Raw genomic sequence first — 72089 nt, 5'->3', positions numbered from 1 at the left:
TAAATCGTTGACGTCTTTACAATTGTTATATTTGGCGGGATAAGACGGTTTGATTGTTGACATCATGGCAGACATGTCTTGTCCTAAAGCTAGAAAAAATAACAACTTAGAAATACATGTTCAAATCTATTTTAAGGAAAGAAAAGTTTTGTCAAGCAGATGACTATTTGCCCAGTAGGTCTGGAAATAACTTGCACAATATGGATGTCTGTTTAACATCAAGTTATTGCATATTCAGGACAAAAACATGCTAATGTAATTTAAATATTTACCCCTATTTGTATTAGATAGACAAGATAAGCAGTATTTTTAATATGCTAGTTCAAAAGGTAACAAAAAGAATGAGGATGAGTCATTTTACCCAGACACATTATTCTTAATCTAAGCAGACTCATGCCTAGTGTTTAGCACACAAGTAGCAAATATCCATTTTGAAGTCCTTTGGTTGACCCATCAGGGCTTCAAACCCATGACCTTTTGCATTTAAAGTGAACATGAGGCTATGAGCCAGTAAAAAGATATAAGTAAATACAGCAGTTATCCTTTATATTTTTTTAATTCTCGTTTTAATGAGAATGAAGATACATAGAATTTGCCCATGATTCAAACAACCATCATTTATAGTTTTTATAAATGACATATAGAAAGATTACATGTATATTATGAAGATTCAATTTAATAATTACAAAACTGGCTAGAAGTAATCAGAAGTGGAGGCAGACAACATTTATAACATAAAAAGTTTCATACGTTATGGGTTTTTCTCATTGTTGAAGTCTGTACGGTTGCCTATACATTGTAATTTCTAACATCCACTTCATTAGAACTTTGGTGGATAGTTGTCACATTGACATCCCTTATTCTTATATAAATTATCTGAAACAGATGAGCAGCTTGCTCATTTATAAAATTTAACTTCTTCACAAATTGTTCGTCTTACATTAATTCATAAAATAGATATACAAAGAGATTTTGAACACAATTGCTGTTCACATACTTACATTTTGACCATATTTTAATATCTATTTCTTTGGTAAATACTGTGTCTCTTGCATCGCGACAGAAGTTGAATATCTTTGGTGATATAATGTTGGCTTTTTCAAGTATTAAATTAGCATCCATCAAATGGCTCTCTGGAGTTTTCTCTTCCTCAGGGGTTCTGATAGCTGATGGATTTTTCTAGAGAAATTAAAAGTTGCAAAATATTACTTTGTCCGAAGACCTTATTGTTTATTGATTCCTTTAAAGTAAAATAATAAATGATTTAAAGGTGCATATTCTTAGCCTTATTCTAACTCTGAACACCTAATATTAGATGTTAAGTGTTGACATATTGTGTTCTAAACCATCACAAAATGTCCAGATTTGACAAGTGCAAATACATATTATACATGGGAAAATGTTCACAAATATTCATGCAATAATGTTAAAGGTTTTATTTTACTATTTGGAATTCGGTGTTGATAATATGGCTATATATTTCATTAAATATATTTACACCTTTTTCACACTCAGGGTAACTTAGTATAATGGGTTGACCTCCATGACTTTTTGTGTCATACTATTGCTATAATATCATGTTGAGGTACAAATATACTCCAAATCTATTTATCTATACATCTCATTGAAATAATATGAAGTAAATACCTGTCTTAATTTAGACATAGCATCAGATGAAATAAACTCATTTTTTGTAAACCTGGAAACAAAACACAGAGCTTGTGGTTTACTCTGACCAAATCCCTGTTCTTCTTCCCATGGGATATAGGTTTTAAAAATCTGTGTTTCCTATTAACAGAAAAATAATTAACCCATTATAGAATGTTATGTAGTTGGATTGCACACTTATACATTCATTGATTACATTGCTTACAACATTTAGTATTTATGGGTTGCCACAAAAAAAGACATTTATAAAATACAATTTACATGGTTAAATCTTTGAGAGTTCTTACAGGTGAAAATCCATAAAAATTTTACTGATAATTTCCAAAGTCTCGAAGTGGTCTGTTGTTATTTTATTAATCTTAATGTTTTTGCAATTTGTCAAAGAGTCTGTAGATAATTCACAACTTTTTTTTAGAATAAGGCCTATTAATTGATCGACTTGATGTAAATAGAAAACAACATCTGTCTTTTCTTGATGACCCAATGTTGACCTCTATTTGTCGTGTATTGTGTATATAACACTTAGAGCTCTATAAATGTAAGAAGAAATATTACAACCTTATTTCATATATGTGATGGACTGTGAATTGCAGATCATGAGTTTGGAAATTTATATATCAGAGTTCAGATCTCAGATCATCAATGATCATATTTATTTTGTTGTAAATGTAAAAGTCTGTCTATTTTATATACTTTTTCTGCAATCTTCCATCCGATTCATCTATCAATGTGTTTTCAGTACTAATGTAGCCCGTCTATTCTGTTTTTTGTTTTGTATTTATTGAAAGAAATATTGCTATATATACATTAATAATACGATTAATCATGTTGTTTTAATAGATGAAAAAACAAACAATAACAATAGTTACATGTAGGCACAGATTTTAAGCTATAATAAAGTCATTTTTTGTTGCTCTTTATTATTCACTGAAGTTCCCATACTTTGGAACAACTGCAGTACTTGGAAATTACATTCTGTACAATGTATATCTTGACACATAGATTATGATGTTCCTGTAACATACATTGTACATGTACAACATTTTGTACTGGTTGTACTGCAAATGTTAGATATATAACCTGGGTACCGTTTCACAAAGCCTTCATAAGTCTACGTGTCATTGTAAGTCCATCGTAAATAAATCATAGGTTTAACAGCCGTTTCACAAAGACGTCGTAAGTTAAGTTGGTCATAAATAATGCGTATACCTGGCATAACTTACTACAGCTATACCCAGTCGTATCTCCATCGTACCTATTCTGTGAAAATAAATTAATCCATCTAACATGGCTGCAGCGTTCTTTATTCTTGATCAAGATTCCGCAAATGTTAGAATACGAAGAAGAATCTATAGAAATAAACTTACAATCTTTCTTCGTTTGTTTATTTGAATAAAGCAAGCAACTTACATAATGCAAATCTAAGGTTTCAATCACTTTTTACTCATCTTATTTCCTACCGGCGTTCGTCTTAACAATTTAATAAATAGGCTTTCTATCACGTCCACGTTCTGATATCTATTAATAATTATATCACTGCAGGCACAGTGGTAATCGATACAACGTTTAAAGAATGATATTTTATTCCCATTTAAAGAGAACACAATAAACATATTAATACAATATACATGTATATCATTATTTTATAAAAATTATACACCAACACAATATACACAGTTATAATAGTTTAACACATGACATGGGTAAAATGTCTTTGTTTTTACTCAAAATCAAAAGATGGGACATAAAACTTTATAATGTTTTGTGTAAAATGTTAATCTAAAATCAGTGTTAATCAGTTCACAGTCAAACAAGGTAATAATTATTTTTTGGTAATTTCTGCCAAAAAAGAAATGTATTTTAATTAGAATATCGAAAGAAATCAAATTTAATGTGGATCATTTATACCAAAACTGCTGGGGGAGGGGCAAGGACGTATATGTTAGTTATACATCCTTGGGGAGGGGGTAGACTGCAGATTAATTTGACTTAGTATAATACATTAGAACAAAATTTGGAAGAAAATTGAAACGGAAGCATTGTTTTTTTCTGATTACTTAAAAAAAATTTATTTAGGGACATCGCCATAGGCCCACAGGCACCTGTTTATATTCATGGGAAGGTCGATTTTCCATTGATATAAACAAGTGCCTGTGTACATCTCTCCTCGGTCCATCTTTCTTTAAGTATGTTATATACATTTGTATTTAGGGGAAGAAAGACAATTATTTCATACAAAATAACTGTTGGAGATGTTGGTTATATGTTAATAAGACAGCAATCAAATGACAAAGACAAACTAAGGACATCTAGTATAGTTTTCAACAATATAGATAGGTGTCTATGGTTATGAGTATTTGGAACGTACGTGTACGGTTTGGACCATATGTGTACGGTTCGGACCATATGCGTACTCTTTCAAAATTTGCATACGGTCGGACTGTATTTATTTTTATAGCTGACTATGCTTTATGGACTTTGCTCATTGTTGAAGGCCGTATGATGACCTATAGTTGTTAATTTCTGAGTCATTTTGGTCTCTTGTGGAGAGTAGTCTCATTGGCAATCATACCACATCTTCTTTTTTGATAGAAACAATTGAAGAGCTATCTGAGCAAAAAGGACATTAATAAATAGCCATTACAGTCGAAAGTTAACTTTACCTGATGGAGTTAAAACTTTAGTTTCTTTATCATAATGATTCCTAAGTCTTCAGTTTGATATTTGTAAGATCCATAATTCATTTCAATCTAAAACAACAATTTATTGCTGAGGTCTGGAAGACGAATTCTCGAGGAGGGATGACATTGTTGACGTTTGGTTTTTTTTAGGGGGGGGGGGTGAACAAGTTATTGTTTTACTACGTATAAATGTTAAATGTACACTTAATGTCAGATAACTAATGCTGCTGTATATGTTATAAAATGAATGTTCAGCTTTGAATTTTCAGTACTATTACTCCCCATCGCAAACTACCGGTTCGCAAACTACATAAAATTTTATATAACAAATTTCATCTTATCTACTGCTTGTTATTCCATGTATCTAAATTATGACAAATACAATTTTATATTTATATTTTTCCTTTTTTGGTTTCAATCAGATATTAATAAAAACTTAAGTTATAGTAGTGGAATCTGCAAAACCTGGACTGACCCTAAATGAAGCTTTATTATTATAAAATTATCAACGTACGATTTATGGTTACATCACTGATTGCAGCTGGAAACAACAAATAAGAAAGATGAGTATGTATGTCAGCTTCTTATAGTTCTTGTAACATGCTCAAATACATTGTAAGCTTCTGTGTGAAATCTGCCCCATAAAGTTAATGGGACGTGTTTGTCAAGAAAAGGACATTTGTTTAATAACAAAGAAAATTCGAGTGTCTGCATCTTTGGTTGATATACAAAAACAAAACATTTAGCACGCCTATGACAAATGTATGAGTTTTAATTTTAAGATGTCCCCTTTCTTGAAAGAATTGACGTGGGAGTGAATTGGAAACTCCTAATTCCTGTATCCGTATTGTTTAATAAATTCACGATATTGAAAGCCGTTTCGTCAGCAGCGAACCATCAACGATAACATTTCCTGGAGTAACACCAGCATATATATACATGATATATAGATAGCTATTACAATGTGTAGGAAACAACAAATGAATAAAGCTATTCTTGATGTTTATATCAAATAATGGTATATATATTTTTTCAAACTCCCAAAAGGCATATATAATCTGATTCTTAATTTAGAGGTATTAATATTAAAGAAACATATTATAAACAGTTCCCATGGCCAGAGACATGTGTGTATATATGTCTCTGCCATATGGCCACCTGTTTCTTATGTCATATATAGCTTCAAATTGTCATAATTTAAAAAAAAACAAATCATCAAAGATTTGCAATCCAGATTTAATAAATATACAAATTATTGAACCAAGGACACAATATATATGTATATAAGCCCTGGTGGTCGTGTGGTCTAGCGGGACGGCTATGTACAGTGCAGGCGATTAGGGGTCGCAATATCTCATGGGTTCGAATTCCAGCGAGTGAAGAACAAAAAAATTGCGAAAGCAAATTTACAGATCTAACATTGTTGGGTTGATGTTTTTTCCTAAGGAGGGCCCGCTGACTGACCTAAAAGGGGGGGCGGGCTCCAGTCATGCTTCAATGATTCCCTATTATCAACCAAATTTTTCCAACGAAAGGGGGGCCTGGATCCGCCTATATGCTGATTCAGTGAAAAATGCTGAAGATAAAGTAGCCAACTTGCATGAAAACTATATATATATGAGAGGTTCTTCCCTAAATTAATATTGGACTGGTTTTCAGTGCAGGATAATAATACACAATTTCTATTATGTCCAACCTCTGTATACTCGCATTATTCATATACATTCTGGAATCTTCTAGTTTTGATTTCGTCAATACTGTGATTTAAAAAGAACAGAAATACGGAAAGATCATCATGTGAATAATGTAAGAATAAAATAGAAGTTTTGATTTAATAATATTGCAGATAGAGCTAGCTATTATCTGAGGCTATAATTTGGTGACACTCTCAGAGCCTTTATATATAATTATATTATAATACCACTTCACGCGGAGTCCCTTTTTATTAATATCCAACACATTTTGACAATGTTTGATGACTTACACTCGTGGGATTTTGTCTATGTGTGTTACATTTTAGTGTTATGTCGTTGTTCTCCTCTTATATTTAATGCGTTTCCCTCAGTTTTAGTTTGTTACCCGGCCCCGATTTTGTTTTTTGTCCATGGATTTATGAGTTTTGAACAGCGGTACACTACTGTTGCCTTTATTTATACCAAATCACATTATTTGGTCATTGTTTTTTGTGGACTGGCGGGGGATCATTTTCAAGTTTCAAAGGCTTTCCAATGCAGTATTATTGATATCTATAAGACTGATATTTTTACAATCATTTACAAAAAGGCTTAAAAAATTGTAACAGTTTCAGCAAATCAATGCTTACACGAGGATTTCGCAAGTGTTACACATGATACATGATATCCTAAATCAATATCATGCATGTGACAGCCCTGACAGTTTATTTCTCCGGTGAAAAAAGGCGTATTTGTTACAGAAAAACTGGTTTAAATAAAAAAAAAAATAAAAAAACATTTTATGTAAATTTCTTCCTGAATATAAATTCATTTTCAATTAATTTAACTCGATTAATGAAATATGTATATCGGTATACTACTGTATTCTGAATTTAACGAATCAAACCAATTTAATTCATTTTCAATTAATTTAACTCAATCCCCTCTTCCCCCCCTTTTTTTAGTTTTTATATTACACGTAGAAAACACTCTAAAGGAGTGCATTCGTGTGCTAGCACGTGTTTGTTATCCTATTTTGGGAGTGTAGAAGAAGACCCCAAATAACAGTCAAGGGTTCATACACTTATCAAAATAAAAACACAAAAAAACTTTAAGCCAATCGAACTAGCAGGATAATTTATTGGTATGTTCGGACTGTATGTTTATTCGTTATGTAAAATCTAGATATTTCCGAAATAAAGCCGCCATTGTCTGAATATCATCTGAAGCGAGTTAGGCTCCCCTCTCTATGATTTCCCCTGATCAGAGACAGTATTAAATGTCTTTGGTTCAATCAATGAATATATATTTCATTTTGTATGATCAATAAAACAATCATTCATATGTTTGGGAATGTATACATGTAAGTCTTGAATTTGATCTATTTTACATCTGACCTCAATTGTAGTACATTTGTATGTTAAATCTACTTGCCCGACGCCTATGTCCACTTGTCCCAGACAATCGGACAAACGGTAATGTCGAGCCCTGAGGAGTATTGTTCAGGGCGGTATTTCCTGCTCAACCTTGATTTTTCCCTATGAGGCTATGCAGGGTTTAAGCTAGGATTTTGAAGGCTTTAGTCACTTTTGTGCACTATGAAAATCAACCTTTTTTTTGTGTTACAGCAAGGGACCAAGGATTTATATTACTAGCTTGCCTTCATCTTTGACTATGTCAGATTTTAAAGGACTTAGGCATGACTGACAGTCAGTACTGTATGATTTGACTTATTGGCCCTTATTATGAAAGATTCTGACATGGAATGTGGAAACTTTGTTCACAATTTCTCTTCAATTTGTTTCAGAGGACATTCCAGATCAACAAAAGTTGGATTATTTTTTTTTACAAGGTCAAACAAGGAATCACAGCAGAAATTAACTTGCAATGATTATAGCACTGTATTATCATTATCTTTATAAAACGTCTAAATCGATATTTGGAAATCATTTCTATTAAGTTGGAACTGTATAAAATCATTTTTGGAACGACTGAAAGGAGGTTGTAAACAAATCAAGAATAGATCACGTTTTCTACTTTCGGTTTTAAAATGAAACGAAAACGGGAAGTGACACGTGGATGATTAATTCAAAACGAGTCTGGATTCATCTGGAAACTATCATTTTTCGGTTTTCTTTTTCTTTTAGTAAGAGATATATATTTGGCTCTCTCATTTAATTGATTCTAAAAGATTTCGTATTTTACGTTTTTAATCAGGGTCTATAAATAGTCAAAGGAATGCTTTCACGCATGCATAGCACGCAGTACAGGACGCAACTGTTTACTCATGAAGACTTTATTGAACGTTTTGAATAAAGTTCTATATTTTAAATGGAAATTGTCGAGAGTTTTTGATGGCAATATATATTAATTATGACGAAAATGCGTTCGAATGACGAATCTACGACAAAAGAACTTAAAATTGTGATCGTTTGAGAAATATTGAAATTCAAATGCAAAGTGTCCAGGGGTAACAATTTCGATCAAATGACGAAACTATACTCCTGGTTGTTTTAAAATTCCAACCGACTGATTTTCCTTGGGAAATAATTATGATGGTCAATTATGAGGTTTATTAATAATTAACGGATTTAGTGACCCATCTGATGGTGATAAGCGGATTAGTTGTAATCACAACTTGTAACACCTGTTAAAAATGTTAATTACCTGGGGGGTCATAAACTTGTCACAAACATAAAGACAGGTAGATTTATAATATTTTTACTTTTTCAAATTTAAGTGATGAAATTGATTTGAAATACTTTTGTTAATGCGAAAACCCTTTCGTAGACGAGCGCTAGCAAAATCACTGGGCTATGTTTATTTCAATATTTGTTTAATAAATTGATTGATGTCAACGAACTTTAGACGTGTCGTTTATGATGCAAACGGACCCTGAGCAAGAACTTGTGGGGTAGATACGTGAAAGGGGACACTAGAGAATGGAGAACAGGATTTTGGACTAACAGACTGGGACAATCCAATAACTTAATAAATCAGAAAGATCTGTTTCCAAAAATAAACTAACTGTTTTAAAGTCTATAAATTGTGTAACATGTGTCCCATCTTTGTTCAGAAACTGCAGCTGAACTATATCTGAAGTGGTATTGCCAAGGAAACTTTCGACTGTGACATCGCCTCCTCCATCTTTTACATTAACCACAAGTTGACAAGAGCACAGTGATAACAAGAACAGTGTAAGTATATATGTCTGCTTCAATTCACTTAAACTTTTTGCCATTTTCCATGTACATGTACATTTCTCTTCATCAATGTCAAATAGAGACTTGAAGTCTGAACTAAAATATATGGAATACAAACATAAATATGATCTAGATCGAATAATTTATTTATTAGGAACGACCTTGACAGTGTACAAAATTGTAAAATTATATAAATCGGAAGAATGCGTCGCAATAACGCATTTTGCATAAGAACTTCGTTGTTCGATTATTATCATATGATGGGGATTTTAAACGACCTTCACCGGACTGTAAAAATATATAAATCGAAAGAACGCGTCGAAATTACGCATTTTGCATACTATTGCCGTATTGGTATTGTTTAGTACTTCGTTTTCATTCTATAGGGTAAGTTGGCATCTGTATAATATTTTAGAAGGCATTGGTTATTTTGCCAGAATCAGCTAATAGCGAATTTGCTATTTTGCCTGCACTAATATTAATATATTTATTTAAGCCGGCAAAATAGCCTATTGTATTTTAATAAGAATTTTATTATATAGTTTAACAGTCAGGGGACTTACTTAAATAAGTGATTTTCTAAATCACTGATTCAAGTAACATTATTTCAATAAAGGTTCGAAATTAGAGTTGTCTTTCTTTAATAATCACCTATTTAAGTAGTAAAAATTAATCACTAGAAGAAGTGCTATAATTTTATTGTAGCTTTAAATATAGAATACTAATGATCCAGGGACTAATTATGTTTCTAAACTTATCAGAACCAATATCTGTGTTGTCTAGGATGACTAGGTCATTTCAGGTGATGGCCTTGTACTGAATCTAGGATAATGACATAAAAATCACTTGTTTAAGTATCAGACCTCAATTTCCTTCCCAAAAATCACTTCTTTAAGTATCATTCTTTTAATAACCCCCACTAATTTCAACACCCCCGAACAGTGAAATTTTTATCGCGAGCAGTAGAATTTTATTACATAATCTGAAAGATGAAACCTTGAACTTCACAGGAAAAATACTCCCACTGCTGGGAAAAATCTTTTAAGAAAGTATCAGTTCATTATGTAAAGCCATTATTATAGCATTTTTTCAACTAAAATAGAATTTTCAGCTAAATTTTAACATCAAAGGCATAAACCTTGCTACTTAAAAGAAGCAAAAAGTTCATTTTTTTTTAAATTTTACTAATTAAAAGATATTATTTAAACCTATGTGTTTAAAATTTTGAAAAAACTACAAAATTCCAATTTGTGACAAAACCTCGAATTTGCTACTCAAATAAGTGATTTAAAAATCACTTATTTCAGTAAGTCCCCTGACTGTTTAAAATCCTAACAATAGGACAAAACTGGTCATTTGATCATTGCATTTTAGTAAGTAGTCCGAGGTTATTGTCTGGCAAAACAGCCGTTGGACGTCAGAGTAATCTCTGACTATTTAGTATTAGGCAGCAACCATTTGATTTTCTGGGCACAGGCACTTGTTTCTATCCATTGGAAGACCCACTATCAACGTATATTGACTCGTAAATATACGTTGATAGTGGGTCTTCCAATGGATAGAAACAAGTGCCTGTGTTTTGGGGGGGGGGGGGCCGGGGGCTATGGTTTTTTTTCTGGACTATTTTTTTTTTTTCGCCTGCGGCAAAAAACAATATTTTTTTCGCGACAAGTCGGAAACGATTTTTTTCTTTCAATTTTAGCATTACATATAGTGGCAGCTGAGGGTGAAACAAACAATTGTTTTTCTCAGAATCAAAAACAAATTATTTTTTTCTCCAAAAACTGAAAACAAACTTTTTTTTCCAAAAAAAAAATACCCCCCCCCCCCCCCCCCCCCGAAAATCAAATGGTTGCTGCCTAAGGTAACATGGGTCTGCTTTCAATGCATTTCAGAATTTAAGTGCCTGGAAGTTTTTTAAATTTTATTTTCATTTTTCATCACTAATATTCAAGCAACTATGCATGTGTTACTGTAGAAAAGTTGGAGGGGGGATTTTAGGGGGTAAGAAATTGTGGGGGGGGGGTATTTTTTTAAATTATATTTTTTTCCAAAAAAGGCGGGGCTGGGGGTAAAAAATAAATGCAACAACATAGTGTATTGCTCAAAAGCAAAAAATAAGGGGGAGCATTTTTTATACGAAAATTTTTTGGTCTTATATTGGTATCAAGTTGTCGTCGTTGTCGTCGTCCGAAGACATTTGGTTTTCGCACTTTAACTTTAGTAAAAGTAAATAGAAATCTATGAAATTTAAACACAAGGTTTATGACCACAAAAGGAAGGTTGAGATTGATTTTGGGTGTTTTGGTCCCAACAGTTTAGGAATAAGGGACCAAAACGGGCCCAAATAAGCATTTTTCTTGGTTTTCACACAATTACTTTAGAATAAGTAAACAGAAATCCATGAAATATAAACATAAGGTCTATGATCACAAAAGGAAGGTTGGGATTGATTTTGGGAGTTTAAGTCCCAACAGTTAAGGAATTAGGGGCCAAAAACAGGTCCCAAAATAAGCATTTTTCTTGGTTTTTGCACAATGACTTAAGTATAAGTTAATAGAAATCTTTGAAATTTTAACACAAGGTTTATGACCACAAAAAGAAGGTTTGAATTGATTTTGGGAGATTTTGTCCTAACGAATTAGGGGCCAAAAGGGTTCAAAATTAAACTTTGTTTGATTTCATAAAAAATTGAACTATTGGGATTCTTTAATATACCGAATCTAACCGCGGCGTGTATTAAGATTCTTAATTTTGGTCCCGTTTTCAAATTGGTCTACATTAAGGGCCAAAGGGTCCAAAATTAAACGTTGTTTTATTTTAACAAAAATTGAATTCTAGGAGTTGTTTGATATGATGAATTTTAACAAATGTATTTTGATTATTAAAATTACATGTATGGGCCAAGCTTTCAAGTTTATCAAAATTGGGGTCCAAAACTATACTTTGTTTGATTTGAACAAAAATTGAATTTATAGGGTTCTGTGATACATGTATGCGATTCATATGCTGAATCTAACCATGTATTTAGATTTTTGATTTTTGGGCATCGTTATCATATTGGTCCACATTGAGCTTAAGAGGGTCCAAAAATATTGTGGTTCTTTGATATGGTGAGTCTTGCCATGTATTTAGATTTTGAATGACCATAATAGGTAAATGTCTTAGGCAGCAACCATTTGATTTTCTGGGGGGGGGGGGGGGGGGGGGGGGCTATTGGTTTTTTTTGGAAAAAAAAGTTTGTTTCCAGTTTTTGGAGAAAAATATAATTTGTTTTTGATTCTGAGAAAAAAAAATTGTTTGTTTGACCCTCAGCTGCCACTATATGTATTGCTAAAATTGAAAGAAAACAATTGTTTTCGACTTGTCGCGAAAAAAAAAGTTTGTACAGAAAAAAAAAACCATCATCATAGCCCCCCCAGAAAATCAAATGGTTGCTGCCTTATTTTAAAATTTTATGTTCTTAAACCATATTCATTCTGTGTCAGAAACCTATGCTGTCTAAAATAATTAATCACAATCCAAATTGAGAGCTGTATCAAGCTTGAATGTTGTGTCTATACTTAACCCCACTGCTCAGGGTTTGACCTCTGTGGTCCCTTCAAGCTGCACCCTGGGGAGCATTTTATTGTATGAATATTTCCTGAATTTTTGTCCATTTGTCAAAAATCCCCACAATGATATGTGAATTCATATTATGTGTATTGTCAGATAAAGAATAAAGGCATTTCAGCTATTCTTTAACTTTATTTGTAGGTAAGCTGAAACATTTACAATTTTAATTTATTTCATTACTTGCAGTATATGTGTTTAATTTGGTTTTTTTAATTCTTTATAGACAATGTCACAGAAAGACCAAGGAACACCATCTACAGGTGAATCATCTAAAGTAGGTATAGTTGTAAGGTTATGAACAAAGTATTTATAAAATCATTTATATATTATTTCTAGATCTGTTTGGGGGATAATTACATACAGTACATGTAAAATATGATATCTATATATGACTCATAAAATGGATATTAGGAACAAAGAAAAATATTGTCCATCTGACCAGGCTGAATTCAAAGATAAACTACAATTAATCCTAATTGAATCCCCCTTTGGAAACCTCAGTGTTAGCACAAAAATTCATGACATCACTGGTTGTTAATTTTGATGCCAATTTTCCCTGAAAGATTATCACTGACATTTTTACGTATAAAAAACGTGTATATATTTCTCTTATTTTAAAGCTACATGTACCATATAATAACAATAATATTGGTATCAAAGATAAAAACATGTGTATCATACATTTGTACATACACAGGGTTCTCGCTAAGATTTTTGAAGGCGAGTCCAGGGACTCGTCATTTTTTGCCATGGTGAGTCCAATAGCAAGTAGAAGATATTTTATTACAATATGATGTAATATTTTAGTCTCCAGGGCCTAACAGATCAATGAAATGACATTAAATTAAGATTGCTTTTAAACTTTTGCTATAAAATGATGATATTTATGTTTATTTGTGTTCAGTTTATACAAAATATTTCAATCTTAATGCATCTGTGGACTCATCAGTTTTGAAAATGGTGAGTCCAGACAGATTTTGATGAGTCCAGGACTCATGGACTCGCCTTAGCGAGAACCCTGCATACATAGCTCACTCATTCTCGGATTTCTTTATCTTTTAGCCAGGAATTTTGGGATCAATCATGAAAGAAGTGAAGCATGCAGGCAGAGAGGTAGAAAAAGGTCTGAATTGGACTGGTAACCAGATTGATCATACTGTCAAAATGTGTGAGACTGGAAACATACTGGTAATTATAAGTAGTCTGGTAACCAGATTTGACCAATACAATTCGAAGAAATAAGCTGAACAAAATACATTGAAAGAAAAATAACAAGATGAAAAAGAAACAAAAAATAACAATATGTCACCACCAACTCTGTTTAGGGTGCAGTATAAAGAAACAAAGGAAAAGCAATATGTCTCCCGACATTGTCGATCCATAATTAATAATAATATACTTTTCAACAGACCACATCAACACCAAACTCCTCTGAGAAAATTGATGCACACTTAAAAAAAAAAACAATATTGCGTTTGATCATGTTGATATTATATAAATTAACATACAAACATTGTATATTTATATGGTATATATTTTTTCAGGAAACATTCCAGACTAACAATGTTGTACAGCTAGTATCACGTGCAAGCGGACACTCACTACAGATTGTGGAGTCGTCAGAAACTAAACAACCAGTCCTTGATGGATGTGGTAAAGAGGGACCCCAGGCTTCTAACAGTAGGTATTATGAGCCAGTGGACCCTCACTATAAACTGCAATGGCAGATCCAGGGGGTTGTTCTGGGTTTGAACCCCCTATTTTTTGACAATCATTGCATTTAAATGGGGACATATGGAAAATGCCGGGATTTACCCCTGAACCGGGATGCCACTAATTAATACAAGTCAGTGAGTTCATGCTTGTGAATATTGCAGACTTAGTCAACAGATTTTCTATCAAAACTGGTTGCTAAATGAGTACAAAGATTTACAATTGATAAAAATTTCAAATTTGTTCATTGTAGTTATTCCAATACAAGATTTGAAAGCCTTGAATATTACTCTTGTTTCAAGTGTTTGATCATATAAAAAAGATGTTTTATGATTGCCAATCAGACAACTAAAGGTCACAGTAGGGCCTTTAACATTGAGTCAAAACCCATACCGCATAGTCATGTTGATTTTAATGTATATGCATGTAAAAGTTTTTATCTTTTTTTAGCTTTATGGACTGTTGTAAATGAGGGCAAGAACCAAGTTCGTCTCCATAACAACAATAACTACATTGCTATTGTCAATGGTATAACACAGCTAGTAAACATGGTGAGTTTAGTTTTTACATAGTCAAAATAGTTGTTCCCTTTTAATTTCAATGAAGTATATTAACGATATGAAACTAGTCACTATCTCTAAAATAACTATTGGTTCATATCATAATTCAAACTTTTTGTGCAAAAATCAGGAAAGTCTGGTCCTGTGATCAATTAAAGGACACTTTAAGCTTGTGGTTAATCAGATGGACTGTAAATACTATGGTTTCATTGTAACTTATGATGTGCCAGTTATTGTTCATAGGTGAACCACAGTTTTCAGTATACAACAAAATGAAAAATGTTTTACTGTCTTGTTTTCTAAAGTTGCCTAGAAGACAAAATCAAGCATACTGTGGATTCATTATTATTTGTTGGATACCAATTTTGGTGGGTTTTGTGGTTTCAAATGTTTAACAAATAACACATTTTCTTTAGGCTTTGTATACTGAGATTGGCAAAACCAAAATCAAATATCCACCAAAAATGCAAGTTTTCATTTTCCATGAAAATTGATACCTACACACAAACTAAATGAATCCACAGTCCATGAAAATTAGTATGAAAATAAAAGAATCTGCTACATGTATATGAAAATAATTTTCTTTTAACAGCCACCAGGTACAATGCATGGAGAGGAAACAAAAATCCAGTTACATCAGACGGATCAGTTTGTTACTATGGAATCATGTAAAACTGTGGCACAATATGTTGGTGTGTTAGATGATGGGCAACTCAAATCTGCATTGGCCACACACAGAAATGACACTCATGCTATGTTTGGTGTCAGACTGATAGTAAGTACTGTAGAAACTAACTTTTGTGGGGTTAAAATTTTGTGGTTTTATCTGTATATATTATAAGATATTCTTTTCACGAAATAAACCAAATTATATCTTAAAACAAATATACTTGACAAATAAATAAATAAATAGCTACAAAAGTGTGGGATTTTATTTGAAATATTTACATTTACTGTAAAAATAAACATATGGAGGGGGGGGAAATGCATTGATTTTACAAAATTCTACGCTTAAATTTATTTTGTGCATCCATACCATGTTTTAGAATTGCATTCATCAGGAGCATTATGTCCAAATTTGACCGAAAAAATATTTTTTTCCATACATGGTCTAGTCAACTTTGAGGGAGTTGGAACCTGAGTTTCTAAACAAAAATCTTAATAAGTCAATTGAATTAAGAATTTTAATTAAAAAAAATATGTTTACAAATCATGTTAGTATTTATAAACATAAAATCATACAGATTACCTTATTTAAATGGCACATTAAGTTTTTCAATATACAAGAGAGATCTTACATTGATATTTGGGCACAAGACCCTTGGGCTATTTTACATTCTGAATTGGCTACATTGCCATCTACATGATCTTTACTTTTATTCCCTTTTCTGATTCTGAGTCCCAGAGCCATTTTTTGATTTGGTCACTCACAGACTCAGAATCCTGAAAGGGACTGACTACCTTCTTTTGACCAGAAAAAACAATTTTTCACCTTAATATAAAAAACGATGTGGTATGATTGCCAATGAGACCAAATGACAAAAAATTTTTAACGGTTAGTATAGGTCACTATATGGCCTTCAACAATGAGCAAAGCCCATACAGAATAGTCAGCTATTACAGACCCAAAATCTCAAATGTAAAACAATTCAAACGAATAAAGATTGTTAAATAGCTCAGAACTTGTTTAAATAGAAAAGTTGCCTCTTGTTTTATGCCCTTTGGCAAATAACAACATCTCTTGTTATCAATAATTCAACTTTCTTCTATTTAATCAATTTAATATTTTCTAATTGTAGTCTACACCCTATGACGGAGCACCTGGTAAACAGTAGAGATCCAGTAATGTCATCTGATATATACAAATCACATGTTCTTGTTTTTAAGCACATAAACTTTGAGGTCAGATGTCCATCTTGTTATATTTATTGATATTGGTTAATATTCAGGGCATTTAACCAGTAATACCTCAGTATTTGCCCAGTTAGTGCCATAGTTTATATGAGACTTTTCTTGTATAGCCTGATATTTACAAGACTTTTTTAGTTATTTATGTACACATACAAATTATTATATTATGTTTCCTTTTCCTGGAAATACTACCTCATTAGCATTTTGGAGTAGGTTTTAGGAAACTTATTAATGTTTATGTATTGCAGATTAGTTGACCTGTAATATTTAGTACTTTTTTTTTTTTAAATGATGTCTTTATTGCACTTTTCTTTGCTGTGTGACAAATTACTCAACCTACAGCAGTACTTAAATTTTTAATATACATTATAGACTATCATTATATGAAAACTGAAGTGTGAGATTAAATAATATGTCTTCATTAAGGGGTACATAATGTACAAAATATAAAGCAAATGTAAAATATTTTCTCTAATTCTTTTGCAATTTGACCCTTTCCAGAAACAATGGAGAAAAAATCAACATTTAGTAGACCATTATCTATTAGAAGATGATTGGATGAGTTTAAGGTACATCCTAACCTTTAAAAAAAGTCCCATTAAATTAATTATTTTGATCAGTTTTTTGTTTCACACATGTGTAATTATACAGTATAGCACAATAGTGCAATATTTTCCAGTTTTTTATTGATGAATATATATTTTGATATACACGTTTGATAAGACAAACTTATTTGTCTCCTGAGATAAAAGTTTGTGAAAGCGGGACATGTGATCCTATAGTCTCTTGTTTTGTTCAGATTTCTGTAGTTTGCTGATAAAAGGACTTAATTTTCACAGTTTACTTTTAAAAGCAGTGTTTAATAAACATTTTTTAGAGTTTTTACACTTTTACAATAGAAATCTTGAAAAAGTCTTTCTCATTTGTAACTTGAAACAGTGTATATCTTAACATTTTTTTTCAAACAATATATGCATTTTAATAGTTGACATGTTTTTATATTATTTTATTACTTCAGTATAATTTATGTATTGTTTATTTGTTATGAGGGTGTTATTTTGTTACATTCAGGTATAGTCTGTGTACTCATTGCATCTAATAAAAAGCTTTTATTATTGTGAGTCAACAGTTGTTTGTACTTCTTCACTCCCCCTTTCAAAGCAAGGAATAAGGCTCATAAATTAAGCAATCAAAACGCAGGACTGTGGGAAAATAAGGCAAGCTGACAACTTAGCTTCATCCTATGAACATTAACCAGTATTATTAAATCATTTATGGTATTTTGGTTTATTTAAATTCAGAAATTTCTGTGCATTTATTATTGTGATTGTTGACCAATGAATAAAAAGGGGAGTTAATTTAGTTATTTGAGGAAACAATGAATACAAAAAAGCTAACTAGTTTTTAAATGTGAGTTTTTATCTTTGCAAAATCAATTGGTTTTTCTTCATGATGGACACTGAAAAAGCTCAAACATATCAAACCAATGGATAGCACTTGTAATATTCCTGACTTGGTAAAGATATTTTCTTAAAAATGGTGGATAAACCTGATTTTATAGCTAGCTACACCTCTCACTTGTATGACATGTGACATTAAAATTCCATTATATTGACAATATAAGGATGGGTGAACAAAACAAGCAGACATAATAAGTAAACATGTCAAAAATAGGGTTTCAGCAGTAACATTGTGTTATAATCTTAATCGATATAAAAAACAAACAAATGTCAACAATGAAAAACAAAAATGCATTAAGATATAGCACGTTAGCAAAAACATAAGACAAGAACACAAAATTTACACAGCACAACAACACAATGATGGGATCATTTGGGATGTACAAGGACTGAGCCACACAAATTGACATCACCAAAAATAGACTAAACAATAATTTACAGAGAAAAAAAATGAATACTATAATATAAAAAAGAAGATGTGGCATGATTGCCAATGAGACAACTATCCACAAAAGACCAAAATGACACAGACATTAACAACTATAGGTCACTGTACGGCCTTCAACAATGAGCAAAGCCCATACCGCATAGTCAGCTATAAAAGGCCCTGATAAGAAAATGTAAAACAATTCAAACGAGAAAACTAACGGCCTTATTTATGTAAAAAAATGAAACTCTTTTATATTGAAAAATGGTAAACAATGTCATGCAGTTCCTAGAACCTTATTTCAAGACCATTAATGTGTATTATTTATGAAATTGATGCAGAATACTTATAAACATGGTCTTAATAATAGTATCTGCCAATGAAATATTTAGAAAAAGGACAAGATGTTCTTTGACATACATCTGGTTCATCAACTTTCTGCTCAGACACAGGTTACATTTATATACAAAGTGTGAGGAGCAGCTGTAAGCTCTTGAAAACCGAATGAGTTTGGAAATGTATATCCCATATGCAGGGGAAGATGGTAGTTTGCTACTAAGGTGTCGAAAATTGATAATTTCAAAATGAAAATTGTCTCGTTTGTCATAGATTCAGGTACTGAGATGACCATTCATGTCAAATTTTAGTATAAGTCTAAAATAAGTCAGAGGAAGCCATGTCTGTTGTTATGTCATGTGATAGATAACCTATCATGAACCCATTTTACAAGTACCAAAAAAACAAGTCATGTAATAGATAACCTATCATGAACCCATTATATGAGTACCTAATAAATAAATTATGTTATAGAAAACCTATCATGAACCCATTATACGAGTACCAATTGAGTAAGTCATGTTATAGATAACCTATCATGAACCCAGTATACGAGTACCAAATGAGTAAATTATGTGATAGATAACCTATCATGAACCCATTATATGAGTACCTAATAAATAAGTTATGTAATAGATAAAAGATAACCTATCATGAAACGATTATATGAGTACCCAATTGAGTAAGTCATGTGATAGATAACCTATCATGAACCCATTATATGTGTACTCAATGAGTATGTCATGTAATAGATAATTTATCATGAACCCATTATATAAGTACCAAGTTGAGGAAGTCATGTAATAGATAACCTGTCATGAACCCATTATATGAGTACCCAATTGAGTAAGTCATGTGATAGATAACCTATCATGAACCCATTATATGAGTACCCAATTGAGTAAGTCATGTGATAGATAACCTATCATGAACCCATTATATGAGTACTCAATTGAGTAAGTCATTGAACAGATAACTTATCATGAACCCATTTTAAAAGTACCAAATGAATTAGTCATGGAATAGATTACTATTATCTAACTCATCATGAACCCATTTTACAAGTACCAAATGAATAAGTCATGTAGTAGATAACTTATCATGAACCCATCTTATGAGAACCCAATTGAGTTTGTCATGTGCTAGATAACCTGTCATGAACCCATTATACGAGTACCAAATAAATAAGTCATGTAATAGATAACTTATCATGAACCCATTTTATGATAACCCAATTGAATTAGTCATGTGATAGATAACTTATCATGAACCCATTATATAAGTACCCAGTTGAGTAAGTCATGTAATAGATAACCTATCATGAACCCATTATATGAGTACCAAATTGAGTAAGTCATGTGATAGATAACCTATCATGAACCCATTATATGAGAACCCAATTGAGTTAGTCATGTGATAGATAACCTATGATGAACCCATTGTACGAGTATACCAAATGAGTTAGTCATGTTATAGATAACCTATCATGAACACTAGTGGATTTAGGGGGGTTCGCACCCCCCTTCAAAATCTTAAAATAATTTTTATATTAACCATTTCTTGTTTTAATTTTATCCTTACTATAAATTGAATATCCAGTACTGAATGGGAGAGATCCGTTTGCGCCAAAAAATGCGTCCTTTTGCGCCACAACTTTTTCTCTTCACTGCTACGTTTGCGCCACCTGTTTCAAAATTACATGGGATCAATTGCGACAAAAACAAAATATACGATTGCGCCGATTAGAAGAAATATGACTTCCCTCCTCCTTTATTCGGACTTGGAACCGGCAGTTTACAGAAAATGTTGATGCCTGGGTACTTCCTAGTTTAAATCTCTTCTGGCATACTTTGTATTAAATATTCAACAAAGCAATAAGTGGTGAAATATCTACGAACGTATGATACTTCTTAAGCCAAAAATAAGAATAAATATTAATCATTAATATTTATGATAAATACGTGTACAGGGGAATTGGCGCAAATGAGTTCCGAATATTGGCGCAATTGATACATTTGGAAAACAAAAGTTGGCGCAAATGATACCCACGAAAAACAGTAATTGGCGCAAAAGGACTGCTGCCTACTGAATAGGGTGACACGTTGTCGCTACACTCACATGTCATAATTACATTGGCCTGAGGGTAACTTGATAATTAGAGGATCAAAGGATTTAACGCAGCTATCCCTATATTTTATTACTTTGTTGGTTTTATGATTAAAACTACGTTTTTTGTTACCTTGATTCGAAGAAAAATACTTTTTAACATGCCCTATCATATACATAAGATTTGTTTTTTAGAAAATGACACCTGCATCTAAGGATAGCGCAAACTTTGTTTCCACATCTGTACTTAGTGCTCAAATGTATAACATTCTAAATGAAAACTGAAATGTACGGGTTAAAAAGATGCTTCTAATATGCGCGGCTGCACTATTTCCCATGCATTGTCTATTCAACTTCACAGGACGAAATTTATTGTAAATTTTGCGTTTTGTTCGCTACTGACGACAACCCCGGACAGTTTGTTAAAACACACGTTCATGACGTTCAGAATTGGTCAAATGGTAAAAGGTAATCTCACAAACAAACAAAAACATACCACCAAACAGCCAATTATTAAGATCACAAAACTTTACCACAACACACGATTATACGACGCGGCTAGTAGAATAGATGCAAGGAGTGATACAGCAATTGCAAAACGGGTAGATACGATCTTCTGTATTTAAATAATTAAACTAATCTAAAAGTTTAATTAGAGTAACCATATGCTGGATGAACAAAACGTGTGCCAATTATTACTGAGATCACCCCTAGTTTTTGGAGGGGTTCGTGTTGTTTATTCTTTAGTTTTCTATGTTGTGTCATGTGTACTATTGTTTTTCTGTTTGTCTTTTTCATTTTTAGCCATGACGTTGTCAGTTTGTTTTAGATTTATGAGTTTGACTATCCCTTTGGTATCTTCCGTCCCTCTTTTATTGAAAAACATACGGTTTGGTATACCAAGAAAGCTTCTCTAGTGTTCAAAACAGTTTCTCTCAAACCACGCCCCCCTCGCTTCAAGCCTGATGAACCCATTATATGAGTACCCGATGGAGTAAGTCATCTAATAGACTATCTGCCATGAACCCATGATATGAGTTCCCAATCATGAACTCATTGTACATGTTATATAATACGAGTAGGAAAAGAACATTGGTTCTCATATATACATTTTGGAATTACCATACACAATTGCGATACAATTACAATGTATAAAAATTGGTTTATAGTTTATAATATAATTATATAAAAAGTTTATACATCTAACTCATATTGACTTGACAAAATTTTTTCAACAGTTTTAAGAACCTGATTGTCTTCTTACTTACTTACTTACTGCCTTTGTATGTCATTGGCGTGTAGGGCAGTAACGAAGATTTTCCACTTTTGTCTGTCGTTGGCAGTTTTCTGTAGTGTGCCCCATGTCTGTTGGTATTTACTAGCCTCTGCCTCTACAGTTCTTCTCCATGTCATTTTGGGTCTTCCTCTCTTTCTTTTACCTTCTGGAGTCCAATGGAGTGCTGTCTTTGTGATATCCTCCTGGTCATTCCACAGGACATGCCCAATCCATCTCAAGCGTCTTCTCATTATTGTTGTGGCTATATCTTGTTGTTGGCATCTGATGAAGAGGTCCTCGTTTGAATTTTTATGTGGCCAAAAGATTCGCAGAATCCTTCTTAGATTTTTAGTATGGAATACGGACAGCTTGTTTTGATCTTGTTCTGTCATCCTCCAACATTCTGAACCATACAAAAGTACAAGCAAGACACAGCTGCTGTAAAGTTTGAGTTTGGTCCGGATGGTATATTGGCCAGATCTCCATACAGCCTGCAGGTGTAAAGAGTTGACCTTGCCTTTGATAGTCTTCTTTTGATGTCACATTTTGCGCCATCATTGGCAGTAACAGTGCTGCCAAGGTATGTGAAGGTATCAACATGTGGTAATGTTTTTCCATCCAGCAATACTGATCTTGGGTTGTTTACATTAGGCAGCAACCATTTGATTTTCTATGGGGGGGGGGGGGGGGGGGGCTACGGTTTTTTTTGGAAAAAAAAGTTTGTTTCCAGTTTTTGGAGAAAAAAATAATTTGTTTTTGATTCTGAGAAAAAAAAATTGTTTGTTTCACCCTCAGATGCCAGTATATTTAATGCTAAAATTGAAAGAAAAAAATTGTTTTCGACTTGTCGTGAAAAAAATAGATTGTTTTTCGCCGCAGGCGAAAAAAAAAGTTTGTACAGAAAAAAAACCATAGCCCCCCCCCCCCCCCCAGAAAATCAAATGTTTGCTGCCTTAAGGTTTATGTACCCTTCTGTAGCCATTTTTGTACGAATTTTTAAACATCAATTGTATCAAAACTACAGATATAATGAATAATAGAGACAGGCCTTTTAGAACATATACTAGGGGGAAACTTGATGCAAAGCATTATTATTTACTGTTGCATTGCATTTAATAGAAAAAGAGTACTTTGTGGCAAATAAACCAAGATTATTATAGAAAAACCACAGCCTTTAATAAAGAGATTTTTGTTATAAAAATTGAAACATAGATTACTCACTTGCTTTTCTATGATGTGCAGTGTTTATTTTTTACAAAAAGTTCTAACCAACCTGTAAATTCCAAAATACCTCGTGCAGAGTAACTAAAGTCGAGCGCACCCTAAAAGGTGTACTTGATTTGGTCCATATTTTTATTTGTTCTAACCAATAACTACATTTATAAACTTGTTTTAAGGAAATCAATGCTAGCACTGCATGCATTAATCCTATATCTATCAGTCGTCAAATTGCCAAATATGATAGGACAAGGATGAAGACTGTGGATTTTCTATACAATTTCCATATGTTTAGCATTGAAGCAACACAAGGGTACATAATCCTTAAGTGTCAGTTTTCTTTACATTGATTTTCAGCCCCATCTGTCCTGAATATTTTTCTAACTCTGAGGTCTTATCTTGAATATGTTGGTGTGTGTGAGACATTAGATAAATGCTAAGTCATCAGCAAAATCTAGGTTTTCCAAAGTGGTGAAAGTGCCCCATCTTATGTCTCTTGGTGTATTAGCTGTTGTTTGTCTCATTATCCAGTCAATGACTGTATAATGAAGAGTGTCGATGACATGATACACTCTTGTCTTACTCCTGATTTTACTTGAAAGTATATATCACTTTATCCAACTCTGCACTGAAATCTCTTGTAGAATGCTTTTATGAGGTTAATAAGATGTTGTGGAATGCCATATGATCGCAATATTTTCCAAAGACTTTCCCTGTGGATACTGTCAAATGCTTTCTCGAAGTCAACAAAGTGTATTTATAGTTGCCGCTGCCATTCTGTGCATTGTTCTATAATATTTCTTAATGTAAATATTTGGTCGATGCAACCTCTCCCCGGACGAAAACCTGCTTGTTCTTTTCGCAGTAGATCATCAATGGAGTTTGCAATTCGTTTGATTATGATCTTTGCCATGATCTTACTTGGAATGGAAAGTAGTGTAATGCCACGCCAGTTGTTACAATCATTAAGTGCTCCCTTTTTTTTTGGTATTTTGATTATAGTGCCATTATTCCAGATGTATGGTATCTGTGCTTTATTCCAGATGTCTTTAAAGATGTTATAAAGCAGGATGGCAGATAAACCTGGTTCTAATTTAAACAGTTCAGCATTCAGATTATCGTTTCCAGGTGATTTTCCATTTCTTATACTTTTAATTGCAGGTATTATCTCATTCATTTCAGGTGGTTCTATGCTGATTTCTAGTTCGTTGTTATTTTCTGCAATAATAGGGAGTTCTGTTGGAGTTGGTCTATTTAGTAGCTCACTGAAATGTTCTGTCCATCTTTGTTCTTGTTCATTTTCGGATGTTAATAAATTCCCTAGCTTGTCTTTAACATGAATATTAGACGATGCTGTGTTTTTGCCACAAATAATTTTGGTTATTTTATATAAGTTGCCTTTCTCGCCTTTGTTAGCTGCTTCTTCTGCCTTTTCAGCTAGACTATCCATGTTGGCTCTCTTGTCGTTACGCACCATTCTATTCACATTTCTGTGTATTTGGCTATGTTCAAGTTGGTATCTTTCTTTAAGACGTTGTGATTTTGCCTCGTTCAACTTTTTCTTTGTTTCTCTTCTAATAATAATATTGTCCCATGTTCTAGGTGTAATCCAATCTTTATGTTTCTGTTTTTGTTTAAATCCAATAGACTCTTCTGCACATTTAGTAAATATCTCAGAAATTTCCCCCCATTTATCATCAGTTGTTTCTGTGTCATCTTCATCATTTAAGTTTTCTAAAATTCTGAATCTATTTCTTATCAAGGTTGTATATTCTTTTCTTACGTTGCTTTCTTTCAACTTTTCAATGTCAAACTGCTTCCAAGATCTTGTGTTCTTTCCATTAGCCCTGAGTTTGAGTTTAATGTCAGCTGTTGTCGAATGGTGATCACTTCCAACATCAGCTCCTCTCTTGACTTTAACATCCAACAGGGATCGTTTCCACATTCCATTTATCATGATTTGATCTATTTGGTTCTTGTCTCGTTGGTTTGGAGAGCACCATGTCAATTTATGAATGTTTCGATGGGGAAAAATTGTCCCTCCTATTACATAGTTGTTTGTAGTTCATAGTTCTTCTAGTCTTTCACCATTCTCATTCATATTACCGCATCCATGATTTCCCATAGCTCTCTCATAGTGGGTGTTACTAGATCCAACTTTGGCATTCATATCCCCCATAATGATTTTGATGTCGTGTATTGGGGTCTATTTCTTGTTGGAGTTGTTCATAAAAAGCATTTTTTTTCTCCTCACTGGAATCATTTGTTGGAGCATAACATTGCAGTATAGTCATGTTGACTTGTTTCCCTTTTAACCTTGCCATAATCAGCCTACTACTTATTGGTTTCCATTTCATCAGATATTTCGCCATTCCTTTCTTCAGAATAATTGTTACCCCTTCATGATGTTCCCAACCAACTCTTCCAGAGTAGAGTGTAGTTTCTCCAGTTCTTGTTGTTATTCTTCCAGAGTCTGTCCATCTGCTTTCACTTATGCCTAAAATATGTAGTTTGTAACGTCGCATTTCAGCTGTAATTTCTTCAAGTTTCCCAGCAGAGTACATTTTACGGACATTCCAGAACCCAGTTCTAGTTTTAGTTTTGGCTGTGTTAAGGGCCTCCAGATTCTTGTTGGTAGTTTCCTCTCGGCTTTCACTGCCAACAGTCATACTTGCTCCACTGTTGCTTTGGAGGCTCTTCTCCACAATTGTAGATAAATTCTTCGTTACTGTTTCTGTAACATAACTTTTTTTACAAGTTAGGGTTGTTAACCCTAAGCTAAACCTCTTACGTAAAGGGTCGGGTTTTTCTGTCAGGATGTTCCTTCCCTTAGACGATTGCTGTTGCTGAGCTTACGAGCTCCATCTACCCGGATATTCTATCTGGATTTACTTCCATAGCCTTTGACTTTTACTAGGTCATCCACAAGGCAGTGAAGCTATTCACCCATAGCTGGGGCTAGGTTTGCAGGCATCATGGCGTGTCCACACACCGGTGGGCCTGCATGCCGTGCATCTAGGGGTCTAGTCTCCTCCGAGACCCCGTGGTTCTGCCTGGGATCGTGTGATACCCAGTTTACGTCTGCTACCTCGAGAAGGATCCCATATCTGGGCCACATTGGTCTTACTGCATGAGAGGCTATAACTGGCAGGGAAGACTTACGCACTCGGCTTCCTTTTCACAGCAAGCTGTTATCCAGTGGTGATGTTGAAAGCGAAAGTGACAAGCACAAACACAACAACAACACACTGTACGCATCATACAATCATTCCAGCAGACCTGATTGTCTTCACAGCTTTATAAATATATGAACTTTTGCTTAGTTTTTAGTAAAGTAAAGTTGGGTATTTTATGGCAAACAAAGTCAAAGAGAGCATCTGATATATACACAGTGTGGCAATGGAACTGTACGGTTTTCTAATAATTTGGTCATTCGGGAGACTGTCAAGCGGGGTTCCGACATTTGCAAACTATAGCAAGTTGCTTGATCAGATGGAAACTTTGATGAACTCTTATGTTACTATATAACGTTTCTGATTCAAGTTTTGGTAACTAAAACATTCTTTATGTAAATATGAACCAATAAAATAATATGCATTCAAACGTTTTCCTTAAAATGGTGGAGCTCCGTATAAAACGACAGCGATCAAAAATGTCAAATAAACATCGAAAAATCAATGTTTGCTACCTCAATTTTCACATGTACCTTTTCTGATATATAGTTATACCTGTCTGAAAGTTTCAAAGCCATTGTCCCAGTAGAAATTCAAATATTCATTTTCTCCATGTCGGATATTTTTATTGACTGTACAATCGCTTGCAAGTTTACTGTACAATCACTCGGAGCTTTCCTGTACAATCGCTTGGAGCTTTCCTGTAGAATTGCTTGACAAAATGTATTAAATACATTGCATATGCATTGCATTTGTTGTTCCTTGTCTGTCCTATTATATTCCTCTGTGTTATTTGAAATGAAAATAAGCACAAAACCAGTCATTTGGACAATCAGTAAGATTCATTTTTTATCGCTGTTGTGTGACTGACAATTTTGATCGTTTTACACGGAGCTCCACCATTCTAAGGAAAACGTTTGGATGCATATTATTTTATTGGTTCATATTTACATAAAGAATGTTTTAGTTACCAAAATTGAATACATTGACTTTTATATTTAATTTCTTGTCTGGCCTATTATATTCATCTTCATGACCTAATAAATATTAAAACTCAACGTTACAATTTTAGATCTAAGGAAACATGTGACATACCGAAAGTTAAAACTACAAGATACGGGTTAAAATCATTTCGTTTCAGTGCTGCTTAATTATGGAATGAGCTGCCAAAAAAATTCTTTAACTCAATTTTCCCATCTAAGACCCCGTTCACACTAGGACATTTTTATCGATTTAAACTAGACCGGTTCACATTAGATCGATTTAAGGGCTAATGTGAACGCATTGGATCGATCTTCAATCGGTCTAAACTAAAGCACCAACAGAGGTAGTTTAGTTTGAATCGATCTAAAGTAAACCGATCTTACTTTAGATGTGAACGCAGAGATCGGTTTAAACTAGTACGATTGAATCGAAAATAACGTATGCGCATGTATAGCGGCAAAACTATCTCAGAAGTTCGTTGTTTAATCAATATTTCTCTGTTAAAAGACCTTTAAAACAAACTGTCAACATATTGTCTTCACCATTGCATAGATTTGCGAAATCTGTGTCTTCTTTTCGTATGTTGATTTTTTTCTTCTTTGCAGGAACCGCAGTATTTCCGGCGTCGTGTTGGAACTTCGTTGCTACAGTTATTTTTTTCAAAATTAAAGAAAACTGCAATAACACCAGTATCAAAATTTTAAATTGTGATTCAAGAGAAACAATAACTTTATCCAATTTTTTCCCCAAGTGTGTGTATCAGTGTATCAGCACATGCATTTGATAAATCAGTTCTATTTATGCACAGTGTTTACAGTTTTACGGGCAAAAAGGTAGATCGATTGCGTTTTTAATTGTAGTGTGAACGCGGTGGTTCATATTAGACCGATACAGATCGTTATGATTAAAGATAATGTGAACGCTAACTGGTTTTATTTAGATCGATTCAAATTAGATCGATAAAAAAAATGCTAGTGTGAACAGGGTCTAACATGTCTAATACAGAACTGGAATGGTAGATCATGCCAATGTAATGCATGCCATTAGTGATTTGAGCATAGCTTTGCTTCCCCTTTTTTAAATACTAAAATTAGCTATCTATGATTTTATATTTTTATCTACATGAACAGTATTATTTTATTTGCTTATGTCATGCTGAGACTACTATAACACATATAGTTATAACACTGTTATAGTAGTCTCAGTGTCATCAGAGACATATATACATAATATGTGTATATATGTCTCTGGTGTCATGTATGTGCTTTTAATATCCTGCTGTAATGTATGTATGTTTGTCTTAAGGATGTACTTAGGTGAGGTTTTGGAATTTGTGTTAAATGTTCGGACTCCTTGGTGTTTTTCCATACAATACAATGTAAAATATTTTGCCCCATAACACCCATTTATTTTTTCATACAAGACTTAATAGCTCATGAAAGGTACCAACATTTTAGAAGATTCTTAATTTTCTTTCTTTTGTTTTGAGAACTAATAATACCAATGCAAATATAGGGTAAAAGTCCGAGTCAGCCTTTTCCCGCCATATTTTTAATCTCAAATATCTTGAAAAGGAGGTCCATGACCTGTCAATATTTTTAGCTTATTTTTATCCTTAATTGATTCTCTACCAGTTTATAGTGTTAATTTTAACTTCTTAATTTATTAATTTTCACCTAACCTCGCCTAAGTACATCCTTAATATGTGTGCTTTGTTATATGCTTGTGTGTAATTTAATAGTATGTCGATTTTAAAAGCTCACTAGAGCTTGTGTTACTTTTTTTACTATTTATCGACAATAAATAAAACTTTGATTTGATTTGATTTGATTTGACATTGTGTAGGAAAACTCATACGAGGTGCTCCTATTATGGAGGAAGATTCCATTTACAGATACAGTTTGCAAAACAAACACACAAGTGATCTAGAACAAATTTTTATAAGGAAATGAGGTATATAATATACAAGGTTATAGATATTGTAACCCGGACTGTAACCTCGTATTTGTGCGCATGCGCGACCGGAACTGGGCGGATCCGTTAATTTCTACTTTCACTTTTTGAAAAAAAATCTTCTATGTGGAGATAGATTTGTGTTAATAGGACATGAAACTTGAAACTGGTGAAAATGTAACAAATCTTGTAAAACGAGAGTGGTTTGATGTTGATGGTGATTTTTCATACACCTTATCAGGGGCGAATCCAGCCATTTGAAAAAGGGGGGGTCCAACTATAAGTCACCATTCCAATGCATTGATCGTTAAAAAAAAGGGGGGGGGTCCAACCCCCCTGAACTCTCCCCTGGATCCGCCACTGCACCTTATCACTATTTGTCCACCATTACTGGATATCACACAAATTGTAGTAAAATTTTGAAGTAAAAAAAATATCTGAAGCCACAAAGGAAAAATGATTGTTGTATTCGTCAAAAGTTCTATGCAGTCAGGTCAACCGGGGTTACCAATAATTAAGGTGTATTCAATATGATAGATAATTGCTATATATCTAGGACCTTGATTTATCTCTTCTGTCACTTTATGATATTGGTCGATGGTGATGCGGCATGTGATACGGATTTTGCCATGTTATATACGCTTTATCATATATTTCACCAGACTTTATATATATGTCACCATACTTTATATATCTGTCCCCACACTTTATATATATATGTCACCAGACTTTATATATCTGTCACCACACTTTATATATCTGTCACCACACCTTTTATATCTGTCACCACATGCACATTTTATATATCCGTCACCACACTTTATATACCTGTCACCAGACTTTATATATCTGTCACCACACTTTATATATATATGTCACCAGACTCCGTCACAACACTTTATATATCTGTCACCACACTTAATATATATCTGTCACCACACTTTATATTCTGTCACCACACTTTATATATCTGCCACCACACTTTCTATATCTGTCACTAAACTTTCTATATCTGTCACCACACTTTATACATCTGTCACCAGACTTTATATATCTGTCACCACACTTTATATATCTGTCACCAGACTTTATATATCTGTCACCACACTTTATACATCTGTCACCAGACTTTATATATCTGTCACCACACTTTATATATCTGTCACCAGACTTTATATATCTGTCACCACACGTATTATATATCTGTCACCAGACTCTGTCACCACACTTTATATATCTGTCACCACACTTTGTATATCTATCACCACACTTTATATATCTGTCATTACACTTGACATATCCATTTCTACACTTTATATGTCTATCACTACTTTATATATCTGTCACACCACTTTATATTCTGTCACCACACTTTATATATCTGCCACCTCACTTTATATATCTGTCACTGAACTTTCTATATCTGTCACCACACTTTATATATCTGTCACCAAACTTTATATTTCTGTCACCACACTTTATATATCTGTCACCACTCTTTGTATATCTATCACCACACTTTATATATCTGTCATTACACTTGACATATCCATCACCACACTTTATATCTCTATCACCACTTTAAATATCTGTCACATGACTTTATATATCTATCACCACACTATATATATCTATCACCATACTTTATATATCTGTCACCACACTTCATATATCAATCAGCACACTTTATTTATCTCTCATTACACTTTATATATCTATCACCATACTTTATATATCTGTCACCACACTTTATATATCTGTTACCACACTTCATATATCTGTCATTATACTTAACATATCCAACACCACACTTTATATATATCCATAATGTCTTTATCTATCACCCCACTTTATATATCTGTCACCACACCTTATGTATATATCACCACACTTAACATATCCATCACCACACTTTATATATCAATCACCTCACTATATATATCTATCACCTCACTTTATATATCTATAATTACACTTTATATATCAATCAACACACTTTATATATCTATCACCACACTTTACATATCTGTCACCACACTTTATATATCTGTCACCACACTTTATATATATCTGTCACCAGACTCTGTCACCACACTTTATATATCTGTCACCACACTTTGTATATCTGTCATTACACTTTATATATCTGTCATTACACTTGACATATCCATCACCACACTTTATATATCTATCACTACTTTAGATATCTGTCACCACACTTTATATTCTGTCACCACACTTTATATATCTGCCACAACACTTTCTATATCTGTCACCAAACTTTATATACCAGTCACCACACTTTATATATCTGTCACCATACTTTATATTTCTGTCACCACACTTTATATATCTGTCACCACTCTTTGTATATCTATCACCACACTTTTTATATCTGTCATTACACTTGACATATCCATCACCACACTTTTTATATCTATCACCACTTTATATCAATCAGCACACTTTATATATCAATCAGCACACTTTATAAATCTATCACCATACTTTATATATCTGTCACCACACTTTATATATCTATCACCATACTTTATATATCTGTCACCACACTTTATATATCTGTCACCAAACTTTATATATCTGTCAATATACTTAACATATCCATCACCACACTTTATATATTCATAATGTCACTATATATCTATCACCCCACTTTATATATCTGTCACCACACCTTATATATCTGTCACAACACTTAACATATCCATCACCACACTTTATATATCAATCACCTCACTATATATATCTATCACCTCACTTTATATATCTATATTTACACTTTATATATATTTCACCACACTTTATATATCTATCACCACTTTATATATCTGTCACAAGACTTTATATATTATCTGTCACCACACTTTATATATATATCACCATACTTTATATATCTGTCACCACACTTTATATATCTGTCACCACACTTTATATATCTGTCATTATACTTAACATATCCATCACCACACTTTATATATCCATAATGTCACTATGTATCTATCACCCCACTTTATATATCTGTCACCACACTTTATGTATATATCACAACACTTTATATATCTGTCACCACACTTTATATATCTGTCACAACACTCTATATATCTGTCACCAGAATTTATATATCTATCACCACACTTTATATATCTGTCACCACACTTAACATATCCATCATCACCCTTCATATATCAATCACCTCACAATATATATTTATCACCTCACTTTATATATCTATCATTACACTTTATATATCTGTCACCAGACTTTATATATCTATACCCACACTTTACATATCTGTCACCACGCTTTAAAAATCTATCACAAAACTTTATGTATCTGTCATCTAACCTTATATACCTGTCACAAGACTTTATATATCTATCACCACACTTTATTTATCTGTTACCACACTTTATATATCTCAACAAACTTTATATATGTGTCACAATATTTTATATATATGTCACCACACTTTATATATCTGCCACCACACTTCATAAATCTTTCACCACGCTTTTAACATCTGTCACCACACATTATATATACATCACCACACCTTATACACATCACCACACCTTATATATATATATATATATATATATATCACCACACTTTATATATCTGTCACCAGACTTCATAAATCAATCACCACACCTTATATATCTGTCACCACACTTTATATATCTGTCATCAGACTCTGTCACCACACTTTATATATCAGTCACTATACTCTGTCACCACACTTTATATATCTGTCACCAGACTCTGTCACCACACTTTATATATCCACCACCTCACTACATATATATCTATCACCTCACTTGATATATATTTTACTCCATTATTTATGACTTTATAAATCTATCACCACACTACATATATCTGTCTCCATACTTTATATATCTGTCACTACACTTAACATATCCATTATCACACTTAACATATCCATTATCACACTTTATATATCACTCACCTCACTATATCTATATCTATCTATCTACTCACTTTATATATCTGTAACAACACTCTATATATCTGTCACCACACTTTATTTTTATCCACCAGACCTTATCTGTCACCACACTTAACATATACATCATCACACTTTATATATCAATCACTTCACAATATATATCTATCACCTCACTTTATATATCTATCACTACACTCTATATATATATCTATCCCAACACTTTATATATATATCACTACACTCTATATATCTGTCACTAGACTTTATATATATATCACCACACTTTATATATCTGTCACCATACTTAACATATATATCACCAAACTTTATATATCAATCACCTCACTATATCTATATCTATCACCACACTTTATATATCTACCTCCACATCTAATATATCAATCACCTCACTTTCTATATCGATCACCACACCTTATATATCAATCACCTCACTTTAGACATTTGTAAGTACACTTTATATATCTTATCACCACTTTATGTATCTATCACCACATTTCTATATCTATCACCACACTTATATATCCATCACCTCTCTTTGTACATCTGTTTCTACACTTTACATATCTATAATCTTACTTTCTTTATCTATCACCTCACATTCTTTATCTATCATCTCACTTTCTTTATCTATCACCTCACTTTTTTTATTTATCACCTCAATTTATATATCCATCACCTCGTATGATATAGCCATCACCACAGTCTATATATTTATCACCTAACATGATATCTTCACTTCATTTATCTATCACTACCTTCTATATACATATCACCTCAATTCAATTTATTTTTTTCTATCCCCATACTTAATATGTTTGGTATATTCTCTTACTGTATAAGGCTATCACAACTCTATGTGTATCTGTTAAAACCATGTTTATACCAATTTGAAAGTGGATATAAGCATACTAACGATTGATTTATATTTGCAGCAATCTGTGTATGTTTGCTGAAAACTAAAAATGATTCAGTTCGGCACCTATCATTGTAACTATTTGTTTTTCAACATGGTTGATTTTGTTGCACAATCATACACATTTCAATTTTGAAAACTATTATTGTCATTGTAGAAAAGACTGGTGTTTGTGTGTGTATCTTTTCAGAAAATGGGTGGGATTCTTATTGCTATATAGAGATATTTGAAAAACAAACAGAACATATTAAAGCACACCACATGACTGATATCTGGATAGTATATTAATACAGCCTAGCGATATATGTAGGACTGTATCTGTAGGACACCAAATTGAGGAATAGATATCTATGACCACACTCTACATATCTATCACCACTCTGTATAATTAATAACCTTACTGTATATATCTATCACCGCTCTGTATCATCAATCACCAAACTGAATATATTTTTCACCACTCTGTATCATCAGTCACTATATTGTTTATCTCTATCACCATACTAGACATCTATCCCCACTCTGTATCACCAATTACCACACTGTATATAGCTATCAACTCTCTGTATGTATCTATCACCACTCTGTATCATCAGTCACCATATTGTTTATCTCTATCACCACACTAGACATCTATCCCCACTCTGTATCACCAATTACCACACTGTATATAGCTATCAACTCTCTGTATGTATCTATCACCACTCTGTATCATCAATCCTCATAGTGCATATATCTTTCACCACTCTGTATCATCAGTCACCATATTGTTTATCTCTATCACCATACTAGACATCTATCCCCACTCTGTATCACCAATTACCACACTGTATATAGCTATCAACTCTCTGTATGTATCTATCACCACTCTGTATCATCAATCCTCATAGTGTATATATCTTTCACCACTCTGTATCATCAATCACCCTACCCTTTATATGTATCACCACTGTGTATTACCTTTCAACACTCTGTATCATCAATCACTTCACTGTATATATTACCACTCTGTGTCATCAATTATCACACTGTGTAATAATCAATCTGTCATTAATCACCTTACTTTATATATCTATCATCACACTGTATATATTTATCACCACACTATATACAACTTTCACCTAACTCATCATATGTCAAAACAACTTATGTATCTATCACCACACTTTATATATCTATCATCAAACTTTATATATCTATCATCACACTTTATACATCTATCACCTACCTGATCATATGTGACAACACTTTATATATCTATCACCACACTGTATATATGTCACCACACTTTGTATATCTATCACTTCATTCTATATAAGAAAGACCTCATTTAATTGATACACCATCTCAGTTTATATATCTATCATCTTATTTAATATATCTATCAATACACTGTACATCTATCACTACATTTTATACATATATCACCACACTGTGTATCTGTTACCACAATTTGTATATCTATCATCTCACTTTATATATCTTTCTATTAAATTTATATATCTATTTCCTCATTTTATATATATATGACATCCCTGAAAATATTTTATTGACCTCACTGTTGATATTTTTTCACCATATTTTATATATGTATCCCCTCCACATATGTCATGTATGTATCTTTTAACTAACTGCACTGTTTAAATCAATCACAACACCATTGATATATATGTCACCACATAGTATATATATATATTTTACAGATCTAACATTGTTGGATTGATGTTTAGATGAGTTGTATATACATTATGTACACAGCCATGTATCACCATCATTGATGCAATCCGATGGATTAATCTGTTGGAAAGTTGTCACTGACTCAGACGTACTTATATATATATCAGCAGGGTTAAAGAACATCAGTTGTTCGACCTGTTAGTCAAATGCGTTTTGTTTAAAAATACTTTTTCACTTTGTTGGTCTTTTGGAAAATGTTGTTTGTGCTGTTTTTAGACCCTTCTACAACGAAATTTGTTTGACATGCACACGTATAAAAATTGCGGTTTTTATCCAACGCAATCATAGGTTTGAACGTAGTTTTCAATTTAGACTCGTTTATATATATATATATATATATATATATATATATATATCATCCTTTTGTTTATATATCATCACACTGTATATATCTTAATACTATTCTGTGGACCCTTTACCTCACTGTATATACACATAACCCCACTATAACTAAGTCCACACTTATCACCTATCTATATATATTTATCACCATCATATCATATTTATAGTAACACAATGATTATATCTATCATCATTCTTTATCTATTTTTCACAAGACTGTATACTATAACTTGTTGTATTTTCTCTAAGTCAGAGAAATGTACTGGTCATTGTATAATTTGCAGTGGAAGGAGATATGCAGATATGCAATGTCCACTGAGATATGTTTGTATAAGCTTATATACTTGTTATGTAGCAATTATCAAATTCATTATTTATATTTGTGTTCTTCTTGCAGAAATACCAAACAACATTTTGCAGGGATTTAGAGGTCATTGGTGAAAATGGAAAAAAGGAAATGGTTCATCTAATTTTAAGTGAAATAACAAGAATAGTTAAATGATTTACAACCAAGCAGCACTCAGAAATAGTGATGGTAAAGTATTTTTAGAAAATAATACTCGAAAAAAGATATATACAGTGTGGTGCTTTATAAATTATATATTCTTCCATTGCTACAGTCGCTGTATTTAGCACCACATTCTTCATATATATCACAACAGTCTCAATAGGGACCCCCATACTATGATTATCTATCACTATAGTCTCAATAGCTATCCCCATACAATGATTATCTATCACTAGTCTCAATAGCTATCCCCATTCTATGATTATCTATCACTACAGTCTTAATAGCTATCCCCATACTATGATTGTCTATCACTACACTCTCCATACCAATGCCAACAGTCATTATGTATATATCATAATAGTATCATAATATTCTCTATGTATATCTCGGGATAATACAAACGCTACCCCCTTACTTTATTTATCAATCACCTCACTTCATATATTAATCACCACACTCTCTATATATATCCCCAACTCTCTGTGGACCGCCCCAAAAGTCTCTCTGTATATCTCCACAAAATAAACACCTATCATCTTACTTTATTAATCAATCACCTCACTGTATATTTTCACCTCAATTTATATATTATTTCTATCACACCACTGGGTATACCTTTCAAAGCCCTATTTATATCATTTTAAAAGTAGATATGAGCATGATAATAATCCACCTTTCTGTACAGAAATCTGTTTATGTTTATTCAGATTTTAAACTAAAAATGACTCAATTGTTATTATTTTTTTTTCTTCAGAAAAGTGAAACTAGATTTTTGAAAGATAGAATATAGAAGAAAAAAGAAAAGGTAATCTTCATTAAAATTAAAAGTATTACTCATAGTTATCAAAGGTACCAGGATTATAATTTAGTACGCCAGACGCAAGTTTCGTTTCTACATAAGACTCATCAGTGACGCTCATATCAAAATAGTTAAAAATCAAACAAATACAAAGTTGAAGAGCATTGAGGATCCAATATTCCAAAAGTTGTGCCAAATACGACTAAGGTAATTTATGCCTGGGATAAGAAAATTCTTAGTTTTTCGAAAAATTCAAAGTTTTGTAAACAGGAAATTTATAAAAAATGACCAAATAATTGATATTCATGTCAACACCGACACTTTACTCTTTACATATGTATGTAAAGATTTAATAAGCAATTAAACAATCCTGGTTGAAATGAAATAATTTAAAAGAAATGTTTTTTAAAGAATAACTGCTCCAACATATCGTGCAATATTTTATGTAAATATCATGTCAGATATCTTTTCAATAAAAGTAGCAAATATGGTATACTAACTGTCAGTGAAAGATTCTATCATTCAAGATGAGTAAACCTTAAAAATATATTGTTTCAGTGTTATTGTACTTGTAACTATGTCTACATGATACTTCTGCTGGCACACACATAATGTATATTCCACCACATATTATGTATCTACTGCAACACATAGTATAATTATGGCCACATATAATATATCTACCGCCACACATAATCAATCACCACACTACATAAGTCATTCACCACAGTCTGTGTATTTATCACCACAATATTTTTGTCTATCACCACACTATTGTCTATCAAGAAACTATGTGTTGTCTGTCACCATGCTATGTTTGTCTATCACCACAATTTGTTTGTCTATCACTTCAGTATGTTTGTCTATCACCACACTATTGTCTATCACCATGCTTTGTTTACCTATCACCATGCTTTGTTTACCTATCACCACACTATGTATGTCTATCACTTCGGTATGTTTGTCTATCACAACACTATATATTTTAATCATCACAGTTTACATATTCACCAACACATTCTTATTACCAATACTTGATAAAAAGAAATAGTTATGATGAAGCCTTGTTTTCTCTCACATTGTCATTTCATAAAACAAAAAGGTAAATCATTTGAGTCATGGTTCTGTGTAAAGTCATTACTAAAGAAAAAAATAATTTTAACTTTTCATTTAAATGATTGGTCTCACAAATGAATTGTATTTCTGCATTACAAATTTTACAATTTGATACAATCTTGGGATTATGTTCTGTTTTTGCACTGATGAAACACGCTTTATTCTTAGATGGAAAATAAATAACAACTGTTTGAGGCATTGAAATTCTGTATTGTATTGGACTAATTATATATTCAACTGAACCATATATTATTTTGTAGGTTAAACAAGACTTAGTGCCAGCCACACAATTAAGAAAGAATACGAACAAGAATTCTTTACAGAACAGGGGAGACTATTTTACTGTGCTTAGATCTGTGTTTTTGTTATAATTAATTAATATTGTAATTTGTTCTTGGATAAAATATCTGCAATGTGGAGGACAACTGAACTGTGTTCTTATATATTGAAGACGTGCAATGATTTAAAATGCATTTAAGATGAACTTTTCTTTTTACTACTCGGAAAATGGTTATCATTAAAGAAACAAACATAGAATTCATTTACATGAATACATTTTATGTTCTATGTATAAAATGTTATCTAAAAGGTGAAAGTAAACAGATTCCTGGCTGTTTAAAATCAAATCAAAGCAGTTTTATTGTGTAGTTAAGAATGTGTATACGTTGTTCATGCATTTATGTATTTGAATATTTAGAATTGTACAATGTATTGAGTTTAGTGGATCTTTCATTCTATGTTATTTAGGTTTGATTTTCATGAAATAAAAAGTTCTAAAATTTTATTATAACTTTTACTTTGTATCAATGTGACAATTTTCCAGCAACAGTCCTATATGATTGCTTTTCTGTATATATAATGAAATTCCTCATCTCTTTATTGACAAGAAATAAATATTGTGTCTATGATGATGATAAGAAAATGTAAACAGTCTTATGATAGGGAGACTTGGAAAATCTTGAAATAATTGTATATGAAGCTCATAAAATAGAGTCAGTGGTTTCCTAAAATATTCAGATTATTCCAGAGGGAACATCTACAATCTTTTATGCACATTTTATATGTTATCGACTGTTAGTAGATATAGGAAGATGTGGTTAGACATGCATAGGTACTTTAGTCAGGGTGAAATATATCCAAAAGACACTTATAGAGTAGGCTGTATGTGTTGAAATTCTCCATGAAAATTTATTCACTAGGCTGCAAGTGTCAAACTTTGAGGACATCTACAATGCTTCATACACATTTGATATTTTACTCACTGCAAGGGATATATAGGTACATGAAATCTTTCCACAAACATTTATACAGTAGGCTGCAAGTGTTGATATTTGAGAGGGAAAATCTGCAATGCTTCATACATATTTGGTATTTTCCCAACTGCAAGATATATATTAAAGAGGAACGAAATATACAAGAGGAACAGTCAAACTCATAAATAGAAAAGCTTAGGTACATTAGTAAGGATCAAATCTTTACATCAACATTTATGCAGTAGGCTGCAAGCGTTCATATTTGAGATAGATCATCTACAATCCTTCATACACATTTTGTATTTTACTGACTACAAGACATGTAAAAAAAACATGAATATGAAATATTTCCAGGAAAATTATAAAGCTGTGGTTTGTGCTCATAGTTGAAGGCCGTATGGTGACCTTTAGTTGTTATTTTCTGTGTCGATTTGGTCTCTTGTGGAGAGTTGTCTCATTGGCAATCAATACCATATCTTCTTTTTTTATAATAAGGAGGATGTAAGTGTTGATATTTGAGAAGGAACATCTACAATCCTTCATATATAGATATAACAAGATGTGATATTAGACAAATCTTCATCCAAGTCCCAAGTTGTAAAAGTAACCAATTATAACATGTTTAAGTCAAAGTTCGGTTTTCAACACAGAGTTTTTGCTCACACCGAACGGCAAGCTATATAGGGCCCAAACTATTGTGAACCATTCAAACGGGAACACAAACGAATTTATCTAAATGAAAAAAACGAGAAACACTTATGAACCACGTCAACAAACAACAACCACTGAACATCAGGTACCTAATGAGGACAGGCGAATAACAAATGCAGCGGAATTAATTTTTTTGATAGGTACCAAGCTTAACCCTTAACAGAACAACAGTGTGACATCACAACATAGAAAGACTCACTATGAAATATGAATTAAAATGGGTTAACTTAATAAAAAAAATTCTAAGGGTTCCGCGGAACCCAGTGTCTCGCCTACTTTTGCTGTAAATCGCAGGCTCAACAACAATGAGGAAAAAAATCAATAAAAATATTCCTCTTGATACTTTCTTATGATTGTAAGAACCTTCTGTCCAAGTTTGGTAAATATCTAGGATAGTTAATGAATCTAATAAGAAAAATTTAACTGCAGACTGTATGTAATGTTAACTGGAAGAAAATCTAAATCCATTTAAAAGAAAAATACAGAAAAAATGGAGTTATCTTTTTACAAAATTTACTTCTGGATACTATCTTATAAACATAAATAAGCTTATGTCCAAGTTTAGTACAAACCCAGGATAGTTTAAGAAAGTTATTAAAATTTTAAAAACTTTAACCACAGAGTGAATGTAATGTTTCGCCACAGAAAAACTAAGTCCATTTAAAAGTAAAATACGGAAAAAATGAATTTATTTTTTTACAAAATATACTTCTGGATACTATCTTGTGATCACAAACAAGCTTCTGTCCAAGTTTGGTAGAAATCCAGTATAGTTTAAGAAAGTTATTAAAATTTCAAAAACTTTAACCACAGAGTGAATATTTGTGGACGCCGCCGACGACGACGCCGACGACAGAATGTAGGATCGCTTAGTCTCGCTTTTTCGACTAAAGTCGAAGGCTCAACAAAAAACATACAACCACAAACTTGAATGTATACACTGAAGGAATGAGTTTGATATATGCCACAATGATAATACAAAATCATTAGAATAAGGGATTATATGTTAAACAATTTCACATGGATAACCACAACCTTTATTGTAAAGGATCACGTTTGGGAGTTTACCGACTACAGGAGCTATATTGATACTAAGGTAATACTGAAATCTATCAATGTACATTTATACAGTAGGCAGTATGTGCTTGAATTCGAGAAACAACACCTACAATCCTTTGTGTACATTTGATATAATACAAATTGCAGGATAATGGTCAGAATTTGTTCAGTAGGCAGGATGAGCTTAATTCGAGAAACAACACCTACAATCCTTTGTGTGCATTTGATATAATACAAATTGCAGGATTATGGTCAGAATTTGTGAATCTGCACAAACTATCGTATCGTTTATGTTGGCACCACCCACAAAACATAAACCGTTAGTTCTTTATCTGTATTTTTATCTTCAAGTTGTCTTTGTGTTTACTTTTGTAGGACATGTATCTGCTCATTATATTACTCGTTGTAATTATCACCATCTACTCTAAAACTCCTAACCGAAATGTAATAATCTTTTGGCATAATGTTAACTTTCTAATGTTGTAGTGCAATTTATATTGTAGTAGATTTTTTGAAGCATGAACGTATTTTACAATAGGTTTATTTGAGAGATACACAGTGTTAAGGATTTGTATAGTGAGAAGGATTTTGCGGTTTATACAAATTCTTGCCAATATTTATCCATAAATTCTGAAAACCCTTTATTACAATAATTTATACCTTCTTATAATCTTAACCATATTACATGTTAATGGATTTTACACTCATTTTCTGAAACCCTATATTACAATAAATTAAATTTTCCCATTACAATAAATTAAAATTTCTCATAATCTTAACCATATAATCTTTAAGCATCTCATTCTTTTATCAGATTTCTTATAGCGTATACTTTATACACTTGGAGATTCACTTATATTCCCATGAAAAGCCTGAAATTAACAGGTACGCAAGCTCAAAATATAATTGTAGTTATCTTTATTCGTTTTGGCATTACTTATATCTCAATTATTATATAAATTAGGTTAAATCTTAAGGAGTTAATATACAGTTACACGAAAGGCTGTTCTCTCAGTCGTATTGATTTAAATCAAGAAAGGATTTGTCTTCAGAATAACCGATATTGCTTCAATTTAATACGCCGTTTCACACTGTGTTCCTTTTTTGAATAGCAAGTACACTTGTTCCAAGTTGGGGAGTAATTTTTAATCAATTATGCGACAGTTATATCAGTTGTCCATATAGCACTTGACCCTTTTTCAACATGGTATTGAAAAGTCCAACATTATAGGGGTAAATCATATGTCAGCTGGTGTTCGCACACCAAACTTCAAGATCATTTAAGATCGACAGGTTATAGTTTATAAAGTATCATCATTCATCGAAACATTTAACAGAGTGTTATAAGCAATTAAGATATTTTCTTCATTTCATTGTAAAATATGTTATAAATCTGAACTTCGGACAGACGTTAAATTAATTGTTAGTCAAGCAAATCTGTTAATGCTACATCCATTTCTATGATTACTGATAGAATAACTGAATGCAAACAAACAGAAAAATATATTGAAAACTTCTTCAAATCTTGTATCTTGTACGTTTTAACAAATTACAAAGTTTAGTCCTATATTTTTTTAAAGTTTATTCATATGTATCATGACAAATGTACACGTATCAAGTTGAACTTCTAACTAATTTTACTACTGACTTCTGTGCGTGAAATATTCGTCGCTGGGCGTTGAACATTTGTTCTAAAAACAGTTGTTAGCATGACACGGGTTATGTTCTTCTCATATATGTTATGATGGTATGATGCTAAACCCCTAACGGGAAGGATTGTGCCTGATGTTCATATGATGAAATCATAATCTTTCAGTCAGTTTAATTGAAGTCTGGAGCTGGCATGTCAGTTAACTGCTAGTAGTCTGTTGATATTTATGTATTATTGACATTTTGTCTATTTTCTTTGGTTACATCTTCTGACATCAGACTCGGACTTCTCTTGAACTGAATTTTAATGTGCGTATTGTTATGCGTTTACTTTTCTACATTGGTTAGAGGTATAAGGGAGGTTTGAGAACTCACAAACATGTTTAACCCCGCCGCATTTTTGCGCCATTCCCAAGTCAGGAGCCTCTGGCCTTTGCTAGTCTTGTATTATTTTAATATTAGTTTCTTGTGTACAATTCGGAAATTAGTATGGCGTTCATTATCACTGGACTAGTATATATTTGTTTAGGAGCCAGCTGAAGGACGCCTCCGGGTGCGGGAATTTCTCGCTACATTGAAGACCTGTTGGTGACCTTCTGCTGTTGTTTTTTATTTGGTCGGGTTGTTGTCTCTTTGACACATTCCCCATTTCCATTCTCAATTTTATGCAACAGGAATTAATCAATATATATACCATAAAAAAAATCAAGTACTCAGAAAACGTAGTAAAGTTGTTCCAGCTAATGATTTAGTAACAAACAAATGAGGTAGTCGTAAGAGGTAATACTTAATTAAATTCCATAAGAGTGAAATTATCTTTATTCATGATAGCATGTTATCTATGTCAAGTAATTTTATATCACAACCAGATCTGAGCTTAAATCATGCCTTGAACATTCAACGATCCGTGTATATGAGAGAGTCGACAAATTGCTTAAATAAAATGACTATCTTCAGTTAAAAACCAAATCCTCTAAATATTTGCGGCTTCTGGTTGGTACTCCACAACATATATATTTTTTTATCTTTTTATCTGTATCTCTATTATTAACAAATATCAGTCTTTCTTCAATAATTATAAACCTCCCACGGAAAAAGATATATTCAGTGAAGATTTTTGGTGTGGTTTGTGTTGCTAAGTTTTTTATCCCTGGCGTTGTCCCTTTATTTTTTACGTCTCAGTTTGTAAGTCCCTTTGTTATCGATCGCCTCTCTTAAGCTTAACTTCTGCGAGGTTTTGAATAACTGCATCTGCTGTATGTTCCCTTCAAATCGATTGATAGTTGTGACTTTTTGAATCGCTATACTACATTTTCAATCAAATGATAGAAGTTTTTTTTATAAATAGCCATTTATTATCAGCAACTAATAATTGTATGTCCACTTCGGTCAGGAAAATGATGAATACGGCATATATACTTGTAAAGAACTATGACGAAATCATGTTAGCTATATATTTTCTCCATAAAACTGTATATTAATGTTCGGCAAATAAGTTAAAATGCATGACTGTAGTTTTTCGTATTTTTCGCCATTGTCCATAGATTTGTTCGTGTGTTCTGTACAAAAGTGTATTATCAAAAGACATTTTCTTCATGAAAACTGAATATCAATGTTCGGCAAAAAAAAGTTAATAAACGCATGACTATTTTTTTGTATTTTTTTCCCAATTACCCTTAGATTTGCTCGTGCACATGTGTTGTTATGAACAAACATGTATTACCAAAAGACAGTAAAGACCGTGAAGATTCCATTCACTACAAACAAGTTAAAAATATCTAACGGTACCTTTATGATTTTTTTGCTTTGAATAATTAAAGACTTGATTTTCTCAATGCTAGTATGAAGAGATCAACTCTTTCGACATATGTCTTTCGGGATTAGATATTTCACTTTATAATAAATTCCAAGTATTACCTAAACTATGAAATAACGTCTTTTGAGTAACAAACAAGTTTTAACTAATCAACTGTATAAATTCTTCAATGGTTTCAGTACATACAAATAAACAAAAAAATATTCAGAACCACGGCTGATACAAACTGGTTCCTAGAATTCGAAACAATACCAACTGCCTATATCTCATAACCATAAACAAAACATATACAGACTGTATATGGGATTCACAGACAATAAAAAGACTAGATGTATCTTACAACCATAGAAATGCAAAGACTGTTTTAAAAACCATGTGCAGACTATTTACATTCAGATAACTTTAAAGAACCACAGACAATACATTCAGACTGTGAAGGAGAACCACAGACAAAACACACTAACGTACCTTACAATTAGACAATACTTAAGAACACATGCAATACATATAAGTTTGAGCGGATTAACGACCAACTATAATGTAAGTTTTTTTTACACATTGTTGTCAATATAATCGAATTTTATACATGTGAGAGGTTAAGCTAGCTATAAAACCAGTTTCGTTTAAAGCCACCAGTTTCAAAATCAGAAAATGTCTGTACCATTTCAGTTAAAAGACAGGTATTATACCAAATATGTCCATTTTTTAAGCATTGTTATAAATAAATGGAATTTGATGTGACAGTCATTCAAGCGAGAGGTTTAGCGCTATAAAACCAGGTTAAATCCACCATTTTCTGCATTTGAGAATGCAGGTACAAAATCAGGAATATACAAATACAAATACAAATATAACAGTTGTTGTTTATTCATTTGATGCATTTCATCATTTGATGTATTTCATCATTTGATTTTGTCATTTGATTGCTTTCCTTTTTGAATTTTTACTCGGAGTTCAGTATTCATTTATTTCACCTTTTATGCATTCTGTTTGATGTGTTTTTGCCTTTGATCAGGAACGTTCCATTTCTGCTTTTCCTAGGAGCTCTGTATTTTTTTATTTTACTTCATACAAATCAAGCATATTCTTTTTGCTCTGCATGTTCTTAATTTGTGTCACGGAAGGAGACCCATATCATGCGTTATTCTAATACATGAAGAAAATCTTGAAGTAATCTTTCAATTAAACATTGTTTTACACATGCTTAAAACTTAAAAACTTGAAATGTGATATGTTTATCAAGAAGATAACTATCCAATGGAGACTTTCAACAATGGCAAAACACATACAATATTGTATAATGTAGTTCAAAGGAGAAAACCAACCATGTCATTAGTGTAGACAACACATTTAGAAAGTGAGTAGGTTAAAATTAATCCAGTTTAGTCTGATGTAAAATCATTCTGTAATTGCCAAAAGTGCATTTGATATAAAACATGTATAAGGCAATTTCCTATAAAAATTTAATTCCAAGGGACATTACTAATAGTGAAAAAGTGGATTTGAAATGAATTTCAATCTAACCCTAATACTTGCTAAGATAAACCTTCAATATAAATTTCGTAGCAATCCTATGAATGATGTAGATTTGAAAAGGCTTTCCATGCAATTTTTCGTATAATTTATATTTCCAAGGGGAATAGCTCCTTCAATAATAATTATTTGGAACTGAATATGACTCCCCTATAAAAAGAATTCTAAACACTAACTTTCCTAGGAGCTACATTCAGTTAAAGGGTAATCAAGTATAAAGGTATATTAAAACTGCTTCTGCATCTTCTAGTTGTTACAGATACACATGTTAGAAAATGGTTAAAAAAGATATGCATTTGTCACTTTACTAGGAGAATCCAATGTTGTCAAAGAACACCAAGCATGAGAAGGAGAATTGACATAAAGTATTTTTTAAAGAACATAATATAACATGATTTATTGTACATAACTCTTTAATACTAATTGAATATAACTATAACACAAATCGAAGTGCAGTACAAATAATCTCCTCTGTTCTGTAGACATTCTTGCCTCTCATTCTTTCTTAATTGTGTGGCAGGCACTAAATCTTGTTTAATCTAAAACATAACAATATGGTTCAGTTGAATAAATAATTATTCCAAAACAATACAAAATTTAAAAGTCCCAAACAGTTGTCATTTGTTTTCCATCTAAGGACAAATAGGAGTGTTTCATCACTGCAATGGCAGAATCCCAAGACAGTATCAAAATGTAAAACTTATAGAAATACAATTCATTTGTGCGACCAATCATTTAAAGTTCAAATCATTTTTTTCTTGGGTAATTACTTTTCTTTGCTTTACAACTGTGATGATTAAAATATAAAGTGTGGTGATAGAAAAACATAGAATGGTGAGAGACAAACATAGTGTGGTGATAGACAAACGTAGTGTGGTGATAGACAAAGATAGTGTGGTGATAGACAAACATAGTGTGGTGATAGACAAACATAGTGTGGTGATAGACAAAGATAGTGTGGTGATAGACAAAGGTAGTGTGGTGATAGACAATAGTTTGGTGATAGACAAACATAGTGTGGTGATAGACAAACATAGTGTGGTGATAGACAAACATAGTGTGGTGATAGACAAACATAGTGTGGTGATAGACAAACATAGTGTGGTGATAGACAATAGTGTGGTGATAAACAATAGTGTGGTGATAGACAAACATAATATGGTGATAGATATACACAGTGTGTTGATTTATTATGTGTGGCGGTCGATATATTATATGTGGCCATAATTATATTATGTGTGGCAGTAGATACATAATATGTGGTGGTATATACATTATGTGTGTGCCAGCAGATGTATACTGTAGACAATGCTTCAAGTGCAATAACACTGAAACAATATATTTATAAGGTTTACTCATTTTGAATGTTACAATCATTGACCCCCAGTTAGTATATCATATTTGCTGCTTTTACTGAAAAGATGCCTGACATGATATTTACATAAAATATTGCATGACATTTTGGAGCGGTTATACCTTAAAAAACATTTCTTTTAAATTATTTCATTTCAACCAGGATTGTTTAAGTGCTTATTAACTCTTTACATACATATGTATAATACTTTGCTAATTAACTCTTTACATACATATGTATAATACTTTGCTAATTAACTCTTTACATACGTATGTATAATACTTTGCTAATTAACTCTTTACATACATATGTATATTACTTTAAATTTCAATGAAGATTACCTTTTCCTTTTCTTCTATTTTCTATCTATCAAAAATCTTGTTTCACTTTTCTGAAGAAAAAAAATAATAACAATGATAGGTGTCACATTGAGTCATTTTAAGTTTAAAATCTAAATTAACATAAACAGATTTCTGTACAGAAACATGGATTATTATCATACTCATATCCACTTTCAAGTTGGAAGTTGAGAGATATACCCAGTGGTGTGAAAGACATAATGTATATATTGAGGTGAAAATATTAACAGTGAGCTGATAGATATTTTGAGTGAGGTGATACATATAAAATGAGCAATTGATTTACAAAGTGAGGTAATTGGTATTTTCAGTAAGGTGATATGATATATTGTGTGGATATATACATAGAGAATTTTGGGTAAATATAGAGAGAATGGGGATATATATAGAGAGTATGTGGTGATTGATATATGTAGTGAGGTGATTGATAAATAAAGTAAGGTGATATGTGTTTATGTTGTGAAGATAAACATAGAGACTTCTGGGTTAGATATAGAGAGTGTGTGGTCATTGATAATTTTTGCGAGGTGAAAGTATATAAAGTACGGTGAAAGGTGTTTATAAAGTGGTCATAAACATATGGACTGTGGGGATAGATATGGAGATTATGGGCATATTATACGTATAAAGAGAGTTTGATGTGATTGATATATTTAGTGAGGTGATTGATAAAAACAGGAAACTGATAGGTGTTTATGATGTGGCCATAAACATAGAAACTAGTGGGATAGATATTGAGAGTATGGGGATGAATATAGAGAGTGTGTGGTGATTGATATATAAAGTGAGGTGATGGATAAATAAAGTAAGTTGATATGTGTTTATAATGTGGTCATAAACACAGAGACTGTAGGGATAGATATCGAAAGTATGGGGATAGATATAGAGAGTATGTGGTGATTGTTATATAAAGTGAGGTGATGGATAAATAAAGTAAGGTGATAGGTGTTTATAATGTGGTCATAAACATAGAGACTGTGGGGATAGATATCGAAAGTATGGGGATAGATATAGAGAGTATGTGGTGATTGATATATAAAGTGAGTTGATGGATAAATAAAGTAAGGTGATTGGTGTTTATAATGTGGTCATAAACATAGAGACTGTGGGGATACATAACAAGAGTATGGGGATATATATAGAAAGTGTGTGGTGATTGATATATAAAGTGAGGTGATGGATAAATAAAGTAAGGTGATAGGTGTATATAATTCGGTCATAAACATAGAAACTGTGGGGATAGATATCGAAAGTATGGGAATATATATAGAGAGTGCGTTGATTGATATATATAAAGTGAGGTGATTGATAAATAAAGTGAGGTGATGGGTGTTTATTATGTGAAGATATACAGAGAGACTTTTAGGATAGATATAGAGAGTGTGTGTGTGGTGATTGATATATAAAGTGAGGTGATTGATAAATAAAGTAAGGTGATAGTTGTTTATTGTGTGGAGATATATACAGAGAGACTTTTGAGGCAGATATTGGGAGTTATAACAAACAAATGGAAGTTTTTAGCGACCTTGACTGGCTATACAGCCCTTGCACGGTTGGTGGGGATATATATATAGAGTGTGGTGATTGATACATAAAGTGAGGTGATTGATAAATAAAGTAAGGTAATCTAAGGTGTTTATTATGTGGAGATATACAGAGAGACTTTTGGGGTAGATATAGAGAGTATGGGGATATATATAGAGAGTATTGGGATATATATAGAGAGTATGGGGATATATATAGAGAGTGTGGTGATTGATATATAAAGTGAGGTGATTGATAAATAAAGTAAAAGGGAAGCTTTTGTATTATCCTGAGATATACATAGAGATTATTATGATATATACATAATGACTGTTGGCATCAGAATGGAGAGTGTAGTGATAGATAATCATAGTATGGGGATAGCTATTGAGACTGTAGTGATAGATAATCATAGTATGGGGATAGCTATTGAGACTGTAGTGATAGATGGTCATAGTATGGGGATAACTATTGAGACTGTAGTGATAAATAATCATGGTATGGAGATAGCTATTGAGACTGTAGTGATATATAATCATAGTATGGGAATAGCTATTGAGACTGTAGTGATAGATAATCATGGTATGGAGATAGCTATTGAGACTGTAGTGATATATAATCATAGTATGGGAATAGCTATTGAGACTGTAGTGATAGATAATCATGGTATGGAAATAGCTATTGAGACTGTAGTGATATATAATCATAGTATGGGGATAGCTATTGAGACTGTAGTGATATATAATCATAGTATGGGGGTAGCTATTGAGACTGTTGGGATAACTGATCATAGTATGGGGGTAGCTATTGAGACTGTTGGGATATATATGGAGAGTGTGGTGATGAATGCAGCGACTGTAGCAATGGAGGAATATATTAAACACCACACTGTATATATCTTTTTTTGAGTGTGGTGCTATATGTATAAAGTGAGGTGATAGAGATATAAAATGTAGTGGTAGATGTACAGTGTGGTGATAGATATATTAAATAAGGTGATATAAAATGAGGTGGTATATTAATAAAATGAGGTCTTACTTATATAGACTGAGATGATAGATATACAAAGTATGGTGACATATATACAGGGTGGTGATAAATATACAAAGTGTTGTGACATATGATCAGTTAGGTGATAGATGTATAAGGTGTTATGATAGATATATAAAGTGTGATGATAGATATATAAAGTGTGGTGATAGATACATAAAGTGTTGTGACATATGATGAGTTAGGTGATAGATGTATATAGTGTGGTGTGGTGATAGATATATACAGTGTGTTGATAGATATATAAAGTAAGGTGATTAATGATAGAGTGATACTAGATTATGCCACTGTCCCAGATTAGGGGAGGGTTGGGATCCCGCTCACATGTTTAACACCGCCACATTATATATGTATGTGCCTGTCCCAAGTCAGGAGCCTGTAATTCAGTGGTTGTTGTTTGTTTATGTGTTACATATTTGTTTTTCTTTTATTTTTTTCTAACATGAATAAGACCATTAGTTTTCTCGTTTAAATTGTCTTATCGGGGACTTTTATAGCTGACTATGGGGTATCGGGTTTGCTCATTGTTGAAGGACGTATGGTGACCTATAGTTGTTAATGTTTGTGTCATTTTGGTCTTTTTGTTGGTAGTTGTCAGTTGTCTCATTGGCAATCATACCACATCTTCTTTTTTAAATATAGAGTGTGATGATTGATGATACAGAGTGGTGATAGATATATACAGAGAGGTGAAAACTGATACAGAGTGATAATAGATATATACAATGTTGTGATTGATGATACAGAGTGGTGAAGGATGATACACAGTGGTGATACATATAAACAATATGGTGACTGATGATACAGAGTGGTGATAGATACATACAGAGAGGTGATAGCTATATACAGTGTGGTAATTGGTGATACAGAGTGGGGATAGATGTCTAGTGTGGTGATACATATAAACAATATGGTGACTGATGATACAGAGTGGTGAAAGATATATACACTATGACGATTGATGATACAGAGTGGTGATAGATACATACAGAGAGGTGATAGCTATATACAGTATGGTAATTGGTGATAACGAGTTGGGATAGATGTCTAGTGTGGTGATACTGATAGAGATAAACAATATGGTGACTGATGATACAGAGTGGTGAAAGATATATACACTATGACAATTGATGATACAGAGTGGTGATAGATATATACAGTAAGGTGATTAATTATACAGAGTGGTGATAGATATGTAGAGTGTGGTCATAGATATCTATTCCTCAATTTGGTGTCCTACATATATCGCTAGGCTGTATTTATATACTATACAGATATCAGTCATGTGGTGTGCTTTAATATGTTCTGTTTGTTTTTCAAATATCTCTATATAGCAATAAGAATCCCACCCATTTTCTGAAAAGATACACACACAAACACCAGTCTTTTCTACGATGACAATAATAGTTTTCAAAATTGAAATGTGTATGATTGTGCAACATAATCAACCATACTGAAAAACAAATAGTTACAATGATAGGTGCCGAACTGAATCACTTTTAGTTTTCAGCAAACATACACAGATTGCTGTAAATATACATTAATCATTAGTATGCTTATATACATTTTCAAATTGGTATAAACATGGTTTTAACAGATACACATAGAGTTGTGATAGCCTTATACAGTAAGAGGATAAACCAAACATATTAAGTATGGAGATAGACAAAAATAAATTGAATTGAGGTGATATGTATATAGAAGTTGGTGATAGATAAATGAAGTTAAGATATCATGTTAGGTGATAAATATATAGACTGTGGTGATGGCTATATCATATGAGGTGATGGATAAAATTATTGAGGTGATAAATAAAAAAAGTGTGGTGATAGATAAAGAAAGTGAGGTAATATATAAAGAATGTGAGGTGATAAATAAAGAAAGTAGGGTTATAGATATGTAAAGTGTAGTAACAGATGTATAAAGGGAGGTGATTGATATATTATATGTGTTGATAGATAATAGAAAGTGTGGTGATAGATACATAAATTGAGGTCATAAGATATATGAAGTGTAGTTACAAATGTATAAAAAGTGGTATATTGGGTATGGTTATAGATATATGAGGTGATGTAAATTAATGTGTAGTGACAAATTATAAAAAAAGGTGACAGATTTATAAAGTGTGGTGACAGATATATATAAAGTTAGGTGAAAGTTAGTTGATTGATATATGAAGGGTGGTGATATATATAATATATTGTGTAATCATACGTTTTTTGATTTAGTAAAGTCTGCCAATTGATATTTTATCGTATGTTTTTCTATGTTGTGATGTTATGCTATTGTTTCAGAAAAAGGGAGACGGTTTGGATCCATTAAAACGTTTAATCCCGCTGTAAATGTTTGCACCTGTCCTAAGTCAGGAATCTGATGTACAGTAGTTGTCGTTTGTTTATGTAATATATACGTGTTTCTCGTTTTGTTTATATAGATTAGACCGTTGGTGTTCCGGTTTGAATGGTTTTACACTAGTAATTTTGGGGCCCTTTATAGCTTGTTGTTCGGTGTGAGCCAAGGCTCCGTGTTGAAGGCCGTACTTTAACCTATAATGGTTTACTTTTTAAATTGTTATTTGGATGGAGAGTTGTCTCATTGGCACTCACACCACATCTTCCTATATCTATATATATATAAAGTGTGGGGACAGATTTATAAAGTGTGGTGACAGATATATTGAGTGAGGTGATAGATGTATTTAGTTTGATGATAGATATATAAAGTATAGTGATAGATATATAAAATGAGTTGATAGATATATATATATAGTGACCTGATGGATATATTAAGTGTGGTGATGGATATGTTAAGAGTAGTGACAGATATATAAAGTGTGGTGACAGATATAAAATGTGTAGTGACAGATGAATGGTGTAGTGATAAATGAAGAATGGGGTGATAGATGTATAAAGTTTAGTGAGAGATAAATATAAAGTGAGGTGATTGATATATAAAGTGAGGTGATAGATATATAAAGTGTGGTGAACGATTTATAAAGTGTGGTGACATATATATAAAGTGAGGTGATAGATATATAAGGTGTGGTGATGTATATATAATGTTTGGTGACAGATATAAAAAGTGTGCTGAAATATTTATTAAGTGTGAAGACAGATATATCAAGTGTGGTGACATATATATAAAGTATGGTGACATATATATAAGGTGTGGTGATAGATATAAAAAGTGTGGTAATAGATAAATAAAGTGGGGTGACAGATAAATTAATTTGGGTGAAAGATACATAAAGTATGGTGACAGATATATAAGGTGTGGTGACAGATATATAAAGTGTGGTGACAGATAAATAAAGTGTGGTGTCAGATATATAAAGTCTGGTGACAGATATATAAGGTGTAGTGATAGATATATAAAGTGAGGTGATAGATATATATATATATATATATATATAGTAACGTGATAGATATATAGAGTGATTGATATATAAGGTGTGGTGACAGATATATAAAGTGTGGTGATAGATATATAAAGTCCGGTGACAGATATATAAGGTGTGGTAAAAGATATTTAAAATGTAGGGATAGATATATATAGTAACGTGATGGATATATAAAGTCTGGTGATGGATATATAAAGTCTGGTGATGAATATGTTAAGGGTGGTGACAGATATATAAAGTATGTGACAAATATATTAAGTATGGTGACAGATATATAAAGTATGGTGACAGATATATATAGTGAGGTGATTGATATATAAAGTGTGATGATGGATATATATAGTGAGGTTATTGATATATAAAGTGTGAAGATGGATATGTTTAGTGTATTGACAGAAATATGAAGTGTGGTGACAGATATATTAAGTATGGTGACAGATATATATAGTGAGGTGATGGATATATAAAGTGTAATGACAGATATATAAAGTATAGTGACAGATATATTTAATCTGGTGACAGATATATTTAATCTGGTGACAGATATATAAAGTATGGTGACAGATATATAGTGAAGTGGTAGATATATAAATTGTGGGGATAGATATAAAGTCTGGTGACAGAAATATAAAGAGAAGTGATAGATATATATATATATTGCGGTGATGGATATATAAAGTGTGGTGATGGATATGTTAAGTGTAATGACAGATATATAAAGTATGGAGACAGATATATAAAGTATGGTGACAGATATATATAGTGAGGTGACATATATATAAAGTATGGTGACAGATATATATAGTGAGGTGATTGATATATAAAGTGATCAGGTGATAGATATATATAGTGAGTGAGTGAGGTGATTGATATATATAAAGTGTGATAATGGATATGTTAAGTGTTTTGACAGAAATATTAAGTCTGGTGACAGATATATAAAGTATGGTGACAGATATATATAGTGAGGTGATGGATAAATAAAGTGTTATGACAGATATATAAAGTATAGTGACAGATATATTAAATATGGTGACAGATATATATAAAGTATGGTCACAGATATATAGTGAGATGATGGATATATAAAGTGTAATGACAGATATATAAAGTATAGTGACAGATAAATAAAGTATGGTGACAGATATATAAAGATGGTGACATATATATTAAGTATGGTGACATATATATAGTGAGGTGTTAAATATATTAAGTGTAGGGATAGATATATAAAGTGTAATGACAGATATATAAAGTATAGTGACAGATATATAAAGTCAGGTGACAGATATATAAAGTGTGGTGACAGAGTCTGGTGATTGATATATAGAGTGTAAGACAGATATATAAAGTATAGTGACAGATATATAAAGTATGGTGACAGATATATAAAGTGTGTTGAATGATATATAAAGTGTAATGACAGATATATAAAGTAAAGTGACAGATATATAAAGTGAGGTGATAGATATATATAGTGAGGAGATTGATATATAAAGTGTGGTGATGGATATATCTAGTGAGGTTATTGATATTTAAAGTGTGGTGATGGATATGTTATGTGTATTGACAGAAATATAAAGTCTGGTGACAGATATATTAAGTATGGGAACAGATATACAAAGTGTAATAACAGATATATAAAGTTTAGTGACAGATATATAAAGTGAGGTGATAGATATATATAGTGAGGTGAGGGATATATAAAGTGTGATAATGGATATGTTAAGTGTAATGACAGATATATATAGTGTGGTGACAGATATATAAAGGCTTGTGACAGACATATAAAGTGTGGTGACGGATCTATATATAGTGAGGTGATTGTAGATATATAAAGTGTGGTGATGGATATGTTAAGTATAATGACAGAAATATAAAGTCTGGTGACAGATATATAAAGTATGGTGACATATATATAGTGAGGTGATAAATATATAAGGTGTGGGGATAGATATATAAAGTGTAGTGATAGATATATAAAGTGTAAAGACAGATATATAAAGTATATAGATTTATTTCGTCTTCAAGCCATTGTTCAACTACTAAATTGTCTATTCTTCTTACCAGCACACTTGGTACAATTAAAAACCTGATAATAAATTGTTCAAATAAGGCCTTCGAAAATAGTGGAATAAATTACTTTTGGAGTGTCAAGAACTCGTTGGAAGTACTTGATAAATTGCATGCTTATATTGGTGATTTTGAATCTGTTCAAAGTTTTGATTTTTCTACCCTGTATACCACATTGCCTCACATTCTCATTAAGAAAAAATTCACACACCTAATTAAATGGGCATTCAAAAAATATGAATGTGAATATATATGTTCAAACTCTTTTAGGTCATTTTTTAGTAGCAATAAACAAAAAAACTATGTTAATTGGACATGCTTTGATACTATATATGCCCTTGAATTTTTACTAGATAACATTTTTGTTCGCTTTGGGGATTCCGTATATCGTCAGATTATCGGAATTCCAATGGGGACTAACTGTGCACCACTTATTGCGGACCTGTTTTTGTATTGTTATGAGTTACAATTTATGACAAAAATAAGCAAAGACCCTTCGAAACAACATCTGATAAACAAATTTAATAATACTTTTAGATATTTGGATGATATTTTGGCTCTCAATAATGACGACTGTAGTATGTATATTAATGAAATTTATCCTGTTGAACTTACTTTAAATAAAGCTAATACTAACAATGACCACTGCCCATTTCTCGATCTTGATATCTATATCACTAATGGAAAGCTGAATACTAAAATTTATGATAAAAGGGATGATTTTTCATTTCCTATCGTTAATTATCCGTTTTTAGATGGCGACGTTCCCTTGTCACCATCTTACGGTGTTTATATATCTCAACTTGTACGATTCGCTCGTGTATGTAACAATGTTTTAGATTTTAACGAGAGAAATTTATGTATTACTGAAAAATTATTACACCAGGGTTTTCGATATCACAAACTAGTCAAAACATTTACTAAATTTTATCATCGGTATAAAGACATCATTCGTAAATATAGCTCAACATGCAGACTTCTAATACGTTCAGGTATTTCACATCCAATTTTTTATGGTAATATTCTTTATAAAGCACAAAGGTGTCAGTATTCACCTCAGAAACTTACAAAACCTTTGAATAGACTTATTAAGAAGGGATATAATTACGATACTGTTGTCAAGTCATTAAAGATTGCATATTTTGGCGTTAATATTGAGTCACTGATAAGGTCTTTGCATCGGAACTAAACACATTTATTCTAAAAACAGTTGTTGGCATGACACGGGTTATGTTCTTCTCATATATGTTATGATGGTATGATACTAAACCCCTAACGGGAAGGATTGTGCCTGATGTTCATATGATGAAATCATAATCTTTCAGTCAGTTTAATTGAAGTCTGGAGCTGGCATGTCAGTTAACTGCTAGTAGTCTGTTGTTATTTATGTATTATTGTCATTTTGTTTATTTTCTTTGGTTACACCTTCTGACATCAGACTCAGATTTCTCTTGAACTGAATTTTAATGTGCGTATTGTTATGCGTTAACTTTACTACATTGGTTAGAGGTATAGGGGGAGGGTTGAGATCTCACAAACATGTTTAACCCCGCCGCATTTTTGCGCCTGTCCCAAGTCAGGAGCCTCTGGCCTTTGTTAGTCTTGTATTATTTTAATTTTAGTTTCTTGTGTACAATTTGGAAATTAGTATGGCGTTCATTATCACTGAACTAGTATATATTTGTTTAGGGGCCAGCTGAGGGACGCCTCCGGGTGCGGGAATTTCTCGCTACATTGAAGACCTGTTGGTGACCCTCTGCTGTTGTTTTTTATTTGGTCGGGTTGTTGTCTCTTTGACACATTCCCCATTTCCATTCTCAATTTTAGATATATAAAGTCTGGTGACAGATATATAAAGTGTGGTGACAGAGTCTGGTGATTGATATATACAGTGTAATGACAGAAATATAAAGTATAGTGACAGATATATAAAGTATGGTGACATATATGTAAAGTGTGTTGAATGATATATAAAGTGTAAAGTGTAATGACAGATATATATAGTGAGGTGATGGATATATAAAGTGTAATGACATATATATAAAGTATTGTGACAGATATTTAAAGTATGGTGACAGATATATAAAGTATGGTGACAAATATATAGTGGGTTGATGGATATGTAAAGTGTGGGGATAGATATATAGTCTGGTGACAGATATATAAAGAGTAGTGATAGAATGGTGATAGAGATATACAAAATGTACAGTGTTGAACAAAGTGGTGATTAATACAGAATGGTGATGATTAAATAGTGTGTTGATAGATTAATAGAGTGGTGATAAATATACAGAGTGGTGTTATATATATTCAGTGTGGAGATTTTAATATATTGGTGATATAGAGTGTAGTGATAAATAAAGTGAGGTGATAGATATTTATATTGGTGATACATATAAAAACAGAAGGATGATAGATATATACACTGGTGATAGATGTTTGCAATGGTGATATATATATACAATTGGTAATATATGTTTACATTGGTGATAAAAAATAAATATTTTTTTTTATTATGAAGATTTTTTCAACTCGTTTTATGTTTAATCTAGGTGTGTTTAGTTTTATCTTAGTTGTTCATTGGTCAATATTTGATTATGACGTCAAATTTTCAGGCTTTTGAAATTCCCATTGTGACGACATGAAGACAGAAAAACAGATTTCACCACCTAATCTCTTGCAATACCATATTTATCCACTCTTGACAGTGTCAAAATTAATTGATTTTGATATCACCTAAAGGAATGTGTACATATTTATAGTCATGCACCCAAAACTACTGTTATAAACGTCATTTGCCAATTTTTTTTACGGTTATTTGTGATTTCCAGATTTCCCAGGGATTACAAGTATCACCCTCATACATGACCAGGGGTAGGAGGGGTCCTGATCCCTTAAACATGAAATCCTGATTTTTAAATAAATTTAAATTCTGACATCCAGAAATTCAAAAATAGAATTCCCGTATCTCATTATAGATCCCAAAATCCTGAGCCTAAAAACACCAGATCCTGGAGTCCCGATAAAGGTCCTCTCCCCCCATATACATGCATGATCCATATCCATCTTTTTAAAACTTCCTGGACGCCGCAAGAAATCATTTGGTCACCTCCTATGAACACTGACATGATAATTACACATGAAAAGTATTTATTGTCGGACTCTTTTGAACCAGATCACATTTTGTATTTTGAAAAGGAAAAAGGAAAAAGGGGGGGGGGGGGGGTGGTGAAGCCTCCTTTCCTAGTTAAAATGTTATTTTGCATTTTGAGTTGATCATGTATGTTTTCATTGTTACAATGCATTATTTTTCAAACCTTTCACATGTTTTTGTTATGTGTGCTCTTAAGGACTCGAAAGAGAGCCACTTCAGCAAATGAGCACGACGTGTATTTTCTTTCGCAGATAAATGTAAATAAAAGCGTACAAATCTATCTCCACATAGGAGATTTTTTTTCAAAAAGTGAAAGTAGAAATAACCGGATCCGCCCAATTCCGGCCGCGCATGCGCACAAATGCGAGGTTACAGTCCGGGTTACAATATCTATAACCTTGTATATTATATACCTCAGGAAATAGGAAATCGAAAGTAGACGACGCAAATTATTTTCATACTTTCGTTATTCTTATAGAGTAAGTTGGCAGCTGTATTTGAATTAAGGAATTAAACATGACCTGTAAATTCAAAACATTTCAAATGCCTTGTAGTGTACAACCGTATAGTTTGAGCAAATGACTAATTCTCATTCACTGTTGACATCACCTGATCATACGACATACCATAAACAATTACACATAACTACAACCTATATTACACCTGTGGTTAATCCTCATATATTTATATCTGTTTGTTATACTTGAAATTGTAGTATATACTGAATTATTTTAAGGTGAGTTTTGTATTTGACTTTTAGATCTTTGGAGCTGCATAACAATCTTATATCGGATACATCTCTTTGAAGTTTCATGAAGGTTCCACTAAAGTCAAAATATAGGACACTTCATAAACATAAAACTTTGTCTGTATTTTTCACATAAATATGTTTCAATAGCATATTTGTCCAATTGTTGTATTGTACCTTTGATATTCGTTCACTTAGCATTTTTAATCCCCATTAAATTTAACATGTTAAAGCTATATATTAGGAAATTAATTGTCTACATGCATTTGATAAAAATCACAGAGGCGGATTTAGGGGGGCCCCAGTTTTGTCACTATACCAAGGATTTATGTGGCTGAGTGATATAAATACATGTAGTTTATCTACTCAGTAATAGCTAGCATGTCAACACAGGTTACCAGTTTAAATCATACCCATGGTGCTGAAAGTGGCCATAAACACCATGCAACGACCAAGCAATCAATCAATTGTGCTAGTCTGACACCCTGTGTATGTTTTATATATTCAAAGTGCTAGTTTGCACATGTTGCAAGGTTATAAATTGAAGAAGATGGTCCCCTTACCTGGACACATTTTCTGACCGTGAGATTTCAGTTTTTGTTCCTAAATGTAAATGCTGTGTGAATAATAAGCAAATTACTCACAATTTTCAATTTTGGGGTTTGACCAGACTGGGGATAGAAGCCATGCACTACCTCCCTTACTCTAGGCAAACAATCTACGGTGCTACCAAGGGACTTCTGCGAACTAAATTATAATATATAAACATGATAAATGCAAGTATGAAGTAATGCAACTTGGTGTTTATTGCAATAAGAACTTGCATTCTAATTTCTGATACATATTTTTTTATGAATATTTCCTGAAAACACAATAATAAACCTCATGGTTTATCCATTCTTCAAAAAATTTCACAATAATAAAAAAAAATTTCAATTTAATTTATTTCCCACAATATATGTTTAATTTTTTTTTTTTAATAATTCTGTATAGACAATGGCACATAAAGGACCTCCACCACCATACCAGTACCAAGGACCACCAGCTGGTCAAGCATCCAATGTAGGTATAGTTGTTATAAACAAGGTATTTCATTAAATATGATATACCGGTACATATATACTATTGTCACCTTCCTAAGATAGACAGCAGTTCTAGATCTGTTAGGGGGATTATTATGTAACATATAATAGACCCATAATATTGTGTAAACAGATATACTACGGATAACAGGAACATAGAAAAAAAATTGTACAATACAAACCCACATTCCCCCAAAAAAAGATGAACAAAAAAACATTAAAAAATGCATGGTAAAGTTCATGCCTTCTCAAATGTAACAATGTATAGAACTCTTGTTGTCTCCCTTTTAAGATACATTTATCATAAAATTTCATTATAATTCTAATTATTGTACAAACAGATATACTACAAAATGTCTTTAGTGAAGATTATTGTGACAAAAGCACCTGAGCATCAACCTGATATTAACAGAATTACTGATCAATGATTTTTATTTTGACCAATCAATCACAGACTTAGTGTAAACAAGACAACTATTCCTAGTATGTTATTGTTTATTTCACAGACAACATTATATGTTAACCAGCAGCCACAAACAAGAGTTATACATAAATCATCTGTAAGTAGAAAAATCAAATAGATTGCATTAAGTTTTGATTGTGATGAATAAAGTTAATTATTTTCTTGTCCCAAAAGGACATATTGTGGATTCATTATTATTCGTGGATACCAATTTTCGTTGCTTTCCTGGTTACAGGTGAACCATGAAATTAAATGTTCAATGAAAAACAAATTTTCTATATATATATTGTTTTATTAAAGTGCAGCCTGATATAACATTATAATACAAATATGAAACATATTTTTTCAGCCAGCCTTCATAGGCTTATGATGCACTGTACTTTTAGAATTCCCATAGTTATCTGTTATAATTATCAAATATCAATTTAAATGTACAATAAATAAGAAGTTAATTTTTTCTCATTAATGTTTGTGTTCTAATATCAGAAATGTTAGTGATAAATTTTGACACTATTTTAACACCGGCACTAAGTAAATATTTAAATTTATCCATGTCAGACATGTTATCAAAATTACAGTTATATCTCTGTTGACAGTCCATAAACATGCGATTTCTCTGTAACGAATAGGTAGGACAATGTAATAAAAAGTGTTTTTCGTCTTCTACGCTTCCAGTTCTGCAAACTTTACAAAGTCGTCTATCAGCTGGGACTCCCCGGTAACGCCCTTTCTCGATTTCAAGGGGGAAAACACCACATCTCAGTCTTGCAATTGCTGATCTTTCATGGCGTGAAATACCTGATTTTAGGTACGGTTGAACACTGTATGTGGTGTTCAAGTCTCTATACGTGCGGAGTTTTGGCATAGCTTCTACGGCTTTTTCCCATGTGATCTGGTACTTTTGCATTAGCATGTCTTTTGCAAAATTACTAATAAACTTGGTACTAAGTCCATCCGTACATTTCGATTTAAATAGAGTATCAAGTCCACTTTCATTCATAATTGATTTTATATTGTTGTACCACGTATCCTTATGATTTCGTGCAAAACTACAGTCCCATGCATATATCCGCGATGGTAATCTTTCCGAGTGCATATTTATAATACGACACCAAAGCTTTATCATCTGACAATGATTTCGGATAGAGACTGGAATCCATGCCATTTCACCTGTCATTCCCGGTATCGGTGTAAACTTTCCGACTCCTAAGAAAGACCGTATAGCCCTATTTTGCAGTTTGTCTAGTCCTTCATACGCTTTAAACCCCCATACTCCAGCACAGTAGGTCATAATTGGGGCGACTGTACTTTCAAAAAGTTTAGTATACGTATCATAATCAAATCCATCTGTACTGTAATATTTCGAAACAAGGGAACCCAAAGCACGACTGCTACCAGTAATCAACTCGTTTACACTGATGTTGTAGTCTAATGTTTCTGACACTGTAAGACCTAGATAGCGGTACTGTGAAGTATAGTCAACTATTTTGTCGCCAATTTTAAACACAAATTCGCTTCGTGCAACTGTAGCTTTCCTTACGTGTAGTACTTTAGTTTTGTCAATATTCACATTTAAGCGCCATCGTCTCGACCAGTTGTTCAACGTGTCTAGTTGTGTTTGTAGGCTCGCGGCAGAGCTAGAAATGAAAACTATGTCATCGGCATATAGCAGCGCACTGAGTGAGAAGTCATTTTCTAGTAGAACTCCACAGCCAAGAGCGTTTATTTCAGGTATGAGATCATTTATGAATAAGGCGAATAGCGTCGGCGCTAAATTCTCACCCTGACGGACGCCTTTACCAATAGAAAACCAATCTGTATATTGTTCGTTTATGCGGACACAGCTTTTCAAAACGGAATACATACTTTGGACTGTTTTAAGCATATGCCCGTGAATTCCGGCAGTCATAAGTTTGTGCCACAGTAAAGTGTGGTCAACAGAGTCAAAAGCCTTTGAAAAGTCAACAAAGCACATAAATGTTTCCAGTTTGAGTGTCTTTCTGTTTCTTAGAATGGTACATAAGCTGTATATGTGGTCGAGGCATGATCTGAGTTTACGGAATCCATTTTGTTCTTCGCATAGAATATTTTCACTTTCAAAGAAACTCACCATTCGACTGTTAAGAATTGAACTAAATAGTTTAGCGACCGTTGACATAAGACTAATGCCTCTGTATCCGTATGGGTCACGATAGTCCTTACCAGATTTCAGAATCGGACATATAATTGATTTACACCACAAACTATAGGCTTATATGCAGACATTGGCAAAACCACTAAATCAGATATCAACAAACATGAAAGTTTTCCGTAATCCACCAAAATTGGTACCCACGAAATAAATGAATTCACAGTATAGCAACAAAGTTTTTATGATTCAATGCAAATATAGGCAAAAACTCAGACCAGATGTCCATTTTATTACAGTTTCATTCTAGAATGACAAATCATTACAATTATTACTTATTCCATGCTTATTTTAAACACACTATTCACACTGCCATCCCTATATAAGGTTTCATCATTACATCTTCAATTTTGCCATAGAAAACTACTCATACTCTTGATATTTTTAATTGTATATGAAATTTTTTTTTAACTGAAAGTGCAAGAAATGAAAATCAAGCAATGCTAATGGAAGGGTAAGAAATATTGAAAATTTTAAGGGAGCAGTCAAGTTTTATTTCTATATTCCTGTCGAACACTGGACATAATATCTGTCCATCAATTTGGCATCAAACACTTTGTAGGATAACTTAATTTAATCTACCAATTCTCATATTGGCATGGTTATTCCAGGGTAACATAATGCAATTCCTGCACTGACCACAGTTGATTTCTCCAAATTTTATATTACTGTGTGTATTGTAAAAAGGAAGCTCTTGTTTTATTTTTTTTCACATATTGCACCATAACTTGTGTTTGCTTGAATTGTATAAGTTGAAAGTTTACATAATTGTTGAAATTGGTAAACATATCAAACTGTTCGATTGAAGAAAAAGACATATTTTCTATAGATGTATTTTAATTGCCGATGATTGCCAAAAAAGGTATACCATGCACTCTTGGTGCGGCTGTTTATTTTGATTTGGCTTTAATTGTTTAAAACTGTATTCCATTAGTTAGAGAGTGTAATACACAATAATTTCTTTATCTTATAGCCAGGTTTGTTCGGATCAATCATGAAAGAAGTGAACAGTGTAGGCAGGGAGGTAGAAAAAGGTCTGAATTGGGCTGGTAACCAGATAGACCATGCTGTCAAGCAGTGTGAGACTGGAAATATTCTAGTAAGTAGACTGGTAACCAGGCTAGAGTCAAACATTTTAATCTCTTCTTGTAAGTAGACTGGCAATAAAGAGAGAAGAGACCAAAAAATCAAAAAGTCCAATAAAACAGAGAAAAAAGACAATTATTTGAAAGAACAAACAATAACAAAACATTACCTAGACATCTAAAGACTGAGCAACATGAAACGGGCATGAAATCCACCATGTTAGAATCACTTACATGGCAGAACATGCAGTAAAAAAGTGTTAGACAGAAAAACTTCTGGTAAACTCCCAACAGATTGACCATGCAGTCAAACAAGGTGTTAGATTTTTTATAAGAAAAGTAAAGCAATTGCGACAGATGGAATTAATGAGAAAAGGTAGTGCACATTGTTGAGTGCACACCACAGAAGCTGGATTTGTTGTTACATTTTGGGATGTACAAGTATGCACTATGTCGATTGTAAATAGATGACTGAAAAAGATAATACCTGTAGAATAAGAAGTATCTTTACATCAGGCCGTTCCTACCAATGAAGAAATGTTAGTTGTTGTTTTTTTATTATTCATAATACACATCTTCAAGGAAAAGTGAACATTTTGCTTTTTCTTCATTAAACTTTTTTTTAAAATTAATTATAAATAGAAAAGAAAGAAGATATCACCAATGATGTTGGATAGTTAAACACACCAAACAAACACCCAACTTCTCTGAGAAAATTTATGCACAAACAAAAACAATATTTTTTTGCTTTGTAAAAATTTACATCAATATATTATATGATACATTTTTTCAGCAAACATTCCAGACAAACAATGTAGTACAGTTAGTATCCAGAGCCAGTGGGCGGTCACTACAGATTGTTATGTCACCAACACAACAGTTAGTCATTGACGGATGTGGGGCAGAGGGACCTCAGGCTTTTAATAGTAGGTATCATGAGCCAGTTGAAAATCACTATATACATTGTCACCAATTAATACAAGTGAGTGGCTGATGGAAGTGGTGCACAGGCATTGATTCTATGCCAATGGATATTTAAGACTAAGTCACAAATTTCCATGAGTACTTAATCAACAAACAAAACGGTCACAAAATGAGTACAAAGATTTACTGTGGATAAAAATTCCAAATTCTGTTATTGTGGGAATTCCAATGCGAGTCTTTAAAAGCTTAAAAATGTTGCTCTTATTTCAAGTGTTTGCTTTTAATGTACATGCATCTAAAAGGTTTATTTTCTATTTTTCAGCTTTATGGACTGTTGTTAATGAGAGTAACAACCAAGTTCGTCTCCATAACAACAATAACTACATTGCTATTGTCAATGGTTTAACACAGCTAGTTCACATGGTGAGTTTAGTTTCTACATTTTTACATAGTCACTATAGTTGTTTCATTTAGTTTTGATCAAGTTTATAAATGAAAACATTGGAACTGTTCACTGTTTCTTAATAAGAATTATGATCCTAATCATAAGTCAAAATCTGGGAAGTCAGGTTGTGTGATATAAAAAGAACTGATAAAAAATTGTAGGATAGTTATTGTAACTCATGATAAAAAAAACTCCCTTAAGAATCTGCAATAAGAGAGCAAAATTAAGACATGTAAAAAGGGAGATTTTTCACAATGAAGTAGACACATGCTCTTGTGTGAACAATCATCTTTAGCAATTCTTTACTGATGTGTGTCATTAATATTTAACGTAACTTTGTTATTTCATTATAATTTATGGAATACATAGTATTGTGGTTGTCGAACTATAAAATTCAGCATACAGCAAAATACAAATATCTTAAAGTTGTGTATGCAGAATTTGTCTAAGCAACAAAATCAAGTATACATGAAAACTGGTACGCAAGAAAATAAATGAAACTGCAATGTGAAAATTATTTTTCTTTAAACAGCCACCAGGTACAATGCACGGAGCAGAAACAAAAATCCAGTTACATCAGACCAATCAGTTTGTGACCTTGGCATCATGTAAAACTGTAACACAACATGTTGGTGTATTAGAAAATGGACAACTCAAATCTGCTTTGGCAACACATAGAAATGACACTCATGCTATGTTTGGTGTTAGATTGATTGTAAGTATTGTTAATAAAAACTAGAGAGACAACAGTGTTAGATTTTGTTTGAAATGATAACAATTAAAGTAAAAGATAAACATATATTTGAAAAGAAAGGTTTGATGTGACAAAATTGTACACTTTACTGTAAGCTCGAAATGAAAATTACTCTTTATATTGATAAATCTCATGTGAATCTTCCCCAATTTTAGAAGAAGAAAAACTTTCATTTTGTAGATCAATTATCTCCCCTTAATACTTTATCATATGCCCTAACATTCATTTTGATATACTTTAACATTCTTTTCATTCAGATTTGATTTGAACGTCTGAACATCAATGTTTATTTTTAAACAAAAAGCATTTCTGAAACAAAAGGAATTAAAAAAATATGTAGGAAAAAGCCTAAAACAATGTAGTAGCTTCTCAACATAAAATGGTTCACATTTACAAATTCTGACTTGTATGGAGAATTGCCTCATTGACCCTCATACCACATCTTCTTATATCTTTAGAATCAATTTAACATATGATATTTGTTATTGTAGTCAACACCTTATGCTGGAGCACCTGCCAAACGATAAAGAAGTAGGAGTGGAATCTGATCTTGTGATATATACAAACTACATGTACTTTGTATTCAAGTACATACACTTTGATGTCTGATGTTTATCTTGTTATTTTTAGTAAAGTTAATCAGTATCTATGACAATTAACCATGTATCCCTTCTTGCACATCAGTGTTCACCCAGTTAGTGCCATAGTTTATATGCAACTATTGTTTTCATCCCTTTATGACATTCTGAATTTAACCTTTGACAGCAACTTCACTTGATATGTAATTGGATTATAATTCAAAAAATACTAATATAGCTTGATATTTACAAGACTTTTTATGTATTAATGAAAATTCACAAATAAACAGCATTATATTAATATATTTTATTTCACTTTCCTAGAAATACTAACTCATTATCATTTTGGAGTAGGTCTTTATAAATAAATGAATGTTTATATATTGTATATAAATTGAACTGTGATATAGTACTTTTGATACACATCATTGACAATTGATAGAAGTGTAAGATTAGATATAGTGTCTTGACTTTGGGGTGCACAATGTTCAAATTAATTTCCAAATGTAAAATATTATATCAATAAAAAGTTTCCCTATGATAAGTTACACGTAAAGTAAAGAAGAGCAATTAATTGAAAAGAAGATCAACAAACCTATCTATTAGTTTTTCTTCTCCAGATTTTATTCACTATTGTTAAGTTTTTTGTTTGAATTGTGTGATAATACAATAGAATTTCTGTTTTTAGCATAAAACACTCTACTTATCTCCCCCTGAACTGAGCATATTTGTGCAATATTTTCTTGTCCGACAAAAAATTATGATTGTTTTATTCATGTATAATCCAAATAACTGTTGAATGTAACTTTATTTTGATATACATTTGTACATTTTTGATAAGATTAATAAAGTTGTTGGAGCGGGACATGCCCTCCTGCTATCTATTGCTTTTTGCAGATTTCTGTAGTTCACCAATTAAAGAACTAAATTTTTACAGTTAACTTTAAAAAGCACTTTAAGGTAAACAATTTTAAACATCAATAATTTTGTCAAAATTTCACCTATTTTTATGAAACTTGAACAAAAGATTCTTTATAATCATGAGATAGCATTTAAATCAAAAGTTTGCATTTTTATTTTTTCATCCTTAAAATTTTCCTGTTTAAATTTTCATTGTTTGCAGTTAACATTTAGATACAGTCTGGTGTTGTCTTTTTTTTTATACATATGTAACTTTGTAAAACATTCATTGAATAAATTAAACTTGATAGAAGCTTTTTGTCTTATAATTAGCCAATATAAATCAAAACCTGATGCAAATTTTCATTTTTCCTTCCCAGTAACTTACCAATAGATTGACTTCCCGGTAAGTTTTTGCAGTAAATATTTACTTTCAGTTTGTAGTTATGTTTCTTAGAAATCCATTACTTTGTCAATTGATACTGGATATAAGAAAAGTTAGATAGAAATTTCTTAATAAAAGTAAAGAAAGGCATCAAAAGAAATTTTTCGCAATCTAAAAAACAAATCTATATTTGACTGACTGATAAATGGAGTTAATTTTTGGTGGTCAGTATTACACTTTTGCAACAGCAATCTCAAGAAAGACCCAGGAAACTTTTAAATAATCTTTATTAGAAAAAATATACCTATTCTTGTTTATGTTGTATTGTTTGAAATTATAAACCTTGACTGTCTGTACATTTTCTTTTCAATCAATGTATACAATTGAATAATGACATGTTTTAAATAAATAATTTTATATTTCACTATAATTTATGTAGTGTTTTATTGTTAGCATGCTGTTTTATTGTTATATTCTTTGTCATGTGTATTTTAATTAAAAAGTGTTTTATTAATGTGAATCAGCAGTTGTTTTTATATTTCCACTCTGTGAACATTAAACCACTTGACAGTTTACACTAGTTTCAGGCCCAGTTGGGGGGTTATTGACTATCCTTTTGGGTATAACTGTGCCGACAGCACTTGCAAAATCATACCCTGTTCTAACCAGAAAACATTGAAAAACATACACTGATCTAAACAGAAATATTGAAAAACATACCCTGTTCTAGACACGCTCAGAAAATTTATACCCTGTTGTAGACCGTATAAAATAGATGCAGTTCTAGACCCGGGATCTAGACTATCTTAAACAGTAAACTAAGTGATCCTGTTCTAGAGAAATACTTTGTTTTAAAAAAAGACACTTTTCTCACCAGCAGGACATGGAAAAGCCACCCTGTCCTAACCAGTTGGACATGAAAAGGGACCCTGTTTTGCGGCACACTCATACCACTAAAAATAAAGGAAGCAACCCCTGCAGTTTCAGGGGAGATAACTCATTTGATAAACCATATTCTTTGTAATACATTTTGCATGGTTTTACCACAGACTGCTTTCAAACCTAGAAATTACTGTGCATTTGTCATTGAGATTGTTGACCAATGACCACAAAGGCAAGTTTTACTATTTTGATTTTAAGAAATGCTGCATACAAAAATCATTTAAATATTGTCCTTTGAAAGCTATATAACACTTGGAAATGCCTTCCAAAATATTTTCCTCAGGTACCAATTTACCAATCAAATATACATTTTGTCTTAATGCGAGAAAAGGGTACCCCCAGTATATATAAATAACACGAGTGTGCACACTGAAATGTCTCATCCCCTTTACTGACCATTGATTTTATGTAGAAAGTCTCAAAGATAAAGATTTTACTACAAGTATCCTATAAACTTAATATTTTTAAAGATCCATGATAATGAGGTCAAAGTTAGATTAATCTTGTCACAGACATGTACACCTTACAATTATTCCATACACCAAATAAAGTTCACCTACTGCTTATGGTTATTGAAAACAGACCAAAACACAAAACTTTAACGCTCGTGCGGTTGCAGTTGACTCCAATCTTAATTGACTAGGATTGTCAGTTTTCCTATTGAAGGTAGGTGGTTTTCTCCGGGCACTCCAGCATCCTCCACCAATAAAAACTGGCAGCCACAAAATAGCCTAAATGTGGTGCTTAAAAGTGGTGTTAAAACACAAAAAAACAAAATCAATCAAAAATTTAACTGACCAATGAACCATGAAAACGGGGTCAGGTGATACCTGCCAAAACAGACTTATAGACCTTATAATCATTCCATAAACCATATATAGCAGACCTAATGCTATTAGTATATAAAAAGAGAGACTAAGACGGAAAGACTGAACATAGACCAATGAACCATTTAAACAAGGTCAAGGTCATATAACACCTTACAATCATTCCATGCACTGAAGAGAGTTGACCTATTGCCTATAGTACTGGAAAAACAGACCAAAACACAAAAACTTAAAATTGGCCAATGAACCATGAAATTGAGGTCAAGGTTAGATGGAACCTGCCAAACTGACATGTACCTATTGCCATAATTCCAATCATCATATAGTTCAACTCATGCTTATAATTTATATATTTGTGAATAGGACCCAATCATGTAGCTTAAACATTGATCACTGATCCATTAAATGTAACCTCTTTCTGGCGGACATGTAGATGTTGCAAAGT

The 72089-nt window shown here is 32.3% G+C and overlaps 4 protein-coding genes and 1 long non-coding RNA gene across 7 annotated transcripts in view; 3 read left to right on the top strand and 2 right to left on the bottom strand.

Moving 5' to 3' along the window:
• LOC143078978 (out at first protein-like) overlaps positions 1-9299 on the bottom strand; it is a 9626-nt gene extending 327 nt beyond the window's left edge. Inside the window, exons 1-4 of the mRNA XM_076254058.1 lie at positions 9051-9299; positions 1648-1788; positions 1002-1179; positions 1-89 (exon numbers count right to left, since the gene is read on the bottom strand). The exon at positions 1-89 is cut by the window's left edge and continues 327 nt beyond it. Coding sequence (XP_076110173.1) covers positions 1-89; positions 1002-1179; positions 1648-1788; positions 9051-9263 — 621 coding nt within the window. The 5' untranslated portion in view covers positions 9264-9299. The remainder of the gene's footprint in view (positions 90-1001; positions 1180-1647; positions 1789-9050) is intronic.
• A 198-nt stretch (positions 9300-9497) lies between these two features.
• On the top strand, positions 9498-17644 carry LOC143078979 (uncharacterized). The gene is made up of 7 exons (XM_076254059.1): positions 9498-9612; positions 13064-13114; positions 13903-14028; positions 14385-14520; positions 15004-15104; positions 15706-15888; positions 16913-17644. The coding sequence occupies exons 2-7, from the start codon at positions 13067-13069 to the stop codon at positions 16946-16948; spliced, it is 630 nt and encodes a 209-aa protein (XP_076110174.1). The 5' UTR covers positions 9498-9612; positions 13064-13066; the 3' UTR covers positions 16949-17644.
• A 6628-nt stretch (positions 17645-24272) lies between these two features.
• Positions 24273-25792, bottom strand: LOC143078515 (uncharacterized). The gene is made up of 2 exons (XM_076253376.1): positions 24931-25792; positions 24273-24385 (listed from the first exon to the last, which is right to left on the bottom strand). The coding sequence occupies exons 1-2, from the start codon at positions 25790-25792 to the stop codon at positions 24273-24275; spliced, it is 975 nt and encodes a 324-aa protein (XP_076109491.1).
• Positions 25793-29893: 4101 nt separating this feature from the next.
• On the top strand, positions 29894-68890 carry LOC143078977 (uncharacterized). Of its 3 annotated transcripts, XM_076254056.1 has the most exons (9): positions 29894-29957; positions 60749-60802; positions 62065-62133; positions 62660-62713; positions 65778-65903; positions 66683-66815; positions 67136-67236; positions 67791-67973; positions 68504-68890. In XM_076254056.1, exons 3-9 carry the CDS (start codon positions 62068-62070, stop codon positions 68537-68539), a joined length of 699 nt encoding a protein of 232 aa, XP_076110171.1. In that variant the 5' UTR covers positions 29894-29957; positions 60749-60802; positions 62065-62067; the 3' UTR covers positions 68540-68890. The 3 variants fall into 3 exon arrangements, with proteins under 3 accessions (XP_076110171.1, XP_076110170.1, XP_076110172.1); XM_076254055.1 differs by lacking the exon at positions 29894-29957 and having other exon boundaries at positions 60740-60802; XM_076254057.1 differs by lacking the exons at positions 29894-29957; positions 60749-60802 and adding an exon at positions 60968-61059.
• LOC143078976 (uncharacterized) lies at positions 30025-39887 on the top strand. The gene is made up of 4 exons (XR_012979318.1): positions 30025-30174; positions 37359-37496; positions 38227-38884; positions 39648-39887. It is a non-coding gene; the product is annotated as an uncharacterized LOC143078976 (long non-coding RNA).
• Positions 68891-72089: the final 3199 nt, after the last annotated feature.

Source organism: Mytilus galloprovincialis, chromosome 6 (assembly GCF_965363235.1).
Source record: "Mytilus galloprovincialis chromosome 6, xbMytGall1.hap1.1, whole genome shotgun sequence".
NCBI classification, from domain to species: domain Eukaryota; kingdom Metazoa; phylum Mollusca; class Bivalvia; order Mytilida; family Mytilidae; genus Mytilus; species Mytilus galloprovincialis.
The sequence above is the reverse complement of the archived record's forward strand: the minus strand, read 5'-3'. Positions and strand labels throughout refer to the sequence as shown.

Bases quoted from the DNA above. Each gene is read 5' to 3' on its own strand.
- LOC143078977 (XM_076254056.1), top strand. From the start codon at position 62,068: ATGGCACATAAAGGACCTCCACCACCATACCAGTACCAAGGACCACCA. The intron at 66,816-67,135 runs GTAGGTATCATG...TCTATTTTTCAG, and splicing joins GGGACCTCAGGCTTTTAATA to CTTTATGGACTGTTGTTAAT. The intron at 67,237-67,790 runs GTGAGTTTAGTT...TTCTTTAAACAG, and splicing joins TAACACAGCTAGTTCACATG to CCACCAGGTACAATGCACGG.
- LOC143078515 (XM_076253376.1), bottom strand. From the start codon at position 25,792: ATGTGGAAACGATCCCTGTTGGATGTTAAAGTCAAGAGAGGAGCTGAT. The intron at 24,386-24,930 runs GTTTATCTGCCA...TTCATTATACAG, and splicing joins ACTGTTTAAATTAGAACCAG to TCATTGACTGGATAATGAGA.
- LOC143078979 (XM_076254059.1), top strand. From the start codon at position 13,067: ATGTCACAGAAAGACCAAGGAACACCATCTACAGGTGAATCATCTAAA. The intron at 14,521-15,003 runs GTAGGTATTATG...ATCTTTTTTTAG, and splicing joins GGGACCCCAGGCTTCTAACA to CTTTATGGACTGTTGTAAAT. The intron at 15,889-16,912 runs GTAAGTACTGTA...TTCTAATTGTAG, and splicing joins TGTTTGGTGTCAGACTGATA to TCTACACCCTATGACGGAGC.